The sequence below is a fragment of the Geotrypetes seraphini genome, chromosome 16 (genome assembly GCF_902459505.1).
Source record: "Geotrypetes seraphini chromosome 16, aGeoSer1.1, whole genome shotgun sequence".
NCBI classification, from domain to species: domain Eukaryota; kingdom Metazoa; phylum Chordata; class Amphibia; order Gymnophiona; family Dermophiidae; genus Geotrypetes; species Geotrypetes seraphini.
Window position 1 is genome coordinate 13,067,177 of NC_047099.1, and position 71,888 is coordinate 13,139,064.

General features: G+C 43.9%; 3 protein-coding genes across 4 annotated transcripts; 2 read left to right on the forward strand and 1 right to left on the reverse strand.

Moving 5' to 3' along the window:
* Positions 1-1,592: 1,592 nt before the first annotated feature.
* LOC117350863 (olfactory receptor 1020-like) lies at positions 1,593-4,492 on the forward strand. Its single transcript, XM_033925538.1, has 2 exons — positions 1,593-1,623; positions 3,570-4,492. Exons 1-2 carry the CDS (start codon positions 1,593-1,595, stop codon positions 4,490-4,492), a joined length of 954 nt encoding a protein of 317 aa, XP_033781429.1.
* A 9,088-nt stretch (positions 4,493-13,580) lies between these two features.
* Positions 13,581-21,544, forward strand: LOC117350169 (olfactory receptor 6-like). 2 transcript variants are annotated; one of them, XM_033924227.1, is made up of 2 exons: positions 13,581-13,839; positions 19,360-21,544. In XM_033924227.1, exon 2 carries the CDS (start codon positions 19,378-19,380, stop codon positions 20,308-20,310), a length of 933 nt encoding a protein of 310 aa, XP_033780118.1. In that variant the 5' UTR covers positions 13,581-13,839; positions 19,360-19,377; the 3' UTR covers positions 20,311-21,544. The 2 variants fall into 2 exon arrangements, with proteins under 2 accessions (XP_033780118.1, XP_033780120.1); XM_033924229.1 differs by having other exon boundaries at positions 19,421-21,544.
* Positions 21,545-29,454: 7,910 nt separating this feature from the next.
* On the reverse strand, positions 29,455-57,225 carry LOC117350168 (E3 ubiquitin-protein ligase TRIM39-like). The gene is made up of 6 exons (XM_033924226.1): positions 56,819-57,225; positions 53,450-53,545; positions 48,781-49,011; positions 45,974-45,996; positions 39,279-39,394; positions 29,455-30,440 (listed from the first exon to the last, which is right to left on the reverse strand). Exons 1-6 carry the CDS (start codon positions 57,221-57,223, stop codon positions 29,776-29,778), a joined length of 1,536 nt encoding a protein of 511 aa, XP_033780117.1. The 5' UTR covers positions 57,224-57,225; the 3' UTR covers positions 29,455-29,775.
* Positions 57,226-71,888: the final 14,663 nt, after the last annotated feature.

Sequence of the window (71,888 nt, forward strand, 5' to 3'; positions counted from 1 at the left end):
TAATTCAAAGTTATTTGTACAACAGCCAATCATTGAATTTCAAATTATGATAACTAATTATAATATAATTATGTAATCAATAGCTATGCAATTGGGTTGTCGGTGTGAGGTCATTTAAAAGCATGGGAAGACCCCCAGCCTATCTTCCATGAACTTGGTACTTACATAGTAATTAGCTACATCATATGCATTTGCATATTTTGCATCTCATTCCTATTTAACCTACAGTGAGAAATATCCCCACAGTAAATTAGATCAAGCTGTGTTAAGGCCCTTTAATTCACACTAAGGGCAAATTACATAAATAACAGTCCTAATACAACTTAACAACTTTCTCCCTGTGGAAATCCATCCACTGCATCTTACGTTATAACCTTCTTATGTTAATTTCAAGGCCAGCTTAAAACATTTGTCTTTCTTAAGCTCTTTGACTCATAAGCTATATTTTTATGTCAGCCATTTTGGGGTCAGGAGCTTGGAATATATTAAATAAATATGAAACTTGAAATTTGACTGCTACCTTCTTTCGTAATTGTAAAATGTGCTTTATTATTGGTCATTGCCTCCAAGGTCAAGGCCGATGTATATCAACTGATTTTATTTTGCATTTAACAAAACTCTAACATGAGCCGCTGACGATTTATACTCTCCTTTCTTATGTGTACAATCTTACAATCTCAGTAAAAATCAGGTTTTTTAATCAAGTAAAATAAATGGTAACATCCCAAGACACAAGAGAGAATGACATGAATTATACTTCAAAATTGTATACAATAATGAAAGGAATTCCCATGTTACTTTTTGTTCTCAATGGATTCAAACCTAATTAGTAGAGAACCTTACAATATAATAAAGTGCCAAATTAAATCTTCTTAGCCAAAATATTGCTCCAACTCATCTGAACACTGACAGTAAGTGCTGCAGTTTCTGACATAACAAGGACTTCATTGTTGAATTAAGGGGGACTTTGAGACACATTTTGGTCTTCTAGAAAATCCAGGAAAGAATTATGAAAATCAAAGGAGAGCATCACTAATAATATACCAGTAGTACACTATGAGGTGAGATATCTGTCATTCTTAGATTTTCCATATTGAATGTACTAGATCAGCAGTCTCAAAATTGTGGCCCTCCAGGTGCTATTTTGCGGTCCGCGGTCTGGACATGATGATCAACTCCTCCCTTGCTTCAGTCGATTGTTTTGGTCAAAGCTGCGGCCGGCAGTGGCTCCTTGCGCTATCCACACCACCATTTATCTTCCCCCTTCCCTTCCTTGTGGAGCAGTAGCATGTCTGGCCGGCTCCATTGCTGCAGTCGATCATTCCATTCAAAGCCACTGGTGGCGGCTCCTTGCGCTATCCATATCTGCGTCGGAAGCCTCTCTGATATCACGACATCAACCATTGCTGCAGTCGATTATTCCATTCAAAGCCACTGGTGGCGGCTCCTTGCGCTATCCATATCTGCGTCGGAAGCCTCTCTGATATCACGACATCAGATAGAAGGCTTCTGACGCAGGCGCGGATCACGAGAGGAGCCGCCACCCGCGGCTTTGAACGGAACAATCGATTGAGCAAGGGAGCTGGCCACACATGCTGCTGCTCCACAAGGAAGGGAAAGGAAGGGGAGGGGAAAGAGAAATGCTGCTGCTGCTGCACAGGGAAAGGGAGGGGGAGGGAAGGGGGAAGAGAAATGATTCTGCTGCACAGGAAAGGGGGTAGGGAAATGCTGTTGCTGCTGCACTCAATTGGGGAAAGAGAGGGAAGGAAGGAGAAGGAAGACAAGGGAGAGGAGAGGATCAAGAGATGCCAAGTCCATGGGAGGGAGGGAAAGGAAAGGAGATATGCCAGGGCATGGGGGGAGGGAAGGAGACAAATGCCAGACTGTTAAAGGAAAGATTTATAAACTATAAAGAGTTTACCTCATGCAAAGTTGTCATTTCTTTAATAAGACATTAACTATTTTTTCTGCGGTCCTCCAAATACCTACAAATCAAAAATGTGGCCCCACAAAGGGTTTGAGTTTGAGACTGCTGTACTAGATCAATTGTAAATGTGTAGCTTAGAGACGCAATAATGTTGGAGGAGAACATTTTTTAAAGCACATGAGCAATTCAAAGTTATTAGATCAAGAACAGATTTTGTTGAACCACAGAAAGATCTTGCAAATCTCAGGGACTTAGGACTGAATTTTATACGTGGAGGGGCATAATAAAAAAATAAGTCCATTTTGGGCCTAGAGTACTAGTCAGCAGCGTCTAAAGTCCATTCTTGAAAAATACGTCCCAAATATTTTTTTTTCAAGAATCTTCTACTTCTAAGTCCAGCCATTTGATCATCCAGACTGCCAAGTCATCTGTCTTTATACTCTATTCTCATCCCAAAAAATTGTCCAAGTCCCAAACGCCTAGAACAAGACCTTTTGGAAATGGAAGGGGTCATCAAAGTCATGGACTGGCTACCCAGACATGGCAACAGAGTAGTGGGACATCTTACAGGGCACTGTAGTGAGCTTCACAAAAAGGGTATCACATAAACATCTCACCACAACTCCCTTGCAGGTCATGGTGAGATCCCCCAAACCTACTATACCCACCTGTCTACAACCCCAATAGATCTTATGGCTGTAGGTGGCACCTTTATGGCAGTTCAGTAGGATTTGGGGGGGGGGGGTGGTTTCACGGCAGTTTAGGTAGAGGGGTGATCGCTATCACAGCAGGGGAGATGAGCCATCTCTTCTGCCGTGATGGTTGCGGTGGGGGGTGGATAGATTGCCGGGCCGCTGAGCTGATCGCGGCAGCTTCCATCAGCTGAGCTGCCCCTTTTTTGGCACTTATACCTGTTTTGAGTTGCTCTAAGTCAAAATGTATAAGTGCTGACTAGGCAACCTGCCTAAACTTTTGGTTATACCTGCTGTACGCCTATGTCTAGGTCGGCCCACCTCCCGCCGTTTCCCCTCCTCTAAAAATGCCTCTTTTCATTCTATGCACTTAGAGGCAGGGGAAAGGCCTTAGCTGGTTTTAGATGTATCTAAAATCAGCTTTGGTTATGGGTACTTGGATGTTCGGGCTTTTTGATCGTCCAAGTACCCATTTAGACCACTTTTTAGACTTTTTTTTAATTATTATTATGAGTCCCATAGTATATATGTATGTGGTCCATTATACAAACATATATGCATCTTTTAATTATATATTCAAGTATTCACTTGTACAGAATGTGGTCCATTATAAAATACCCCACTCCGACACCCACCCCCTCCCCTTTTAAGGATCAAAAATAAAAGAGTGAGAAATTGAGCTCATTCTGATATGTTCTGAGGGATATTTCAGGAAGTCCAGAAAAGAAAACCACATTTTTAATTCTATGTATCATGAGTTTTGAACCTCCCAACTAGTGAGTCATGCTTAATTGGACATTTTTTTTTTTACTACATAGTGAATTGCACATTAGAATTTCAAAGTTGTTCCTCATTAATGAGAAGTAAAGCTGTTGATGTGTTATGACAATATTGCCCACTCTTCTGCATATATCTTCATTCTTCTTCCAGTGCTCAAGTAACAGAAATTGGAAATCAGACTTTGGTGACTGGATTCCTTCTTCTGGGATTCACCAATGTCCCAGAGGAAAAGCTCGCACTTTTCCTTGTGTTTCTAGCATTCTACATTTTAACCCTTGTAGGAAACATTGGTATGATTCTAGTTATTAGGTTCGCACCTCACCTTCAAACCCCCATGTACTTTTTCATCGGTAATTTGTCATTTGTTGATACCTGTTATTCATCTGTCCTTGCTCCCCAAATGCTTGTTAACTTCCTTGTTGCAAACCCAATCATTTCCTTCTCTGGTTGTGCCACCCAACTGTATTTCTATGTTGCACTTGGGACGACTGAATGCTTTCTTCTTGCAGTGATGGCTTATGATCGGTATGCTGCCATATATAATCCACTGCTTTATTCAACCACCATGTCAAAGCGATTGTGCCTACAGCTAGTGGTGTTATCATACATCGGTGGATTTCTACATTCCAGCATCTATATAATTACAACATTTCAGTTACCCTTCTGCAAATCCAATGAAATCAGCCATTTCTTCTGTGATATCCTCCCGCTCTTAAAGCTTTCTTGTGTTAATACTAAAACTATTGAAATACTGTTATATGCCTTTACCGGCTCTATTTCTATGAGTTGCTTGTTAATTATACTTGTTTCTTATCTCTGTATTTTGTCAACCATACTGAAAATCAGTTCTGGAGAGGGAAAGAAGAAAGCATTCTCTACCTGTGCTTCCCATGTCACTGCTGTCACCTTATTCTACGGGACAATTTCCTTCATGTACCTACGACCTAGCTCAAGTTATTCCGTGGAACAGGACAAAGTAGTGTCTGTAATTTACACTGTTATCATCCCCATGTTGAACCCTCTGATCTACAGTGTGAGAAACAAGGAAGTAAAGGCAGCCCTGAGGAAACTTTTACAGAAATTCTCCCTATAAAGATAACGTGACCTTGTGCCTAATGATAGGGAAAATAAATAATGTGACCTTTCTATTTATTTGTACTGTTAAAGAATGCCCACGTCTTGAGTTGTTGATGACTTTTGTAGAGAGTTGTTGAGATATAAGGAAAACTGTGGAATTAAGGTCATGTTTGGTTTGTTATTTATTTAGCTCCATCTTATTCTCCCTGATATTGTTCTGTGGAAAGTAACATTACAACAGGTACCATAAAAGCCTCCCTTAATATGTGTAAAAGAACTATCTGATCACTGTTCTGATGGAGTGGAGAAGTAGCCTAATAATTATTTATTTATTTCGATTTTTATCCCGTTCTCCCAGAAGCTCAGAACGGTTTACAATTTGACATTCACAATCAATTTAAGAACAGAATAGTCATGACAATAATTAGGTTACATTTAGACAATTACAGAACTATTCGAGAGTCCAGACTAGTCATAGCAAAGAGTAAATTGAGGAAGTTGTTCAATTGAGGCCCTATTATTGGAATAGGTCTTTATTGCTCTACGGAAGGACATTAGTGAGTCTAGTGACCTTATCTTTGTGAGTAGCTGAGGGAGGAAATGACTGTAGGAGCATTTATGCCCTGTGCTCTTCCGGAGGGATCTCCCTGCGGGAATGCTGAGACTTTGTTCTGCTTTGGATCGGAGGGGGCAGTTAGGGGTGTATGTGTGCAGCTTGGGTGCTATGTAGGCAGGGTTTTTTTGGTGGAATCTCTTGTGGGTCCTAACCAAGGCTTTGATGATGCAGCGCTTTTTGACTGGTAACCAGTGGGCTGTACAGAGCGCTGGTTGTATAGGACCCAAATTGCTGAATTTTGGACTTTTTAGTGCAGTGGGCTAAGAACTTGGGGAAGTGGGTTCAATTCCCAAGGCAGCTCCTTGTGACTTTGTGTAAATCACTTAACCCCCCACTGCCTCAGATACAAAAACTTAGATTGTAAAAATAGGTACAAAGAAAGAACAGGGGAAATTCTATAAGAAAAGCCTAACATGAGTTAATTAGTAAATTGGCTTCAATAGAGATTAAGCAGTATATATATAGAGAGAGAGCAATACAGAGTGATATTTATAGCACAAAGAGAAAATGCAACTGAGAGACACCCTGTTGGTGCTTGGAACTGATACACAGATAAGTATTTGTACTTTTTTAATTGAACATTTTTAAAGAGAAGTGAGGTGAATGAGTAAAAGGCTTTCTTTTTTTGCCGATGATCGTTAAGAAAAGCCAGTAATTGAGCTTCTTCTCCATAGCCACGACGGGGAGTTCCTCTTGTGGCTGCTGAGGCTTTTCCTCCCTGTGTGTCTCTTTTCTAGAGGAGATATAGATTCAGTGGCATAGCGAGGGTGAGTGGTGCCCCTCCCTTGCCCTCTTTCCTGCCCACCCTGCTGCTTCCTGAGCCCCCTGCCATGACCGCGTACGCCCCCCTTCCCTTGTATCTCTTCAATTTTCCTGGCGCAAGCAGCATCACGAACCTGCTGCCCACGTAGTATCTGTTCACCCTCTGACATCACTTCCTGGGAGCAGGACCCGGAAGTGACATCAGAGAGAGCCGGAACCGATGTGGGCAGCGAGTTTGTGATGCTGCTCGTACCAGGAAAATTAAAAATGTATGAGGGAAGGGAAGGAGTGTAAGCACAAGGCAGGGGGTTCAGGAAGGGGTGTGGGGGGGTGGTGGATAGGAGAATGGAACATGGCGCCTAGAGTGAACCCCCCCCTTTACTCCGCCATATATAGCTTGGTAGTATAATATTTTTATTGGGGATGTTTTGTCATATTTATATTATCACTTCAGTTCCTCTGTTTAATTGGTTTTTTTCTTCCTATTTGGCTTTGATACATTCCATAAAACTGCTATTGCACTACTTTTTATTTGTTGTTCAGACAAGAAAGCACTGAGGTTAAAGATAACATAACATAGTGCTTCTTAACCGCGCAGCCATGTTCTACGCGGTTTACAAAAGATTATAAACTAAAGACAATTTAAGAATGGCAGAAAGAAATCATTTAACTAGCAGCATAGACAAATTGATAACCTAGCAGCAATAACAAAGTGAAAAGAGACGGTGAGGAGATTATAAACTAAAGATAATTTAAGAATGGCAGAAAGAAATTAGTTAACCAAGTATTTCAGTTGAGTTCTTTGATTTTTTTTCCCCCATGAGTTATTTATTAATAATGCATTATCTTCTTTCTGTATTTTGTCAACTGTACTGAAAATCAGCTCTGGAGACAGAGGGCAGATATCTTTCCCTAAATGCACTTCCAAATGCTCTTACCTTATTTTATGAAATAATTTCATTTTTTTCACCCTGAAGGCCTTGCTCCGAGTGATTAAGGAAAACTTTATATTAAGTGGAGAAAAAAAGCCTCAAACATATTAACTGCGGTGATTTACACTGGGCAAAGTATAGCTGGCAGATTCTTATCGCCATAGGCATCGGAACCAGGGGCCATGGCCTCCCCAAAAACTGGTGCCTGCCCGCACTCCCGACTCCCAGGGTTTAACATAAAATGATCGGGCAGCTGCTGCCAAGCAGCTTCAAGGAGCAGGCCTGCCCCCGGAAGTAGAATGAAGACTTCCGGGGGCAGGCCTACTTCTTGATGCTGTGCGGTGGCTGCTCAATCATTTAAAATTAAAGCTGCCACACAATTTTGCCGGGGATAGGGTGGAGGACCTTGGCCCTCCCAAATGCTTATCACAGACAAAAACCAACTGCACTATAGCAGCTGCCATCAATCACAAAGGTATAACAGGACGCCAATAGTTTGTGCTTGCCGGTCACTTATCTGAGCTCGTTTGAAGTTGTTGCTGGTTTTCAAAAACCCTCTGATACGTGCTCACTTTCCAAAAGCACTCCTTTAACGCCCGACAAGGGACCTTGTTTTGCCGAACAAAAAACGGCTGCATCAGGGGACTGAAGATGGGACATTTACTGACAAAACTTCCTTGGCAGTCTGAAACAGTGTAAACCGGGACAAACTTTCAATTCCCGGTCAGATGGCATCATTTCTGGAGCTGAGGACAATCTACGCTACACATCAAGTGAAGTGACATTAATGAGTAAAAGGAGGTTTTTTTTTTTGGGCCAATGATAGAGTTAAGAAGAAAAGCCATTATCATTTGCTCTAAAAATATTTGAAGTGATAGAAAGATCATTTTTGCCCTCTTGCCCCTCACTTTTCTGTTGTACTCTCATTTTTTACAGGGTGTAAACAGAGGCTTAGTAAGGATGAGATACCTTCTTCCCCATCCCCCCACCACACGCGTACCCCCTTCCCTTTTCCAATACCTTTTTAAACTTCGACGTGAACAGCATGCCCACGTCAGTGTTGGCTCACCCTTTGACGTCACTTCCTAGGCCTGGATCCCGGAAGTGACATTAGAGAGAGTGCCGATGCCGACGTGAGCAGCAACGTCAGGCCGGGGAAGTAAAAAGGGTACAGGGGAAGGCAACGGGTGCACATGGCAAGGAGAGGAGTGTGGGGGTAGAGAGGAAGAGGTTGCCATGCCCTTAGCAAGATGTGCCCGGGGCAGATCGCCCCCCCTTACTACGTTACTGGGTGTAATTAAATATATATTTACTTGTTTATTTGACATTCTTGTACATTTAGGCACAAATTCTATAAACGATCTCCCAATTGTAGGCAGCCAATCAGGATGCACATTTTCTAAAAAATTTTTAAAAACCCAGAGGCAGGCCACTTACACTGTGGACATCTGTTGCGGGTGCAGGGAGGCACCTAGGGATGCTTAAGCTCTCCCAAGACTGGACGAGGGCATGGTTTTGCTCAGAAATGGTTTGGGGAGAGCTTAAGTGGCCCTAGGCATCTCCCTAGGGTTGTGATAGGTGCCTGATATGTAGGCCATTGAAATGGTGGCCTACGTTTCAAATAGATGTTGCCACTGATTGTGGCAAGGAAGTCTCCCTGCCCTGATCAGCTGCGGCAGGGAATCACCAAACCTTACTGCGTCAGCCAGCAGCAGGGATGCCAACTCCCTTCCACCACCACCCCTGAACCCACTGACACTGTCTGTGACAGGAGGGATGCCCAATCCCTCCTGCTGCCAATCCTGAACTCCCCATGAAGTCCCCCGGCAGGAGATGCCCACTCTCTCCTGCCAGAACCCCACTCCCTCCTGCCAGAACCCCTGAAACAACCCCTGGCAAGAGGGATACCCAATCCTTTCTGCTGGCACCATCCAACATTCCCAGCATGAGGATCTCTTCTGCCAGCATACCCCCAAACACATGACCCACTAAAGTCCACCTGGACCCCCCCAGACCTTTTTCAGTAAGGCTGACTGGAGGGATGCCTACTCCCTCTGGCCAGCAGCCTGCTCTTCAGAATGGCAGACCTTCCCCTTCCTGGTGCATCCTGGTATGCACCAGGAAGGGACTAAGACCCTGATTGGCCCAGGCACCCAAGGCCCCTCCTATAGGAGATGCCTTAGGCACCTGGGCCAACCAGAATCTTAGATCTCCTTCCCAGTGCATTCTGAGATGCACTGGGAATGGCCTAAGACTCCGATTGGCCAGATCACTAAGGGCACCAGTTACAGAATTGGGCAGTTTAGGCAGGGTTAGGCATTTGTCTATTAGTACTGGCACAATTCTGTATGGGATACCAGTGTGTGATTCTCAGCCTGCTTAGGTAGGTGCTGAGACTGGCGTCCTATACAGAATCAGGCCCTTAATGTACAGCACTGTTTGCATCTGGTAGCACCATAGAAATAGTAAGTTGTAGTTATACTGCCTTTCCAAGTTGTTGAATATCATTATAAAATAAATAGTGCAAAACATATATTTAAGAACAAACCAACCAACCAAATCAAACAGTAAAAATTGGAACAAAAAAACAATGCTTCACAATATTTCCAAAATGTATCAGGCTCAGGCCTCATTTTTAAATTTAAAGGGAGCTGGTTCCACTGTTGGTACATTAGACAACTGAGATGATGGTCACCTTGCTTGAGTGATGTATGCATGGAAGAAGAAAAAGTGCAGGAGTGATATATTACATTACATTACATTAGTGATTTCTATTCCGCCATTACCTAGCGGTTCAAGGCGGATTACATTCAAACTAAAAACAAGAATTACATTCAAATTAAAAGCGATGACATAGAATTTTTTAAGGTAATAAACATTGGATAAAGAGTTACCAAAGGGAAGTGGAGGTCTTTAGGAGATAAGAATAGGGTGAAATTATGGGTTTTAGATAACGTTTGATAGATAAAAGAGTATTAGAGAGATCTAAGGGTAAATAGAGTGTTAGATATTGGGTTGGGATTGGTGGTGCTGGATAGGTTTTATGTGTTTTTTGAAGAGTATGGTTTTAATATCTCTCCTGAAGGCTTTGTAGTCTGAAGTCGAAGATAACAGAGTAGTGATTTATCTGTCCAGTTTAGCTGCTTTGGAGGCTATTAGGTTGTCATAAAGTTTTTTTCGTTTGACATCTTTGGATGATGGGTGAGAGAAAAGTGAGTGGGATCTTCTGTGTCTGATTGAGGAGGATTGATTTAGTCGGCTATTCCAGTAGGTTGTAGCCATGTGCCTAAGTAATTTAATATATATAGACAAAACCACGAAACAGAGACATCCTGGAACATGAGTGTCAGAGATAAACCTTTAGTATACATTCTATAGATAAACATCATAGGTCTGAGGATTAGTTTTTAAGTATATAGCGTCCCTCATAGAGAGGAGGAGATCTGGATAAACTGCTTTTACAAAGTGAATAGAGAATCATTTTCAAGTTTAACACTATGACACCTCATGGACTGAACTAAGAAATTGACTTTTCTGTTTTTTGGATTTTTTTTTTTTTTTTAATGATTCCTTTGCATAGGATTTTCAGTGCCTGCTACAGTAATCGGTAAAAGCCCCCCCCCCCACCCCCCCACCTCACCCATGAAGCCTTTTGAGCACTGAGGCTGAGCTAACTTGAAAGTATCAGTGCTGACCAGTCAATTTTACTGGCCAAACCAGGCAATTCAAATAGCATCCTCTCTTTGGCCACTATAAATTTAACTAACCAGCCTTGAATATCGACTTGGGCAGTTAAGTTTACGCTGGCAAAAAATAAAAACCTGAGATGTTTAATGCCGGACACCAGAAATGGCCCAGCATTGATTAGCCATGGTCAGTACTGACCACGGGAGCTAGTCAGCCTACCTCCCATGATCTGAACATCAACAGGTAGGTATTTTGTTACCATAACAATATATTTTGTCCATAGTAACATAGTAAATGACAGCAGATAAAGACCCGTGTGGTCCATCCAGTCTGCCCAACAGTCTATTTTTTTCGTTGATATTTCTGCTGTAGAAGTCTGCCTGGCACTGTTATTAGGTTCTAGCTACTGGAGTTGCCATCTGAGCTCACTCCAGCCTTTCTAAACCATCCTACCGATGCCCTCCCCAGCCTATCCGAAAATGTATTTTCATATAAGGCACAAAGTTCAAAAGTATAACAAAGGTGTTTGGGAATTTGGCACTGAAAGCTGTACCGATGAAAACAAAAACAAAAAAAAAAAACTGTGGATACAGATGTTCTGGAGATAATTTATTGTACACTGACATAAAAACATGAAAATTCAATGAAAAAAGTACAATGATAAAAAATACAGTGGTAAAAATCCAACCGGACCCATAACAACATAAAAAATATTTATAGACTGTTGATCTTTACAGATCATAGCGGTGCACAAAAGAGTCAAGCTGTACAAAACCAGCAAAAATATAAATCTGGCATCCAATGGCGTAGTAAAGGGGTGAGGTCCGCCCTAGGCATGGTGTCACCAACAGCCTCAGGGCAATGGGTCCTAGGGCGCCAGTGACAAGAGAAAACTCTTGTGAGCCGCTGTGTGCTGCACAAGGAAAAGAAAAGGCAAGTGCAGGAAAATACCAGGTAAGTATGTTTTATAAAGCAAGGACCTAGTTTATTCAGGCAAAAATATACATTTAAACTGGCCTTCTTGTATCCAGGTTTAAACAGTCCAAGGTTCAAAAGGAAAAGAATGTTCCAAGCACATAAAATATGGTCCTTTTACCAGTGCACACCATGTCACCAAAAAAAGAAAAATCTTTTTTTTTTTCAGTCCTTGTGTTATTGCTGTTCAATAAAGTTCATTGAAACTCTTTTTTCCTGAGTCTCTCAATATTCAAAATTCACAGTTCTGGCTTCTCAAAGCCGCCACAGCTTATCTCTAAAGCAACTCTTTGAATTTATCCAAAACAGTTTCTTGGGCTGATCAGATCACTCAGTCTGCACTAGTGCTATGGTACTAGACCACAGCATATGACTTGCTGGCCAGGGAGTGTGGTCTTTGTAGTCTCAATATGCAAAATTTATTCCCTCAAACCTATCACAGAAAAACACAGTGCAGTCCCCACTTCCTGGGACTACTAACTGTCCTTCCCCCACCCAGAAGGAAAGAGAAAAAAACCCAAAAAAACAGTTCTTTTAAAGTTCAATCAGGTAACACCAAGCACCACACCTTTCTCGGGATTACTCAGCAAAACATACAGCAAGTTTATCCAAAAAATATCCAGTTCAAATTAGGTAGTTTAGTTAACTTGCCTTTAGTGCAACAGACTTCCAATGGGAGGGCCCCATTAGGCAGTTCAGGATACAGCTCCAGATCTATGGCTTGAAAATCCTGGTGCACTGGATTCAGTTGCTCTGAATCAGCCTCTACCAGGTCCATGCATTCTGACTGTTCACTGCCATCTAGAACTCAGCCTCTGAGCATTCCTGCCTTCCTTGCTGCTCCCTCTTTCCCCCCTGCCTCCCTAGCTGTTCTGCTCTCTGGAGTAAAAGCTTGCAGCCATACCCCAAACCCTCAGGTGCAAAGGCTTTCCTGCTGGTTTTAGTTTCAGCCTGCACGTGACTGCTGGGAACCAAGCTAGAGCTGTGTGTGTGTTGTGGAACAGGCAAATCTGCTCTAGAGGTCAAAGAAGAAATGTCCTCAAAATTGTCAGCTTGAGATTTAAAGTGAGCTGTTTCTAGTGTATCTGATTCTGGTTTGTGCACTGCTCTGGGGACAGACCTAGTAGGCATAGGCTGAATACCACAATGGTTTTCCTAAGGGCGTGGCACCCCGCCTCCTCTCTGCCCCCTGCTCCTTTCCTTGTTGCATGCGTGCACCCCTTGCCTTCCCCAGTATCTTTTATACTTCCCCAGCACGAGGTTGCTGTCCACATTGGTATTGGCACTTTCTGACATCACTTCCAGGACCCGCACCTAGGAAATGACATCAAAGTGTGAGCTGACACCAACGTGGGTATGCTGCTCATACCGGAGAAGCTAAAAAGGTATAGGGAAAGGGAAGGGCTCATGCACGTGGTGGTGGGGGGGAGGGGTGCCACCTCCCCAGGTGCTGTTCAGCCTTACGAAGCCACTGCTGGCATCATTAAGTACAGTATTACATCAATGTACAATCACTGATTACCCAGAAATTTAGTAAATAAAAGAACTGTATCATTTCCTCTACCATAATCTCCCCAACCCTGAAATGTTTTATCTAAATTAGATTGTAAGCTCTTCTGAGAAGGGACTGTCTATTGCATGTTAAAATGTACAGCACTATAGAAATAATAAATAGTAGTAGTAATTTGTCAAGAAGCCAGAGAAAAGGACACAAGTTTGAAGTATTTACCTTGCATTACTTGGTTTTAAACTGACACTTATTATAACACAGAAACTCTCAATGCCTCAGGTATCAACTTAGACTGTAAGCCCTCCAGGGATGGGATGATAACTACTGCACCTAAACTCCTGAGGCAAACAAGACACATTTTAAATGATGGATGACATAAAGAAAGCTGCCCTAAAAACACACAGAAACTCAGGGGAAATACAGGATAAAAGCTAAAATACACAAACAAAAAGAATGGGCCTGTCTGCGATCAGCCTGTCAGAGGGCTGGATTACATTTCAGTAAGCCACGTGGGCCCACAGTGAGTTTAAGCAGCCAGCCCCAGGGAACAGAATCCTAATCCTCTGGACTTTACATGATCCGCTTGGGAAATTGAAAGCTCTTTGGTGCAGAGTCCTGGAAATGGGATGGGCCGGAATGCTAGCTTCCGGCTTCAGACACATAAAATCACAGAGTTCACGGTTTAGAATGCCTGAGGAGGAAGCTGGAGGGATTAGGCCAGAAGTAAAGTCTATTTCCAGGATGGAAGGCTCTGAGAAGACAGCTAAGCTTTGTCAAAACAGAGAAAACCGTCTGAATATTTGCTTACTTCTGAAGCCGTATAAGCATTTCCATTGAAAGGGAAGATAAAAGAAAGGTGATTTTGTCACTGGAGATAATAGGTGAGTGTGACTCTACCATTGTGCTGTAAGTCTAGCTGAAGAAAGTTCTTTAGTGAATCTCAGTCAAATTCATAGTAATAAAATGAAGAATTTGTTGAGGTTCCGCTCTTCCAGTGTAAATGGTTCTAAGATTAAACCACAGAAATGAGCTATAGAACCAAATAGACCAGTGGTCTCAAACACGCTGCCCGGGGGCCACATGCGGCCCACCAGGTACTATTTTGAGGCCCTCGGTATATGTATCATAATCACAAAAGTAAAATAAAACAGTTTCTTGGTCATATGTCTCTTTAGCTATAAATGACAATAGTATTATTAAGACTTAGCCAAAAGGAAAGATTTAGAAACTATAAAGAGTTTTACCTCATGCAAAATTGTCATTTCTTTAATAAGACAGTAACTATTTTTTCTGAGGCCCTCCCAAGTACCTACAAATCCAAAATGTGGCCCTGCAAAGGCTTTGAGTTTGAGACCACTGAAATAGACTATTGAGGAGTACACTCTTTGGACATTTCTGGTTGCCCTGCACTTACTGAGGAATGACTCCTGTGTAATTATTATCACCATAATAAATGAGAGAAACTAGAAAACATAAAGCAACGGATGAACATAAGAATAGCCTTACTGGGTCAGACCAATGGTCCATCAAGCCCAGTAGCCTGTTCTCATGATGGCCATTCCAGGTCCCTAGTACCTGGCCAAAAGTCAAGGAGTAGCAACATTCCATACAGAATCCCAAGGAATAGCAAGATTCCGGAATCCCTGAGAGTAATAAGATTCTAGAATCCCAAAGAGTAGCAATATTCCATGCTACCTATCCAGGGCAAGCAGTGGCTTCCCCCATGTCTTTCGCAATAACAGACTATGGACTTTTCCTCCAGGAAATTGTCCAAACCTTTCTTAAAACCAGCTACGCTATCCGTTCTTACTACAACCTCTGACAATGCATTCCAGAGCTTAAGTACATAAGTACATAAGTACATAAGTACATAAGTAGTCGCCTCCGCCGGGGCAGACCAGAGGTCCATCCAGCCCAGCGGTCCGCTCACGCGGCGGCCCATCAGGCATATTGCCTGGTCAGCGGTCCCTGACTAATTTTATTGCCTACCTCTACAGTTATCTCTAAACCTTCCACTGCTCTTATCTGTACCCCTCAATCCCTTTGTCTTCCAGGAACCTATCCAGGTCTTCCTTGAAACCCTGTACTGTGCTATTTCCTATCACGGCCTCCGGAAGGGTGTTCCATGTGTCCACCACCCTCTGTGTGAAAAAGTACTTCCTTGCGTTTGTTTTAAACCTGTCCCCCTTCAATTTCATCGAGTGACCCCTTGTTCTTGTGGTTTCTTTCAAATTGAAAAATCTGTCTTTGTCAACCTTTTCGATGCCCCTCAGGATCTTGAAGGTCTCTATCATATCTCCTCTGAGTCTCCGCTTTTCCAGGGAGACTCAGAGGAGATATGATAGAGACCTTCAAGATCCTGAGGGGCATCGAAAAGGTTGACAAAGACAGATTTTTCAATTTGAAAGAAACCACAAGAACAAGGGGTCACTCGATGAAATTGAAGGGGGACAGGTTTAAAACAAACGCAAGGAAGTACTTTTTCACACAGAGGGTGGTGGACACATGGAACACCCTTCCGGAGGCCGTGATAGGAAATAGCACAGTACAGGGTTTCAAGGAAGACCTGGATAGGTTCCTGGAAGACAAAGGGATTGAGGGGTACAGATAAGAGCAGTGGAAGGTTTAGAGATAACTGTAGAGGTAGGCAATAAAATTAGTCAGGGACCGCTGACCAGGCAATATGCCTGATGGGCCGCCGCGTGAGCGGACCGCTGGGCTGGATGGACCTCTGGTCTGCCCCGGCGGAGGCGACTACTTATGTACTTATGTACTTATGTACTTATGTACTTAAGCTCTGGAATGCATTGTCAGAGGTTGTAGTAAGAACGGATAGCGTAGCTGGTTTTAAGAAAGGTTTGGACAATTTCCTGGAGGAAAAGTCCATAGTCTGTTATTGCGAAAGACATGGGGGAAGCCACTGCTTAACTATTCTCTGAGTGAAAAAATATTTATAAGAATAGTGGTCAGACCAATAGTCCATCAAAAGAAGAGCTACTGTCTCTTGGTGATTAACAGCTGAACGCGCTAAACGATTGCACCACAGAGACTGACCAGAGACTGCATTTCCCATCTAATTTGACCGTTTTTACTGCCTGTTGCAAATCTATGGTTTAAGGAATACTTATGATGGGTTCCATGAACCTTTGGTCTAACCCAGCATAATACATCTTATTTATTCTTAGCATTTATATACCACTTATGCCTAAGTGGTTTGCATTCAGATACTCAAACTTTTTCCCCTATCTATTCTGGTGGGTTCACATTCTATCTAATGTACCTGGGGCAAGGGGGGGATTAAGTGACTTGCCTAGGGTCACAAGGAGCAGCATGGGTTTGAACCCACAACTTCAGAATGTTGAGGCTGTAGCTCTAACCACTGCACCACATACTCCCCTGCCATGTTTTAGGAAAAGAGAAAGGAACTAATGAAAACTTGTAATAATAACTTTATTCTTATATACCGCCACACCACATAGTTCTAAGCGGTTCACAACAAAGAGGACTGTACAAACAGTGAAAAATAAAATTAATATGGAAGTACATTCTGGAAAAATCAGAATTATAACTTTACATTGAGTTAGAATATTAATTTACAAATTTACCCAAAAAATCAGTTTTCAGCAACTTCCTAAAAGACAAATAAGATTGAGCCTGAGAAATAATGGTTCACAACCAAGAATTCATTTTGCCTGCCTGAAATGCCTGTAGAGTGTAGACTGAAGGCACTTGTGCATGCAGGAATAGACGGATAGCTTACATAGAAACATGATGGCAGATAAAGGCCCATCCACAATAACCATTATCTCTTCCTCTCTCTAAGAGATCCCACGTCCCTATCCCAGGCTTTCTTGAATCCACAGTCTCTGTCTCCACCACCTCTTTCAGGAGACTCTTCACACATCTGCCACCCTTTCTGTAAAAAAAGTATTTTCTCAGATTACTCCTGAGCCTCTCACCTCATCCTTTGTCCTCTCATTCCAGAGCTTTCAAAAGAGATTTGACTCATGCGCATTTACATCACGTAGGTATTTAAGCGTCTCTATCATATCTCCCCTTCCCCGCCTTTCCTCCAAAGTATACATGGTTGCAACAACATTGACAAAAGAGAGATCATGTAACTGAATATTGACTTGACTGCAGTGATGAGATGATTCACTGAGTGTCTCCTAAGAAGCTGGTAATAGATATGGCTCTTGGTAGTATGTTCAGAAAGGAAGGAATAGCTTGTGATGATGTTAAAGTTATTTAGAAGACAAAAGAGCATGAAAATGCAATACATTAACTGATGGTAATAAGCATTTCTCTTGAAGACAAAGAAAGGCAAGGGAAGACATAACTACATTTTGATTAGGTGCAAAACTTACTTCAGTGTGAGAGGTTGAAGCTAAAGGTGGAGTTATGTGAGAAGCTGAGAGCAGAATGAAGGGTAGAAGATGGTTTTTGTTTTCTTTTTTGTCTTCTTTATTTTCAAAAATGTAGTTCTCTCCTCCTCTTTACTATCCTACCTTGTGTTGCGTTAGTTTGGTCGGTGATAAGCCTGTTTGTTTTTTTTATATTAATTCCCCCTTTCTTTTAATTTTCATGTATTATTTTAATTGTAAAACGCTTTGAATCTTATGTTTAACATTTAATCTAATTTTCATTATAAACTATGAAAAATAGACTAGAGGTGAGAGGGAAAGAATTGAGGGGGTGACAAAAGAAGATAGCAAGAGGAAAGAGAAAGCTCTTCTGCTCCTTCAGAAAAATGATTGTCTCCTAATGTTGGATATGTCTTATCGATAACTCCCCTGTGATTTAAATTCTTTAATCAGGGTGACCTTAGTTAATTAGTACATGTTAAATGAAAACTCTCAATTTTATCCATGAAATAATAATAATAAATTAAAAATACATATATGTACCTACAGTGTAGGAACCATATGCTACAGTGTAAAAATAAAAGGACACCCACAAAAAAAGTATGGACCTCTTTATTGATGATGTCATTGCCCCAAGTACATTAAAAAGATTGTGAGCCCGCCGAGACAGATGGAAAAATGCTTGAGTACCTGAATAAATTTGTGTAAATTGAACTGAGCTCCCCTGGGAGAGCGCTATAGAAAACTGAATAAATAAATGCTTGTTTAAAAGAAACAATGATATTATCACCTTGGAGTTACCTTTATTTTTCGGTCTATAAGATGCACCTGACCATAAGACGCACCTACGTGTAGAGGGGGAAAAAAATAAAAAAAATTTGGTTCAGAATTTGTTTTCTTGGTTTTTCCTCCTCTACATGTTGGTGGTCTTGCGATTCTGATGGTAGGCAGCCCACAGTCCCCTGCCCCATATCTTTTTTAAAATGCTGGTGGTCCAGCATGGTATCACCAGGTGCTTTCCTTGCTCCTGCTGGATGGCTGCCTCCTTTGTTGTTGCACAGTAGCGAATAAGGCAGGAGCGCAAGCTTTTCGCTTCCTACCTGGTCCCACGCCGTTCCGTGAAAAGCTGTCATCAGTTTTCGTGATGCACGAGAACTGATGGCAGCCATTCATGGAGTGGCGTAGGACCAGGCAGGAAGTGATAAGCTCACGCTCCTGCCTTATTCACCACTCTGCAGCAACAAAGGAGGCAGCCGTGTAGCAGGAGCTCAGAAAGCTCATGGCGAGACTGTGCTCGACCACTGGCATTTTAAAAAAGGTGTTGGGGGGAGGTTTAAAAAATTATATTTGCTCCATAAGATGCGCCCACTTTTCCAGAGAAGAGCGACAAGGATGATAAAGGGTATGGAAAACCTTTCATATGCTGAAAGGTTGGAGAAGCTGGGGCTCTTTACCCTGGAAAAGCGGAGACTTAGAGGGGACATGATAGAGACTTATAAAATCATGAAAGGCATAGAGAAGGTGGAGAAGGACAGATTCTTCAGACTATCTGGGCCAATAAAAACAAGAGGGCATTCAGAAAAATTGAAAGGAGACAGATTCAAAATGAATGCTAGGACGTTATTTTTCTCTCAGAGGATGGTGGACACCTGGAATGCGCTCCCAGAGGAGGTGATAGGGCAGAGTACAATATTGGGCTTCAAAAAGGGATTGGATGACTTCCTGAAGGAGAAGGGGATTGAAGGGTACAGATAGAGGGTAACTATACAGGTACTAAATGAATAGAGAATAAACAATTTAGGTAAAGGACCACTTACAGGTCACGGACCTGGGGGGCCGCCGCGGAAGCGGATTGCTGGGCACGATGGACCCCTGGTCTGACCCGGCAGAGGCAATGCTTATGTTCTTATGTTCCACCCACTTTTTGGGGTGGAAAAATTGTCTTATGGAACAAAAAATACGGTAACTACAATAGCATAATTGTTTAGCATAAAAAAAGAAACCGTTGTGATAATATTTCAGTGCTTGTTTCCTCAGCTCAAGCAGTGCAAACGGATGGGAAATTTCAGTGGATCTTTGACCATCTTCATTTTTGTAGGATTTCCAGCCAGGACAGAGAAGCCCCTTTTTATGCTTTTTTTGGGTATGTACACATTAACAGTGACCGCAAACATCATCATAATTACCACAGTAAGGACTGAGCCACGCCTCCATACTCCCATGTACCTCTTCCTGTCCAACTTCTCCTTTATGGAGATCTGGTATACCACTGTCACTGTACCCAAGATGCTGGAAGACTTCCTGGCAGAAAACGAAACTATTTCTTTCACAGGATGCATTTGTCAGCTCTATTTCTTTTTTGCTCTGGGGACAACAGAGTGTGTTCTCCTAGCCGTTATGGCATATGATCGTTATTTAGCCATATGTAACCCCTTGCGTTACCCTGCCATTATGACCGGCAGGGTTTGCAGGCAACTGGCTGTTGGTTCCTGGGTCAGTGGCTTCCTGGCGCCTTTGCCGCTGACAGTCTCCACAACCTACCTGTCTTTTTGCGGACCTAACATCATTAACCATTTCTTCTGTGATTTATCACCAGTTCTGAAGCTGTCTTGCACCGATCCATATGTCAGTGAAATGATATTCTTCACATTCTCCTGGGTCGTCATATTGTGCTCATTCCTGCAGACAATGGTCTCCTACGTGTTTATCATCACCACCATACTGAGAATACCTTCTGCCCTAGGAAGGCAGAAGGCTTTCAACACCTGTGCTTCCCACCTCACTGTAGTCAGCATCTTCTACGGTTCTATTATATATATGTATGTAAGACCCAAAGCAAGCTACTCCAATAACTTAGACAAAGTGGTGTCTGTCTTCTACTGTGTGGTCACCCCCCTCTTGAACCCTATCATCTATAACCTAAGAAACAAGGAAGTAAAAGATGCTATTAGAAAAATGCTAAGCAGAAATATATGTTCCCAGCCTTAAAATACCCATCATCATGATGGTGGTGCAGACCATAATTATTACAAAGTTGGATTATTGCAATGTACTCTTTTTAGGGATTGCATCTTCACAATGTAAGGCCTTGCAGATGATTCAAAATGCTTCAGCACATTTGATTTGTGGTGGAAATAAATTTGTACATGTTATCCCATGGTTACAAAAACTCTATTGGTTGCCTGTCAAATTTCGAATCGTTTTTGTTTTTTTTTCAATTCTTGTGTTGGTATTCCCTAGTATCTAACACAAGTAATAACGCTCTATCGGCCTTCTAGATCTTTAAGATCGGAAGGGGCAATACAACTCACTAAATTAGTTTTCACAAGTGCACTATGAAAACCCAAGGGTATCTGCAATTTCAATTGCGAGGGTGTCATTGAGGACCATGAGAGCACTACCGGATTTACAAAAGTTCAAGAAAGTGTTGAAAACTCAAATATGGGACGCAATTTGCAAAATCATAAATATTTCTTAGAAGCTAACTCTGGACATAATAATATCATGGAAGTATGGTCTACAATCCCCCATTTCAGATCACAATTAAAACTATCCTAAACAACTGGAAAAATCCAGCCTTGCTAACATTCATGGTGGAACTCAGTATGTGTAATAGCTAAATACGAGCGGGTGGCCACAGTCAAGAAAGGTTCTTTGACCATGTTCCGCTCTACCTGGCAGCCCTTGAGGGACTATTGTGATACAACATGATTTGGACTGGTCTAATTGTTTAGCTTACAACGTTTAATTAAGATCTCTAGGCTGCCTAGTTAATATATGATGATACATGGTTGAACAGTCAATTTATTCTACTGTTTTTCTTGCTGTTATAAAAACACAATAAAAACTTTTGAACTGAAAACTACTTTTTTAGAGACCGTTTAAATGAATGAATATTAATACTTTATGAAAACATTGACATTATTGTATGTGGAGGTATTACAGTGAATGAAGACAATTTTTATGTAGATTTATATTCTTGTATGTTATTGTATGTATGTCCTAATTCTATGATTGTACTTTGCAAGCCACTTAGGTGTAAGGGGGTAAGAAATGTTTTTCTCTACCTCCCACTAGGTATGACCAGGGACACCCAAATAAAAAAACTACAAGGCTGCCTTTCCGAAATCAAAGACTGGACGACAGCGAACAAACTTCAACTACATGCATCCAGAACTGATTCACAAATCCGGTAGTGCTCTCATGGTCCTCAATGACACCCTCGCAATTGAAATTGCAGATACCCTTGTGTTTTCACAAGGAAAACTGCACCCACCTTCGCCCAGTCTTCTGGGACAATATGACCCTCAAAGCTAAGGATCAAGTATGCAGCCTTGGAATCACCCTAGATGCAGACCTATCGCTAACGAGTCTTGTCTTACAGGTAGTAGCAACCTCCTTCTACTACCTGTACCAGCTACGGAAAATTCATCCATACTTCTCAGGAGAATTCACCCAACTGCTCTAGGCCTATGTTTTATCACGCATGGACTACTGCTAGTTGGACTATCTGCAATGAACCTTCCAAGATTGCAACGTGTACAAAATGCAGCAGTTTGCCTTTTGAAGAACCTGTCTTTTCACGATCCCATCTCTCCATCTCTGGCTACTGTACACTGACTACCCATCTAGAAACGTTGCATCTTTAAAGCTCTTACACTAGCTTTCAAATCCTTTGACAGAATGGTCCCATCCTACATGGCAATAAAACTTAACAATCTACATCCCCAACCAACCCCTGCGATCACAAGCTGAGAGATTGTCCACCCCATCGCAAACATTCCTACTCACCCTTCCTACCCATATTATGGAACGCAATCCCACCAACCATTAGACACTGACAGGCTTACTAAACATTAGGAAAGCAATAAAAACCTAACTTTTTATCCGACTCTCTTAAACACACCCTTAACCTCTATGTTTACTCCAGCAAATTTTTGCTGCCACATGAATGTGACCTCCACTTGACTTACAGGTGTAACTAAGGGCTGCTTTTACAAAGGTGCGTTAGGGCCTTAGGCGCGGAATAGCGCACGCTAAATTGCCCTGCATGCTAGCTACCGCTTCCTTTTAAGCAGGCGGTAATTTTTCGGCTAGTGCGCGCTAAAAACACTAGCACACCTTAGTAAAAGGAGCCCTAAGTATCTAGGCGCCCACGGTGCTAAACTATACAAGATCTATCTCCCTATACCAAGAATGCCTACAATTGTCCTATACTTTAAATGTATTGTATTTCTAGCTGTTTTACTTATAAGGCCTATCATTTGCCATGCTACTGTGCTCAGCCTCCAATTCTTGTATTCATTCCTCCAGGCAGTTCATAAGATTATCCTTCTACTGCTGTTCTTCCCTTTAATCTGTTGTTCTGTATATCATATTTTGCATCCTTGGTGCTCATCGTTTGCCATGCTACGGTGCTCAGTATCCAAACATGTACATAGGCATTTCTACTACTGCTCTTGATCCTTTTAATCTGTTGTTCTGTATATCTGCTATACAATATGTGAAGTTGTAAACTGGTTGCTAAACCTTCTACTGGGTATATAAGAACATAAGAATTGCCGCTGCTGGGTCAGACCAGTGGTCCATCGTACCCAGCAGTCCGCTCACGCGGCAGGCCCCAGGTCAAAGACCAGTGCTCTAAATGAGTCCAGCCTCACCTGTGTACGTTCTAGTTTAGCAGGAACTTGTCCAACTTTGTCTTGAATCCCTGGAGGGTGTTTTCCCCTATAACAGACTCCGGAAGGGCGTTCCAGTTGTAAACTTGTAACCCATTCTGGGCTCTTCTGGATGGACTAGAAATTCGACTAAATAAATAAATCATTTTATTGCTATTGCCCGCAATATTCAACTGGTGGCAGTTACCATTTCTGTTGCTCTTTGGTGGCCATATTCAATGCTAGGCCCTGCCAGGGCTTTGACATTCAATATCTATGTTTGAGTACATAGTAAGCTAACTGAATAATCATCCCTTGCCCACATTGGCTAAACTGCTTAAAGATAAGACTGCTATATACGGCCTGATTTGGTGTCACGTCATAAATGTGCGGGACAAACGCACGCCGGCAATGGCGTGCCGACAGTCACGCACAGGACTTATGAGTGCCAGATTAACACAGTTACTGTTAGCGCTATGAGGGGGTGTGGGGAGAACCATTGGGGTGTGTTTGGGGGGAAACCCCCCCCATTACAGAGGAAACTGCAGTTTTACCCTCCAGCCTCCCCTCTACCCCCCACCCCCAAAGGAAGCGCAATCACTTTTAAGTTTAATGGGAGGGTTCCCCCCTACACACACACCCTCGAAGCACTTACTATAACTGTTTTAATCCGGCGTGCATAGGTCCTGCACGTGATTGTCGGTGTGCGTTTGTCCCGTGCATTTTAGTTAGTGTACCCCTGATTTAAGTGGTTTACTTATGCAGTGAGGGGCTGAATATCGGCACTTAACTCGACTCTGACCCTGGAAAACCCACAATTTAGCCGCTTTTTAATTTAACATTAACCGGTCATTTCAGTGCCACTGAAAATGATTGGATAGCCGCACACAAGCGGTTTAACCAGTCGGCAGCCATTTCTGGCCAGTGAAATCATTTGTAATAATGGCTGGATTTTATTCATGTGAACTGTGACATTTCTTGTGCCCGGACATGAATGTTCAGCTAAAGTCTGTCCCCTTTGACTCTGTGTCCACTCTTTTAAAGGTGTAGGAGCTTGTAGGTAGATGAAGAGATGAGCTCTGTGAGTTTAAGAGGAAAGACTTAGGGGGTGGGGGCAGAGATAGAGGGGCACAAGCCGCTGCTAGCACAATTTAAGTCATGTGTCATGGGGCAATGAGGCTGGGAGGTGGAAGAGCAGCACTTTTTCCTTCACATTTTTGCTTTCATTAGAACTTTTTCATGAAAGCAGATTGTACCAGTGTTAACATTGTAAAACCAAGACTACACACACATTAACCCCCCTAATGTCAAGCTGTGCTCCTGCCCTTGAAGTAAGAGGAAGCTAAATTACCGTAAGTGCTCCCTGCTGGAACCCTTGAAAAAGCCAGTGTTGGCGAAACGGGTCCCGTCGGGCATTGGAGCAAGAAATTTTTGAATAAAGAAATACGAAGAATGATACAAGTTGGTCTGTTCTTCTCTTTTTTTGAATGGTTTATCCTGCTGAGTGAGGATTTTGTACTATTTTGAGTTGTTCAATTTACTTCACTTCCTATCTTCAAGAACCTTTTGCCTAGAGGTTTTAAGCACAGGCTGGCGAGGTAAGTGCTCTGAGAGTCAATTCTATGAGCATCAGAGCGTTCAATGCTAAAAACCTCTCGGACATCTTGATAAAAGGGGGAGAAAATTCTATAAAACCTAATTAGTAAATTGGCTTCAATGATGAGCTTTAACAAGTTCACAATTGAAAATAATAAAAATTGGGCGCTAGACGCCTGTCTTCTTAGCTGCAATTCTACAAAAGACGGTCACCTATTGCATGGCGCCTAGTGGGCATCTCACACCAAAGCGGACGTGTTTAGAGGCGAAGAAAGACTTAAGCTATGCGTGATTCTCTAAAGGACTTTTAGGCACCTATAATAAAGGCCTCGAAAACCCTGGCTTATATTACAAGCGCCTAAGTTTTAAGATAAGCACGATTCTGTAATGGGTGCCTAAGTCTGAGTCACATACAAGAGGTGCCTAACGTTAGACATCTATCTTTTTAGGCACCAGTTACAGAATCCAGCCCTTAGGACCTGTTTTGCTAATACTCACTTAGGGGGGTCTTTTACTAAGGCGAGCTAGCCGATTTAGCACGCTCCAAATGCTAATGCACCCGGTATATTCTATTGACGCGTTAGCACGCGCTAAATCGGCTAGTGTGCCTTAGTAAAAGACCCCTTAGTGCACTGATAGTATTAGAGTGCCCCATCTGCCTTCGATGCCATATGGACGCAGTGGCAGTTAGCACGCGTTGAGGCCCATTAGCATACTAACCCCCCAGATTCTACAAATGGAGCTCAAAATTGCACATGCAAATTTGGGAACGTGTTCGAGGTCATGAGCCAATTTGTACCAATAAAAGGGGGCTAAGAATTATTGGCACCAATTGGTGACAAATTTGAATTTGCAAACGCATCTTGCTAGGAGCTATCCTTTAACAAAATGGCCGCATAAAATGTTTAGAATGCAATTGAAAAGGGGGGGGCCAAGGGTGTTCACTAAAGATGCGACAAGTATTATAAAATTCGGGGGGATTTATGCCTAGTTAAAACATGAGGATTTATGAGGCATTGATGAAATGTTGTATGTATGTACTGAACTTCAGCAATCTCAATAGTAGGGGTGTCCCTATGGAATAGTCTGAAGGGTTCCTTGAGATTACTTAAGGATTTGAAAAAATTGAAGAAGAAACTTAAAACAACATTATTTATGGAAGCATTCACTAACTGAATAATTATGCTGTAAGAAAACCTTATTAATACACTGTCTGATTATGCATTCTATCATATCATATCTATGATTGCATTTTGTAAACCGCTTAGGTTTAAGCGGGTAAGAAAATTTTTAAATAAATACAGTGCTCCCATGCGAATTTGCGGTCCACGATCCCGGTCATTCGCGGTATTTTCTGACCACGAAGGGGAGGCAGGAGAGGGCAGCCGGAGCGCCGGCGAGTGAAGGAAATCACTTGCTTTATTCTCCGACTGCCTCTTCCTGTACTAAAGTCAGGTCTCACCAATCAAGAGGTGAGTGTCAAAGCAGCTCCTGATTGGTGAGGCCCGACTTTAGTAGAGGAAGAGGCAGTCGGAGAATACAGCGAGAGATTTCCTTCACTCGCCGGCACTCCGGCTGCCCTCTCCTGTCTCCCCTGCCTAAAAAACGTATTTGCGGTTTTTCGACATTCGCGGGGGTTTCTGGAACGGAACCACCGTGAATATCGGGGGAGTACTGTAAAATAAATATTGATTTGTATTCATTAATGGTGCAGAAATTAAGAAAGAAATCAGAAGAGCATCTTGAGTGGTGGTGCTCTCAGAAAGAAGCAAATCACAGCAAATTTATTCAGAAAATAGTAACAATAATATTAATTATAACAGAAGAAAGAAAGGGTTTCAGGAGGAATATGGCAGAATACAATCTACAGTATATCCACTTTGCAGAAACAAAACTTTTCATCCAATGTTTTCAACGCTTTTGTCTTTCTTTGAACTGTTTGCGGTTTAATGTGAACTTACAGATCATTACTGATGTATTCAACTTGATATACCGCAAACTTACAATGCAATCTAAGCAGTTTACAGTTTTATATAAAGTCACCTATTGGAAAAGAACTCCATATACTAGACAGGAAAGTCCCCACCAACAGGCCACCCAAATACAAAAACCCCCCAAAGTATCATTCTTTATATAAAAATAAAAGACAACAACAACAAAAAAAGAAACCCCTCTAAACAACCAATTCCAAGGGTGAACCTGGAAATGCTTGCCAAAATAACTCCCTTCTTTACAAAGCCACCCTAGGGTTTTTAGCACCGGCCGCCGAGGTAAGAACTCCAACACTCATAGGAATGCTATGAGTGTCAGAATTCTTATCACTGCGGCCGGCGCTAAAAATGCTAGCGCGGCTTTGTAAAGGAGGGGGTAAATATACCTTAAAAACAAGTTAAAGAATGCTCTTCCAGCAAATAAGAAGGCAGATCACTCCAAAGAATTGGGGCTTGATAAAAAAAAACAAATAACGGTGTTATTATGTGTGCTCATTAGACGGGCACAGCTGACCTCAAAAACAGCAAGTAAGTTTGGGGTAGCAGATCTTAACGCCCTACTTGGCACACAAGGTGTCACCAATTTGCACAAATGTAACAAAACTCCAGACCACATCACTTTATAAACTAAGGGGTCCTTTTATCAAGCTGCGGTAGGGGGGGTTTAACGCGCGTTAAACCGCCTGCCGCGCTAACGCCTGCATTGAGCAGGCGTTAGTTTTTTTAGCCGGCCGCGGGGGTTAGCGCGTGCTAAAATGTCCGACGAGCTAACCCCGCTAGCGCGGCTTGATAAAAGGACCCCTAAAAGTGAGATCTTCCCACTTTGCCCTGTTTCTTCTCCGGACTTCTCCAAAACTAATCAGACAGCAGCTGATTCTATAAACGGCACCATGCCATGCAGTGCCTACGTAGGCGCAATTCACAACAAAGATAGGCGCCAGAAATGTAGGCCTGGAAAACCCTGGCCTACATTTCCCAAGCCTATCTTACCCGGAAGTGCAATTCTCTCTACAGCGCCGTTGCATGATTGACACGCGATCAAGCGGCCGCCGATATTGGCGCCGTCGAGAGAATCCGGGCCACAGTGCTTTTGCGATTAGAGGAGATATCCGGCAGTACTGCCCAGTTAAAGTGCCGCTGACTATCCCCTCCTGACCCACTGACTGGAATTTAAATGAGCAGGATCTTCTCCTGCCTCTTTAAACCCCGTTGCATATTTAGCTCCATGTTCTTACTTTTCCTTTTAGAATAGACATTATTAAAAAACTGCCTTTTGTAAGCCTGTTTTGGCAGTATTTGACCTCCCAAACCCCAAGAATAATACTGGACAAGGGAGAGAGACAAAAGCAGGAACGGCTCAACTACATTCACTAAATTATAAGTATGATAAACGGAAGAGCCTTCAGTCACACAGCCACCCACTAGAGATCCAGTGGTAAAGGCTGTCACATGGCTTACACCCAAACGAATGTTAACTGTGAAACATCCCCGGGCTCTCTGAAGTTTCTTGGAGTCATGTGTTTTTTTCTTATTCTATCACATGATTGAGTCTGCAGTTTAAATTGGAGGCGTTCTGTTCGGTTCAGTGCCATTTCCTGCTTTGCCAATCCTTGCTGTGCCGGATGATTTGGATGGTCATAGCGCAGCCCAGCCGTTCCTGAAGAAGGGGGTGTGCACCCCCGAAACGGAGTCCCGTTGGACGAAAAATACCTTCGCTGGCTGTTTGTCTTCACAGAGAAGCTAAGTACTTCCTGTTGTTTCTTTGCTTGGCTGGACTTGGGCTCCTTTGGCCCCCTGGACAAGGGGCATAGACAATTGTAGTGTATGGTTAAGTGTGTTTTTTTGATTGATTTATTTATATCTTTTTTCACACTGAGCACTATTGGGTGCACTTTATTGTAAAAAATACGGAGTAGAGCCCGGGGATGTTTCACAGTTAACACTCGTTTGGGTGTAAGCCATGTGACAGCCTTTATTTATTTTATTTATTTATTTATTTATTTATTTATTTATTTATTTGGATTTCTATCCCGTCCTCCCAGTAGCTCAGAACGGTCTACAAATGAACATACACAGTAGAGAGTAAATAGACATATAAGTAATACAACAGGTTTAGTCATTGGATTTAAGAATTTGGAGAGAATTAAGTACAGGGAGAGTATAGCAGAAAGAGAGAAGGGGGAAATACAGTAGTTTAGTTTAAGGAAAGTTATATGCGTTTAGATACAATTTGTTGGTGGAGAGAGTAAGAGAGGGTTATATTGGAGTTTTTTGGGGGGAGATAGGAGGGTGGAGGGGGGTGTAAGGGGGGGAGAAGACAGAGGAGATCTTTAGTTGAAGAGGAGGGTCTTTACCGATTTCCTGAAAGTTAATAATGAGTTCTGTTGTCTAAGTTGGGGGGGGAGTTGGTTCCAAAGGTGAGGAATGAAGTGGCTGTAGGATCGTTTGTGGGCTGTTTCTGTGAGCAGGGATCTTCCGGGGGGGGTTCAAAGGCGTATCTCTGACTTTGAGCGGAGGGTGCGAGTGGGGTTGTAGATGGGTAGCTTGGATTTTATGTAGGAGGGGGTGGTGGAATAAATTCTCTTGTGGGCAATTGCCAGGGCTTTGAAAGTACAGCGTTGGCTGATTGGGAGCCAGTGTTCAGCATGGAGTGCCGAGGAGATGGAATCGTGGTAGTTGAGGTTGTGTAGGAGGCGGATGGCTGCATTTTGGACCCGTTGGAGGCGTTTGATATTATTTTTGGTTAGTCCATTAAATAGGGAGTTACAATAATCCATTCTGGAGAGGACATATGCGTATAGGAGTTGGGCGAGGTCTGGTGTGGAGATGTAGGGTTTGATCCTTTTCAGTTGGCGAAGGTAGTAGAAGGAGGTGGAGACTACTTGGGATATGTGGGCAGATAGGGAAAGGTGTCCGTCTAGGGTTACTCCCAGGCTGCGAACTTGATCTCTAGTGGGTGGCTGTGTGACTGAGGGCTCTTCCGTTTATCATACTTATAATTTTAGTGAATGTAGTTGAGCCGTTCCTGCTTTTGTCTCTCTCCCTTGTCCAGTACTATTCTTGGGGTTTGGGAGGTTTTTTGCTTTTGTATTTGTTCGCTTACCTTCCAGTATTTTGGGGGTTTCTTTTGAGCTCTTTTGGCAGTATTTGAGACATAAGATAATGCTGATAATACCTGAGGTTTTTCCTGAGAATGACCAGGATGCATATCACAAGCTCATTAGCTCTCCATCCCATAGACAGAAGTATGGGAAGATTTTCTCGGTAAATGAGGCAGTGAAAGTGTACAGGGGCTCTCCGGTATCCGCATTGTAAAAGGCCAGCCTTCCGCCATCATAATCCAGACACACTCCCAACTTCTGGGGTTTATTTTCCAGGGTCAGATGGGTCACAGGGGTTGTGAGAGCATTGTACCGGCCATTAGAAAGCTCCAAAGCCCAAATTCCTCTCTCAGGTGATTCCACCACAGATTTTTTCTGGAGAGCTTTCACTTCAGGAGATATAGAGTTTGAAAAAGCTTCATATTGATTTCCATAAAAGCCAGCTGATGGTTTGGGCTGACCAAAACAAGCATGAGGCGCATGGTTAATCTTTCTTGCTGCTAAGGCTTTGTTCCTAAGCCATGTAGCGTCCCCCTTCCTGCTCACAGACTCTCTAGCAACTCCTATAGACCAGTTTATCCCATTTCCTATCTGGACTGCCCAGTAATGTTTCCCAGAGATGAAGCCCTCACAACCTAGAACACAGGGATAAGCATCAAATCTCTTGCCAATTGTCTCCACTGCCTGCTCATTGGTTACCCATCTTGCAAGTTTTTGATTCTCAGAGAGGAAGAGATTTGAATTTGCAGTTTCTGAATCCAGAGTCACAGAGACTAGAAAAGAAAAAAAAAAGTATCTCATTACCAAACAAGGGGAAAAGAGCCTATGGTTCATGGACACTATCTGGGTGCATACTTTAGCACCCCTTGTGGTTCAACAAGATACATAGTATGGATATTAATGATCAAGTTTGTAGCTATAAACATATTGTTATTGTCTCACCCGTATACTACTCACACTGAAGGCACTAATCTTATTACTTTATCAGTCTCTGACACAAATACTCTGATTATTCCTTTCAGACACACACAGTCTCAAACCTCATCACACTATCATACACATCTACACTTCTCCCTCGGTATTCGCGGGGGATAGGGGCAGAGCCGAAACGCGAAGTGTGAAAAAATGCGAATAACTTCTCGTCCGGCTCTGACCAACCCCCGCTTTCCCCCCGGCATCCCGGCCTTACCTGGTGGTCTAGCAGGCTTTTGGGGCAGGAGCGAACTTCCTACGTTCCTGCCCTGTGCAGATCGCCAACAGGAAATGACTGCCGTGAGTTCCTGTAGTCTCTCGAGACTATGACGGGAGCTCACGGCAGCCATTTCCTATTAGCGATCTACATGGGGCAGGAGCGTAGGAAGAATGAAAATAAAAGCTTTATGCTGTGCTTTGCGAGCGAAAACAAATTGATAGAAGAAAAACTTTTCCACTTATCTTCTTCTATCTTTTTGTTTTCGTTAGCACAGCACAGCATAAAGCTTTTATTTTCATTGAAGGTTTTTGCCAATGAGGTGACCGCTCAACCACCTTTAGTAAACCACTTCAGTGGAGGCGGGAGGGCCCTTGTCTGAGGCTTTTTCCTTCAGTTTGAATTAGTTATTAGCTTATGCTGTTCTTATATTATACCATTGGACATTTCAGCATCAATTGAAATTGAAAGGGTTATTATATATATAAAAAATATGTAATGTCACCTCAGTAACAACTATACAAAAATAGACTCCCCTCCCCTTTTACAAAACCGTGATAGTGGTTTTTAGTGCAGGGAGCTGCGCTGAATGCCCCGCGCTGCTCTCGACGCTCATAGACTCCCTGCGCTAAAACGGCTATCGCGGTTTAGTAAAAGGGGGCCATAATGCAAAATATAGACAGCACATTGAAAATAAATAAAACCATTTTTCCTACCTTTTTGTCTGGTGATTTCATGAGTCTCTGGTTGCACTTCCTTCTTCTGTAAATCCAATATTTCTTTCTTTCTGCCCCTGACCCTTTTCTTTCTGTCTCTCTTTCTTTCTCTCTCCCCCTGCCCCCTCCCCCCCCACAAGCCATCGCACCGATTTCTCCACTTCCCTGATTCTTTCCCTACTCCCCCCCCAAGCCACCATGCCAATTTCTTCCTGCCTCCCCCAAGCCAGGCCAGGCACGTACAAGTGCTGGACTCACAAGACTTCACCTTCAACGTCAATTCTACCGTTAGAGAGGAAGTTCCAGGCTAGCCAAGCAGCGAGTGGCTGACCCAGAACTTCCTCTTCGTCGTAAGAATTGACGTCAGAGGTGAAGTCTTGGCTCGGGGGAGGCAGGAAGGAAAAGGTCGCAAAGGCGACGCGATCAACTCGCATTGCCTTTGTGATCTACTGGTCGATCGCGATCGACCATTTGGGCACCCATGTGCTAGAATAATAGCAGTTATGTACCTAACTGGCTACAGATAGGCATATTGTCACCCCTAGTGGTACACCAGTAATACAGCAGGAATAGAGGAGCTGACTCAGCCACCCCTGGTTGTCCCTTTGTAGAATTCTTTTACTGGGATAAGTAAAGCCTAAACTAGGGCCTTGAAACAAAATCTTTTACTGACATACTTAGGATCCATATGGCTGGCATAATACTGTCTCATTATTCCAACACAGTAGCTTCACTCAGTTCTGATGATCTGACACAGAGAAGACATCCTGCCCAATATTAAAAGCAGTTTAAGTGGGCAGGAGATGCTCCTGTCTACTTAAATTGCTCAGAGCCACTGAATATTGGCTTTGACCACCCAACCAAAAAGTAGGCAGGTCAGGGGCAGTACTGAGAGCAACTGGCAGACATGCAGGATGGTGCCAGTAATATTCTGTAGTGGCATCCACATAGCAAAGCTTTCCAGAATTCATTTGCTTAAATATGCGAGCCCTGGTATTGAATATCGGTTGGGACCCACATAACTGAAAAGCCTTTAAAAGGCCCTCTGAGCCTCCTGACATGGGAGCCCCCCAATTCTCCCACCCTCCTGATAAGAGGGCCCATGCCCTCTCCTCCAATCGTGCAACCCCCTTGCAACATGCAGATTAGCCCTCCCCTCCATGGGCCTACCTGCAATCCCTGGTGGTCTAGTGGGGTAGCAGAACAGTCAACTCCATCTTGTTCCAGAAGGGTGAGGAGGAAGCACATCAAGTCCTCCTTACCCCAGCAGAGTTGCCACTGGGAACCATTGCCTCTACCTACCAACATCGGGGCTGAGCTGCCTGCTCATAAAAGAGCCCACAGATTCAGTCAATTGGTATTTTGTGTGGCCCTTCATGTGGACCGCATGTATGGACCTTCCCCCCCCCCATAGCGTCTCAAAGTTTGACTGACAGCAGGCCATCTTCCCCCATTTGGGGAAGAAGAAGAGATCCATCTCAGAATAAGATAATTAATAGAACTTGAGTTCTTTCTTCTGTTCAAACTGCTACCTCTTGTCTAACCCTCACCAAAACATACCTTTAAATACCAGGGCTGTTAACACTAAAAAGTATCAACTTCATGATCTGAGAGTAGATCATACTAGACTGCTATGGGCTAACAGAAACTTGGTTAGTTGAAGGTGGCACAGTGTCACCCTAACAATTGTGTCCCTCAGGTTATCAATGCATCTCACAACCCAGGGACATGAAAAGGGGTGAATGCTTCGCTTTCATCTTCAAAAGTAGGTATTGGTTCTACAAAAAGCAGATTATGCACACACTCCCAATAGAATTTTCAGATGTTCTGTCTACTTCCCTTCTTCTTATCTACATTCCACCCAACAAGGGTAGTTCAACTGTAAATCTTCTAACAGAAACCATCCTAGAAACTACCACCAAATACAAAGATTTGGTTTTAATTTGATTTTAATTTGGCAGGACATGTAGGACAAAATAGCTATCAGAACTCATTTATGGAGACAATGAATGATTTGGATTTCAGTCAATTGGTACTGGTTCCAGCACACAAACATGGAAACATCTTAAACCTAGTCTTTGTCTCAAAATCTTTAATGTACTGCTAGAATGTGGAAGAGGTATTCCCAGTTAGCTAGTCCGACCATTATCTCATTCTCTGTATGTTTATTCGGGTGAAAAAAAATCAAAATCTGAAAAAAAGTCAGGCAATTATCCCATCAAGTCTTGATCTTCCATCCAGAATCTCCAAGTGGCAAAAAGATCTGGCAGTTTTAGACAACCAAATATTTGACTAGATGCTCACGATTAGTGACAAGGGAAAAAAACGGTTGGTTTCATTTAGGTCTATCTTTATTGCGTGGACAATTGAGACACTTAGTGCCAGATTCTGTATAGGATGCCCAGTCTCAGATGCCACTTAAGTAGCTTTTGAGAAACCCCCATGGATAGACACCTAAGCCTGCCTAATACCACAATTCTCTAACTGGCATCCATGTCACCGGTGCCAGTTACGAGAATTGGATTGCCGCTGAGCTTATGCTGCGATGTTTAGTAGAAACTCATCTCCACCCCCCCTAACCCCCCGCAAAGACTCCTGCTGGCTCCCACCCCACCCCCTTAACATCACCAAACATTTCCAGCAGGAGGGATGACTAGTTCCTCCTGCCGGAATCCTGCCCACCCCTCGTGAATATCACCGGCAGGAGGGATGCCTAGTCCCTCCTGCTGGAACCCTCCCACCCCCTTCTGAACATTGCCCGCATCCCCCCACCCTGTAAAGTCACTCCACCGCCGGACCCCAGCCCACTTTACTGGACCCTCCTCCTCCATCCCCCAGAACCCATCAGCCCACCTATTTGGACCTTCCCAGCTGGTCCGCCTTCACACAAATGGTCGGCCTGCCCCTTCCCGGTTCTTGTGGGATGCACCGGGAAGGGGCCTTAGGCCCTGATTGGCTGAGGTACTTAAGGCCCCTCCCTTAAGAGGGGCCTTAGACACCTGGCCCAACCGGAATCTTAGGCCCATCTCGCAGTGCATTCTGGGATGGCCTAAAATTCTGATTGGCCTGGACTCCTCCTCCTCCACCCCTGGACCCCATCAGCCCACCCACTGACTGACCTGTCTAACTGAAAACTATCTCATTCTGAATGCTGAGAAAAATACTGCCATGTGGCTATCTCACAATCATTCTGATCTAAGAACAGTGCTCACAATTGACAGTAAAAGATTAAAGCTCCAGCAAGAGATCACTACGTTGGGAGTACGTTACAACTCAAAATGAATTGCAAACCTCATTTAAGCCATGTTGTGAAAATGTGTTTCTATCATTTAAGAATGCTACACCAGTTAAAACTAGACTATTGTAATGCCATCTACCTAAGTCTAACTAAAAAAAAGTCTTCAAAGACTTCAGCTAATTCAGAACACTGCAGCCAAGTTGATCTTCACAAAATGCAAATTTGATCATGTTTCCCCATTTCTGGCCAAACTTCACTCGCTCCCAGTAATGTCTAGGGTTCATTTCAAATGCGCCTGCCTAGCTTTTAAGATCCTAACACGGCATCCTCCCTCCCCTAATTCCACTATCTTGGAACTCCTCGAGTCCTGACACCACCAGGCCCACCCAATAACTCAAACCATTGCTAACAGGTATCCTCTTCTTCAGAATCACAGGGCTTTGGAATAATCTCACTGGCCCACTACGAAACTTGGGCTCCTTCCAACTATTTTGTAAGCACCTGAAAACTAGGCTTTTCACAAAAATGTAATGCTCTCTTCCCCCCTGTTCTCAATTTCCAACCCCATTATGCTATTCCTTCTTATATTAAGCTCTTGTAAACCATGCCGAGCTCTACAATTGTGGAGAGGATGCAGTATATAAACTTAAGATTTAGTTTAGTTAAGTGTTGAAAAAGGAAAATGTAACAAAATTAACCCATGTCTTTGTCACTAGTGGTTTAGACTACTGCAACACACTATTTCTGAGACTAAGTACGGCCAATGTATCTCCTCTCCAACTTATTCAGAACATAGCCACTAGGTTCTTAAGTGGAGCACACATGGATGACCATATAACACCAGTCCTGCTTGAATTACACTAGTTACCTGTAACAAAAAGGATCAAGTTCAAACTGTTCTACTTAGTCTAAAAAAAGCATGGCATCTCTCCTCCCCAGAGTACTTATGGAGAAGTCTCTAAATTAACTTAGAAGGTCCTTAAGACCCTCACAAAAGGAGCAGTTTAGCGTTCCAGGACCATGAAAAATCAGAACTGGGGGCTCTCCTGTCGGGGAAGGGGATTGAAAAGCCCCTTAAAGGCCTTTCAATTATGCAGATCCTGGTCTATATTCTTATGTTTGATGTACTGTATATGCAGTTGACATTTCCGTGAAATATGAGCTGGTTACCTGTACGTTTATGTATTATTTTCAAGACATTAGTACTGGTCTTTAAAGTCATTCCTTGGTATTTATCGCAAACTATGGCAATCTATTGACCGCTTAGAACTCTATGGTCTGATGGTGTGATAACATTGTCGTTAAGAACATAAGAATTGCCGCTGCTGGGTCAGATGAACTTCTCAAAAGTGCATTATGAGAATATGATAGCTTCTGCTATTTCCATCATAGGAGTTACTCTGTGGAACATAAAAACATAAGAATTGCCGCTGATGGGTCAGAACAGTGGTCCATCCTGCCCAGCAGTCCGCTCATGCAGCGGCCCCCAGGTCAAAGACCAGTGCTCTGAATGAGTCCAGCCTCACCTGCGTACATCCCAGTTTAGCAGGAACTTGTCCAGCTTAGTCTTGAAACCCTGGAGGGTGTTTTCCCCTATAACAGACTCCAGAAGAGCGTTCCAGCTCTCTACCACTTTATGGGTGAAGGAGAACTTCCTTACGTTTGTACAGAATCTATCACCTTTCAACTTTAGAGAGTGCATTCTCGTTCTCCCTACCTTGGGGAGTGTGAACAGTCTGTCTTTGTCTTCTAAGTCTATTCCCTTCAGTATTTTGAATGTTTCGATCATGTCTCCTCTCAGTCTCCTCTTTTCAAGGTAGAAGAGGTCCAGTTTGCAATCCCCCTGTGTCTTCACTGCTCTGAATAACTTTGTATCGTCTGCAAATTTAATCATCTCACTCGACGTACCAATGTCCAGATCATTTATAAAGATGTTGAAGAGCATGGGTCCAAGCACCGAGCCCTGCGGCACCTTGCTGGTAACACTCTTCCAGTCTGAGTATTGTCCTTTTACCCCCATTCTCCGTTTCCTAAGCTCCAGCCAGTTTTTAATCCACGTGAGTATTTTATCCTCGATTCCATGGTTTGCAATTTTCCGAAGTAGTTATTCATGTGGAACCTTGTTGAACACCTTCTGAAAATCTAGATATACAATGTTGACCGGGTCGCTCTTGTCTATCCACCTGTTTACTCCCTCGACAAAGTATAGCAAGTTCGTCAGGCAAGATCTGCCTTTGCTGAAACCGTGCTGGCTGGTCCTCATTAAACCATGTCCTTCAAGGTGATCAATGAAGCGGTCCTTTATCAGCGCCTCTACCATCTTTCCCGGTACCAAGGTCAGACTCACTGGTCTGTAGTTTCCCAGATCTCCCCTTGAACCTTTATTGAAGATCGGTGTAACATTCGCCACCTTCCAATCTTTCGGAATCTTTCCCAATTTGATCAACAGATTGGCTATGAGTTGAAAAAGTTTAGCTATAGTCTCTTTCAGTTCCTTGATGACCCTCGGATGGATGCCATCTGGCCATCCGGTCCCGGAGATTTATCGCTCTTAAACCTATCAATCTGCCTGCATACCTCTTCTAGACTGACCATCAACCCTGTCAGTTTCCCATCTTTGTTTCCAGCATATAGCCTTATGGGTTCTGGTATGCTGTGTATATCCTCTTTGGTAAATACAGACGCAAAAAATGTATTTAGTTTGTCTGCAATTTCTTTGTCCTCCTTTAGCACTCCCTTTATTCCAAGGTCATTAACTGAACTGCAAAGAGCTCTGTGATATTTAGAAGTTTAAGAAAATGCTCAAGACTATGCCTTTTAAAGAACCATTCCAATGAATGATGTTTCTGACTAATTCTGTTCTTTGGAGAGCTGTGAACTAAGGGGCTCATAATTAAAAAAAACCCCGTCTAAAAAGTGGCCGAAATGGGTACTTGGTCGATCAAAAAGCCTGATCGTCCAAGTACCCATAACCAAAGCTGGTTTTAGACGTATCTAAAACCAGCTTAGGCCTTTCCCCTGACTCTAAATGCATAGAGCGAAAAGGGGCATTTTTAGGGAAGGAGAAAGGGCGGGAGGTGGGCTGACCTAGACATAGGCGTACAGCAAGTATAACCAAAACTTTATGCAGGTTGCCTAGTTGGCACTTATACGTTTTGACTTAGACCAAGTCAAAACAGGTACAAGTGCCGATGAGCTGATAGCGGCTCTTGCAATCAGCTCAGTGGCCCGTTAACCTACCCACCCCCCACCGCAACCATCGCGGCAAGAGAGATGGCTCATCTCACCTGCCGCGATAGCGATACCACCAAACGCGGCACTTGGGATCACTATCGTGGCAGGAGAGATAAGCCATCTCTCCTGCCGCGATCCACCCCTCTCCCCAGACACGATCCATGCAGGAGGGAGCCCAAGCCCTCCTGCCCCAGCACACCCCACCTGCCTGACAACAATCCGGGCAGGAGGGAGCCCAAGCCCTCCTGCCCCAGCGCCCCTCACCAACCCAACAATGATCCGGGCAGGAGGGAGCCCAACCCCTCCTGCCCAGGTGACCCCCCACCCCCACTAAGATACAGGCAGGTGGGATCCCAGGCTCTCCTGCCCCAACGCAGCCCCCCCTGACCGCCCCCCGAACAGCCCGCTGAACACCCCCCTACCCGCCGACCCCACAACACCCCCCCCCACACCCCCCCCCTTACATTAAAAATAGTTGGACGGACGGACGGACGGGACCCAAGCCTGTCTTTCTGGCAGGCCCGCCTTCCTCAGAATGGCAGGCTTTACGGCCTGATTGGCCGAGGTGCCTCAAGGCCTGCCCACAGGAGGGACCTTAGGTGCCTCGGTCAACAGGAATTGGGCTCCCTCCTGCCCGGATCGTTGTTGGACGGGTGGGGTGCGCTGAGGTAGGCTTGAGCTCCCTCCTTCCCAGATCATTGTTGGGTGGGTGGGGCAGAGGGCTTGGGCTCCCTCCTGCCCGGATCGTGTCGGGGGGAGGAGTGGATCGCGGCAGGAGAGATGGTTCATCTCTCCTGCCGCGATAGCGATCCCAAGTGCCGCGTTTGGCAGTACTTGGTGGTATCGCTATCGTGGTTGCTGTGAGTTCCCGTAGTCTCTCAAGACTACGATGGGAACTCCCCGCAACCATTTTGTATGTCTGATCTGCAGGAGGCAGGAGCATAGGAAGATCGTTCCTGCTCCGAAAGCCCTCTAGACCACCAGGTAAGGTCCGAGATTCTGGGTGAAGGCGGGGTGTGTGTCAGAACCAGCCCAAATATTATTTGTGGTTTTTTAATATTTGCGGCCCAGCTCTGCCGCTAACCCCCGTGAATATTGAGGGAGAAGTGTATATGTAAAGAAAAATAGCTAAGGAAAATTGTTTCACACAGATGGCCCTCCTTGAAAATATTTACTTTCATACAAACAAGTATTCCATACTGAGCAAAAGTAGAAGTGGCTGTGTTGTTCTTACCTTTCAGTTTCTTTTCTATGTTATTCAGAACAAAAATTTGCCAAGGAATGCCTCTGGTGGTCTTCCTAAGCTCACAATAAACAACTTTTGGCTTTAGACACTTCATAGATCTACCCCTGCAAGAAGAACACATTTTGAGTGGTTTAATCTAGACCCCATTATCAACATCTCTGAGGCTGCTCAAGAATGATTAGAGCAATTTGCTGAGAACCAGGGAAGACAACGTTCAGATTATCACTGTGGTTTCTTGTGATGATCTTATTTAATCATTTGTTGTCTCAGGTACAAACAGATTGGATATCTGATAGAGAATATTACTACACATGAATGTAGCATACCTCATATCTTGAACTACTCCTGAAAAAAAGGCATTGAGAACGCATTCCCTGTTATCGCTCTACAATTTGCAACGACTCAGGGTATTCAGCAACTTTGTTCATTTCGACAGGAGAAATGGTGGAATGCAGGAGTCAACGATCCCTACAAGCACTTCATCATCCACCATGTCAGATTATTTTATTTGTAAGCAGACTCGATCTTTGTCTTCATCCCCCCTCCCCCACACACACACACAACATCCATGGGGGCCTCTCCCGCTTCCTGGCAGCTGAAAAGAAGCGCTAAATAACAATTTTTTTAAAAAATTCTGCTGGGCCTGACCCCAATGCGCCCCACCCCCCTGGCAGCAAGAGAGATGCCCACTCTCTCCTGCTGCACTAAACTACTTGCCCTGACAATTAGTGACCCCCCTCTCCCTTACCTGAACAGAGAGATGGATATCCTCACCGCAGCTGCTGCTGCGTCGTCTAAAGAGGGTATTCCCCTCCCCGGTGCATCTTGGGATGCATCTTGAGAGGGGCCTCTGACTGGTGTTTAAAGCCCCTCCTATGGGCCAATCAGATATTCAGACCTTCCCCGGATGCATCAGAAAGGCTTCTAGGGCTCTAATTGGCCCGGATGCCTAAGGTCCTGCCTATGGGATGTCCAGGCCAATCAGAGCCCTAGGAGCCTTCCTGAAGTATCTGGGGAGGGGCCTGAGGCTAAGATTGGCCCATAAGAGGGGCCTTAAATATTCTGGGCCAACCAGAGCCTCAGGTCCTTCCCTGGTGCATCCCAAGATGAACCGGGGAGGGGAATACCCAGTTTAGAAATTTAGATGCAGCAGCAGCTGTGGTGAGGATGTACATCTCCATGATCAGGTAAGAGAGAGGGGTGCAGAGGAGGGGGTCATTACTAGTCAGAGCGGGTAGTTTAGTGTAGCAGGAGAGAGGGGGACAGCACGTTGGGGGTCAGTCAAGGCAGTATTTTTTTAGTACAGCATGAGAGAGTGGGCATCTTTTCTGCTGCTGGGGGGGGTGTCACAGCTAGAATGTTAGGGAAGGGGTGCTGTAATGCATTAGAGAAAATGGGCATCTCCTGCTGCATCAGAACACAGATGGTTTTAAGAAAGGTTTTGACAATTTCCTGCAGGAAAAGTCCATAGTCTTTTAGTTTAATTTTTTTAATCTTTATTGATTTTTAAACTTTGATAGTGTAATACACAAACTGCATGAAAACACACTATTAATTATACAAATATTACATTAAACAATCATTTTCTCCCCTTCTTATCTTCATTATTAAAATAACTAGTATTTAAGCCCGTTACATTAACATGTGCTAGAATATATGTCTGTCTTTCTTTATTTCTGTCTCTCTTCTTCCCGCTGTCTTTCTTTCTGTCTGTCTCTCTCCCTGGCCACCTTTGTCTGTCTCTCTCTCTGGCCCCCTTTGTCTGTCTGTCTTTCTGTGTCTCTCCCTGCCCCTGTGTCTTTCTTCTTTTCTTTCTGTCTCCCTCCTGCTGTCTGTCTTTCTTTCTATCTGTCTCTCTCCTGCCCCCTATGCAGCAGCATTTCTCTCCCCCTTCCATTTCCCTGTGCAGCATTTCCCCCCACCCCACTTCCCTGTGCAGCAGCCACAGAAGCAGCATTCCCTCCCCCTCCATTTTTCTGTGCAGGAGCAACAGCATTTCCCTCCCCCTCCATTTCCCTCCGCCTACATCACTTTCCTATGCAGCAGCAGCGTTTTCCCCTACCCCCCTTCCCTTCCCGCGGTCTGGTCGGCTCCCTTAGTCCCTTGCCGCCCCCCTTCCCTTCCCACGGTCCGACAAACCTGCCGACTCCAGCAGCGTCCACAGCACTCTACATACGCTGCTTCGGGGCCTTCTAGAAACATAGAAACATAGAAATTGACGGCAGAAAAGGGCTATAGCCCATCGAGTCTGCCCATACCAATGACCCACTCCCTGATTCTTACTCTCCTAGAGATCCCACATGAATATCCCATTTTCTCTTGAAATCTAACACGCTGCTGGCCTCAATCACCCTCTGAGGCAGCTCGTTCCAATGATCTACCACCCTTTCAGTGAAGAAGTACTTCCTCGCATCACCCTGAAATTTCCCTCCCCTGATTTTCAGCGAGTGTCCTCTGGTTCTACTGCCCTGATGTACTCTTGCACGTCCCTGATGACATCATCAGAGACGCGGCAGAGCACATCAGGGTAGAAGGCCCCGAAGCAGCGTTTGTAGAGTGCTGCGGACGCTGCTGGAGTCGGCAGGTTTGTCAGGACCGCGGGAAGGGGGGGCTGCAAGGGACTAAGTGAGCCGGTCAGACGGCGGGAAGGGATGGGAGGGTCAGGCCACGATGGGAGGATCAACGGGGGTTCAGGTGGTTCTTTTGTGAAGTTTATTTTTAAGTTCAAAGCCGCGGCAGCAGCTTCTCTCTCGATCCCCGCCTGCATCGGAAGGCTTCTATCGGAAGGCTTTTTGTCTCCCCCCTTCCCTCCAGCTCCGATAGAGGAAATATCTGGAGGTCCGCCAGTTGTTTCACAAAGAAACTTTCCGTGCCGAGGCTGTAAATAAAGAGGGGGTAGTATCTCTGCTGTAGAACTTTTTGCCTCTGGCTCCGATGGAGGAAAATCTGGAGGTCTGCGAGTGTGGGGCAGTTGTAAGCGTGCATGCACATCACCTTCAGATGCAAACTGCATTGAGCGAGCAGGAAAGCCACCGTTTTCTAATTTGTCTGGCGGTCACTGAAAAGCTAAGCACGCATGCGCACTCTGCCGACCACGGAACTACAGATCAGGGATCAGGAAACACGGTGGTAAGAGTGCGCATGCGCGCTTAGCATTTTATTATAGTAGATATACATATGATATGGTTTCAATATTATAATGAAATAATTTAACTCCTTAAAATACATCCCCCCCACCCCTCCACCCTCCCTGGATGTGCAAGGACTCTAATGGAAATTGAAAGAAGAAACATAATCTTAATTATAATGCAATAAAATTAGTCAATGGACTTCATACATCATTAAAGGACTTATTATTTCCCCAACGTTCTGCCATCATCCTTTCATACTTATATGTAGTACACACAGTTACCCACCAAAAAGTAAAATTAATCCTATCATGGTTTTCCAATTATGAGTAATCAGTTGAACCCCTATTCCTGTCAAGATCAGGAAAAGGCGACTTTTATATTTATCTAAAGTAGGGGATAGATGATTCAAGAATGAGATTAAATTTGTCTCCAAATTGACTTCCAGAAACCAAGTATCGATGGACAAAAATATAACAGATGATCCAAAGTCCCTATATTAATATGACAATGCCAGCATCTATTAGATTTAGAATTGTCTATTTTTCTAAACGAACTGGAGTCCAAAAAATCCTATGTAATATGTTTGTCTCATAGATGCTGATGCTGTACATTTCAACCTCCAAGTCCAAATTCGTGGCCGAGATACAGAAATATACTGTTTTATCTTGATGCTCCAGATATCTCTAAGACTATTTTTTGGCTTTTTATTTAAAAATTCAGAAATCAATTTGTACCACTGGGCGGCCTGATGTCCTACTAGATCTGTCTGGTAGCAAAGGATCTGCAAGCTGAAATAAGTTTTTAAATTTTTCCATTCAGGGAACCCACCCTGAATAGCCTGCTTCAACTATATTGTTGAGACTTTAAAATGCCAAATGATTGTTGCAGCTTGGAAAAATCAAGCAGTTTTCCATTAGACATAATATAATCTAATGTCCGAATACCTGCCTGCATCCAATTCTTCCAGGCGATCCCAGCACCGCCTATTTGAATCTTGGAGTTTAACCATAAGGACTGCAAAGTAGATTTCATTATAGGAACATCTGTAATTTATCAATAAATTTAATTGTTTTCCATGTATTCAATAAAATTATGTTGTCCTTAGCATTTCTAGGTAATCTGATACTTATTGCATGAGATAATCGCATAGGGGACATAATTTTTCATTCAAGATATAGCCAATCCGGCTGATGTTCCATGAGCTCAGGGAGAGAGTCTTTTATTGAGAAAGACATGGGGGAAGCCACTGCTTGCCCTGGATCGGTAGCATGGAATATTGCTACTCCTTGGGTTTTGGCCAGGTATTAGTGATCTGGATTGGCCACAGTGAGAACGGGCTACTGGGCTTGATGGACCATTTCTCCGTCCATCAACCCAGTAAGGCTATTCTTATGTTCTAGCAGTCTCTAACACTGACCGGCACCCCTGGACCACTCGTTTTTTTTTTAGTCGCCAAAAGCCGATACCGCTTTTTAAAAAATGGCTCAGAATTTTTAAAAATCCACGGAGGGCTCATTTCATTGTTGAAGAGCCCATTTGAATGACAGTGTCAGAGACTGCTAGAAACCTCGCTAAAGACGGAGATAATCCGTTTTGATAATCCGCCGCTAAACTGCGTACAGGCTAAACCTCTGTAAAACAGTTTAGCAACGGCATCAAATTTTTGAGAATCTTGTCCTCAGTGGCTCCTAACTCAAAAGCAGGTGCAAAACATGTCCACTTTTAACTATGCACTTTGTACTAGGTGCCTAACTTTTGTAGAATTGTGCTTACCAAGTAAAAGTAACTTTTAAGAACATAAGATTTGCCGCTGCTGGGTCAGACCAGTGGTCCTTCGTTCACAGCAGTCCACTCATGCGGCAGCCCTCAGGTCAAAGACCAGTGCCCTATTTGAGTCTAGCCTTACTTGGGTATGTTCTGTTCCAGCAGGAACTTATCCAACCTTGTCTTGAATCTCTGAAGGGTGCTTTCCCCTATAACAGCCTCCGGAAGAGCGTTCCAGATTTCTACCACTTTCTGGGTGAAGAATAACTTCCTTTCGTTTGTATGGAATCTATCCCCTTTTTAACTTTAGCGAGTGCCCTCTCGTTCTCTTCACCTTGGAGAGGGTGAACAATCTCTATGGGTGAACAAGAAGGATATAAAACTGCTGGAGAGGGTGCAGAGACGAGCAACAAAGCTAATAAGAGGTATGGAGAGCTTGGAATATGAGGAACGACTCAAGAAACTGGGACTGTTCTCCCTTGAGAAGAGGAGGCTGCGAGGGGACATGATTGAGACGTTCAAAATGCTGAAAGGCATCGATAAAATAGAGCAGGAAAATAAATTATTTACATTGTCCAATGCGACACGGACAAGAGGACATGGTTTGAAGCTAAGGGGGGACAAGTCCAGGACAAATGCCAGGAAGTTCTGCTTTACACAGTGAGTGGTGGACGCCTGGAATGCTCTCCCAGAGGAGGTTATTAAGGAATCCACTGTGCTAGTATTCAAAGGCAAATTAGATGCACATCTCCTTACGAGAGGCATAGAGGGATATGGGTGACTAAAACTACATCAGGTGTATACCTGACTGGGCCTCTGCATGTGCGGATCGCCGGACTCGATGGACCATGGGTCTGATCCGGAGATGGCAGTTCTTATGTTCTTATGTTATCTCTCGTTCTCTACTAAGTCAATTCCCTTCAATATCTTGAATGTTTCGATCATGTCCAATTATTGGCGCCAATTTAGGCTAGTAATTAAGTTGGACACCTACATCAGCTACGTGCAGCAATGTAGGTGCCTAACTTTAGATGCACTCCATAGAATTTGGGGTTAATGTAATGTTATATTTTCAAACTTGACTCTATATATCTAATGTTTCGGTACACATGTAAATTCATAATTTGTCTTTGCTGGTTTAAAAAAAAAAGGTTTGAACAAGTTCCTGGAGGAAAAGTCCACTGTCTGCTGTTGAGACAGACATGGGATGGTAGCATGGAATGCTGCTCTTTGGGTTTTTGCCAGGTACTTGGATTGGCCTCTGCGAAGATGGGATACTGGACTAGATGGACCATTGGTCTGACCCAGTAAGGCTATTTTTATGTTCTTATGTGAGCCAAGTCTAGGACAATTGAGCCATTGTGACATCACTTATGAGTTTGGTTCTTAGGCATTGATAGAATATGGCATTATGACATCACATCTCAGCTCTGGAATGTTTCTACTCTTTGGGTTTTTGCCAGGAATATCAAACTAACTGGCGCTAAAAACTGTGCTACACTTTTGTAAAAGTGTGCGGGGAGGGGGGGGGGTAAAGTGGTAAAGTAGTTACGGAGGATTCCTCCCTATGAAGTTATCAGCCCTCTCTAGTTAAGAGGAGGGTTTCCTCCCTGATGGGGTCCTGAGTCTTTTCCTCCATTTTTGAAACAATTTATCAGCTCTTGTCCTTTATGATTATTTCACAGCTTTTATTTGTTTTGGATATTTAATTTGTGATCTGTGGGGGGGTATATATATGGGTTGAACCCAGATAACTATCCCATAGAATAGAAAGGAAAAATTTCATACCTGGATAATATGGTTTCCACCTCCTGTAGAGAAAAAGAAACATCGTGTTCAGTAACCTTCAAAAGATATTTTAGCAGCATTTTTCTTCCAAAATTGATGTATTTAAAATCTCTAAAATGCTGGGCATGCTACTTAGACTAACATCAGCCCTGTGTTGGCTAAATGAAGGCTATTCATGAGAGAAATGCACATTCAAAGTCCAAAGTGCTGTCCCTTATACAGTGGTACCTCGGTTTACGAGTGCACCGGTTTGCGAGTGTTTTGCAAGACGAGCAAAACACTCAGCAAACTTTTGTCTCGGAAACCGAGCACTGCCCCGATAAACGAGCACTCAGCAATGAACGTCCTGCGTGCTTATACGTGGTGAGCGTGTTGTCGGGGCAGCGGCTGACTTAGGAGAGGAGAGTTGAAGCCGCGCGCATGCTCATTCAGGATGGCGGCCGGCTTAGATGGGAGCCGGGAGGCGCTGACCGACGGCAGAGGCATCGGCCAAAGCGGGAGGACCGCCGCACGGGGACCCCGAGGGAAGGAAGGCACCACTTTGGAATCGCTGCAGCACCCGCAGGCAGGTATTCATCCCTGGGCCACCATTGCAAACTTTGGTTGTGGAACGAATCTTCTGAGTTTGCATTAAGGCCTATGGGGAACTTTGCTTTGATAAACGAGCGTTTTGGATTACGAACATGATCCTGGAACGGATTACGCTCGTAAACCAAGGTACCACTGTATATTGAGCTATACTGTATATGACACATTTCCCTGGTATTTTTCCCAGATTATGAGGGTGCATCAGTTTATGTGTCCATTACATTCTATGGAATAGTAGATGATGGCAGATAAAGACCCAAGTGGTCCATCCAGTCTGCCCAACCTGATTCAATTTAATTTTTTTTTTTCCTTCTTAGCTATTTCTGTGCAAGAATCCAAAGCTCTGCCCAGTACTGTGCTTAGGTTCCAACTACTGAAGTCTCCGGCAAGTTTGGGAAAGGTGCATTACACTAAGGCTCTTACCACCTGCATTGTGAGGTCATAGAGCTTTATGATTATAGGCGAAAGGGCTCATAATTGAAATGAAAACACGTCTAAAAACCTGCCTAAGTCAGCACTTGGATGACCTAAAAGATAGATCGTCCATTTACTGATAATGGAAATGGGATTTTAGACATATCGAGAGGCATTTTAGGCCTCTGACTGCCGCTGTACATCCAGAGTAATATGGAACATTTTCTAGGCATGGTTAGGGCGGGAGGTGGGCCGGCCAAACTTAGTCATCCTGCAGCGATAATCAAAAGTTTGACAAAGTTGCCTGGATGGAACTTATATGTTTTGACTTAGACTAAGTCAAAACAGGTATAAGTTCCGATCGGGTTGCCTCTGAGCTGATTGCAGCTGCTAAAATCAGTTTAGCAGCCCAGGCAACCCATTTCCCCTCTCTCCGCCAAGACTACCATCAGAAGGTGTCCAGCAGGAGGGCTCTTAACACCTGTATTGTGAGCTCATAGAGCTTTATGGTTATAGGCTAAGGCTCTTAACATATGAGCACTTCTAAAAGCCATGGCCATACATAGATTAGAGCATTGTAGAAGCTACATATGGCAGGTTTTTCCATGGGCTGGCACTCCTCCAAACTCAACCCATGCACATGCCATCCTGCAAAGTATGTACCAATGTCTCTAGGTGTGACCTTACATAATACACTTCTCCCTCCATTTCCACAGTTTCCATATCTGCGGATTCACTTATTCACGATTTTTCAGCAGCTGACTCCACCCCCCCCAAATTACATTATGATTAAAGTTCCTACCCAGAAACAGCGCATCATCTCCTCCGCCAACCCAGCGCATCATCTCCTCCACCAGCCACTCTCGCCTCTCACAGCACAGAACTCAAGAAGACAGTGCAGGAAACGCAAGTGCCGAGCACTTTGAAAATGGACGCGCAGGCCCCCGCCCCACCCTCTCTCGTTGCGACACGGAGCGGAAGCAGAGCCTGCACGAAGCCCAGCCAGCCCAACCAGCGAGATCAAGAGAGAGAGAGCTGCTCACATACTTGGTATCCGGCACACTCCCAGGTACTTTCAGCTCTAGTTATTTGCAATTTCAGTTGCAAAAACGCTGGCTGTTACAAAAAACAGTGAATAACATATAAAAAGTTATTCGTGTTTTTTTCATATTCGCGGCCATGGTCCGCCTGCATCCCCTGCGAATACGGAGGGAGAAGTGTAGTGCTCAAAAAGCTGTATATCTGTAGACCACTATTAAATTTGCACATTTTTGCCCTGTTCCCTCTATATCGGGGATCTCAAAGTCACTCCTTGAGAGCCGCAATCCAGTCGGGTTTTCAGGATTTCCCCAATGAATATGCATGAGATCTATGTGCATGCATTGCTTTCAATGCATATTCATTGGGGAAATCCTGAAAACCCGACTGGATTGCGGCCCTCAAGGAAGGACTTTGAGATCCCTGCTCTATATTGAGTAGGATTCTTCAAACTGAATTGCTGCTTCAACATTGTGCTTTCAATTGCTATTAAAAAAATGTGCTAGTGAAACAGCACCCTCTACTGGAAGCAATGTAGGTGGAGGACTCCCAATCAGAGAAAACCTGATTTGCCTGTATTAGAGGAACTGCCCTTTCCCATCTACACAAGTCCTCGTTAGCGGTAATATAGCAATAGTTTTACTTAAATTATCAAAGCCTTATGAAATGAAAGATACAAAAAAAATGTGAAAAATGCCACTCTCTTCAGTTCAATAAATGCTTTCTATTTATAAAAGAGATTCATGCAATTGATAATCATTTCTCACATTTAGGAAATCCATTGCTGGCTGCTGACACTTCTTCTCTATCTCCGCTATTTGTTGCTCAAGGGAAGAGCTTTGTACTTTCAGTTGGCTGATATTTGCATTCAGTTTCTCTAGAATCTCCTTCTCCTCTTTTTTCAGGCTAGAGAGGAAGACCTGTTCCTCCTCATTCAGAAACTGGCGCAGCTCCTCAAACTCAGAAGTGATTATCTTCCTCTGAGCCTCTACTTGTATCTTCAAAAAACAACATAAACAGAGAACAAAGAGGTCTAAATATCCCATGAACAAATGCACTTTCAGGGTGAACCTTACTGATATGGCTATATAAGTTGCGGGCTCATAACATTTGCATTGTGAGGTCATAGAACTTTATGGTTATAGAAACATGATGGCAGATAAAGGCCGAATGGCTCATCCAGTCTGCCCATCCACAGCATCCAATACCTCCTCCTCTCCCTATAGGCTAAGGCTCTTATCATTTAATAATTTTTACATTTAAGATACTGGGGGTTTGGCTAGATGCTACCTTGAGTATGCAGGCATAGGTATTCCTTTCTTCCAGACGTGAGAGTTTAATAGATTAAAAGTGATGCTGCCACATTATGATTTTAGGATTATTGTGCAAACTGTTATCATTCAACAAATAGATTACTGTAATATGTTGCATCTGGAGATTACAGCTGCCAGATGTAAAGCTTTGCAAGTTGTTCAAAATGCAGCAGCTCGTTTGATCTTTGCAGAGAGCAGATTCGATCAAATCTCACCTTTACAGAAATGACTTCATCGCTTACCAGTGAAATATCGAATTGTTTATAAAGTTCCTTTGTTGATTTTTAAAGTGATACATATCCCCTGGTATCTGACTCAGGTGCTGGAAGTATATCAACCAGGTTGAGCCCTGAGGTCAGAGGGAACACTACACATAGTTAGTGAAGGGCTGACAAGTGTACATTATGCAAAATTGAGGGCTTCAGTAATCTCAATGACAGGGGTGCTACTATGGAATAATCCGACAGAGTCACTTAGGATGCTCTGACATTCAGAGATTTAGAAAGGTGTTAAAACAACCTTATTTACAGAGGCCTTTTCATGAAAGCTGCTCACTTTAATAATACTGTTGGAGAGGGGTTTTTTTTAATATTCGTTGTACTGTATTGTTTTTAAAAACAGTGGCATGTATCTTGTAAACAGCCTAGATTTAAGGGGGTTTAAGTTTTTAAATAAATAACACCCCTCCCTTTTACAATACCGTGATAGCAGTTTTTAGCGTACGCCGGTATGCTGAATGCTTTGTGCTACGAATGCACATAAGAATTTGCCTCCGCTGAGGCAGACCAGAGGTCCATCCTGCCCAGGGGTCCGCTCTCACGGCGGCCCATCAGGCCTAATTGCCTGAACAGTGTCCCTGACTAATTTTGTAACTGCCTCTAATCCTATCCCTATTACCTACCTCTACTCCTATCTGTACCCCTCAATCCCTTTGTCCTCCAGGTACCTGTCCAGACCCTCTTTGAAGCCCTGTAGCGTGCTCCTGCATATCACATCCTCCGGTAGCGCGTTCCATATATCCACCACCCTCTGAGTGAAAAAGAACTTTCTGGCGTTTGTGCTAAACCTTTCCTCCTGACATTCATAGTTCCTATGAGCATTAGGAGCAGCAAAGAACATTTAGGTCACCGGCCTGTACTAAAAATTGCAATCACGGTTTTGTAAAAGGGGTTGGGGTAAATAATTAAAACAAATGAGATATTGTTTAAAATTAAGACCGACAACGAGGCAATTGAGTCGTGGAGTGATATACTGCATGTGAAATGGGTCACTACGGAGGTTTTGTGCCCATGTCAGCGCTGGGATTCTTAATTAGTGTACGGAAAAGAGACAGCTAACTACAATGTGCAGTCTGCTAAGCAGTGGCGTAGTGAGGGAGAGAGGGGGTGGTGACACCCCTCCCCCAACCTCATCTCTGATTCCCCCCTGCCATACGCGCCCCCCCTCCCATCCCTTCCCCATACCTCTAATTGAAGTTATTGCTCGCGGCGGGCAACCACGTGCTCCTCACGACCCCGTCGGCTCTCGCTCTGTTACTTCTTATGCGCAGGACAGCCGACGGGGTTGTGAGGAGCATGTGGTTGCCCGCCGCCAGCAACAACTTTAACTAGAAGTAAGGGGGACATGCGCGTGGCGAAGAGAGGAGTGGGAAGAGGCAGGGGGCGGAGAGGAGGAGGGGTGCTGGTGCCCCCACCAACATGACCACCCCCTCGCCCCCCTTACTACACCACAGCCGCAAAGCATGATTCTATAAAACCTATGCGTACTGTATAGAATTACGCTCAGCACTGCCGAAGCGCCACTATGCATCACTAAGTGTCCCAGGTTTTAGGCACACCGTATTTATGCCAGGATTTTAGTGGTCTAAACGCCTACGCCTAAGTTGTGTGCAGAATGGCACATAAGTCAAAAACATAACTCAAAAACATGGCTGTGGACCACCTTTAACCATGCCCACTTTTAGCTGCACGCATTGGACAAGGCGCGTAACACTTTCTGCTAAGCACCTACCGAGTTATACGCCTAACTTTCAATTAATCCAATCCAATCCTCAGGAGTCCTTTTACAAAGGAATACCGCGCGTTAAACCGCCTGCCGCGCTAGTACCTAACGCCTTCATTGATGAGGCGGGGGTTAGCACGTGATGAAATGTCCGACGCGCTAACCGCCGTAGCGCGCCTTTGTAAAAGGACCCCTTATATACCGGGTCATTCCCAGGAAGGGACTCGATTTGATTCACAAAATTAGCCAAAGAGGCAAAGGAAACAATGGTAGGACAGAAAATTCATCTGTTACAGTCCCTTATTTATCAGTTAAGAATTTCTTAAGAAGATACGTCTTCAAAGTTTTTCCAAAAAGTGTCAAAGAAGAGAGGAGTCTGATTTCCGAAGGAAGATCATTCCAGATTTTTACCAAGGCAAATGCCATAGAATGAGAAAGCCTACCTAAGGTTTGACTACCCCTAGTGGAAGGAAATACTAATTTTAATTTGTGTATTCCTCTAGAACAGTGTTTTTCAACCGCTGTTCCGCGGCACACTAGTGTGCCGCGAGATGTTGCCTGGTGTGCCGTACAGTCAGGGCCGCCATCAGGGCAGTACCACCAGTCCTGCATTCAGGGGCCCGGAGCTGACAGGGGGCCCGGGCTCCCCCAGGGTCCTAGGCCACAGTCTAGGGAGAGGGGCGGTCCGCCCCACGTGGACAGGAGAGAGCTGGACAGGGGACCCGCAGAGTTCAATACATCTCGAGCCGCGAGGCTCGTCTTCTGTTCCTGCCTGCCCTGCAGCTAACATATAGCCGATCGCAAGCGTTCCCCGATGTCAGCGCTGACGTCGGAGAGAGGGCTTAAGCAAAGCCTGCCCTCCGACGTCAGCGCTGACGTCGGAGAATACTTCCGTTCGGCTATTTGTGCGCGGCAGGGCAGGCAGGAAGCAGAAGACAAGCCTCGCGGCTTGAGCTTCATTTTGCTGAGAAAGTTGCAAAGATGGGCTGGGAGGCAAACACGGAACACAAAAGGGGGGAGGGAGTGCGTTTTGGACACAAGGCATGAACTTGGGAGAGAGGAAGGGAGGGAAAGAGATGCTGAGGTGGGGGAGGGAATGGGTTTTTGGACACAGAAGAAATGGACTTGGGAGAGAGGAAGGGAGGGAAAGAGATGCTGAGGTGGGGGAGGAAATGAGTGTTTGGACACAGAAGGCATGGACTTTGGAGAGAGGAAGGGAGGGAAAGAGATGGTTGTGTACACGGGGAATAGAAGAAAGGAGAATTTTTGGTCATAGGGAGGGAGTGAGGTACAGATAGTGGCATACCAGGGTGGGGGGGGGGCGGTCTGCCCCACCCTGGGTTTACGTCCCAAGGGGGTGCACAGCTGGCCACCCTCCAGTGTTGTCCCTAGGCCGGCAAACTGCGGCTCTTTAGCCACTTGAGTGCCACCACCGCCATCGGGAACAGGCCGGCGCCAAGTGCTTTTCCCTGTGGGGCCGGCCAACTCTCGCCACTCGCGTCAATTCTGACATCGGAGAGGACGTTCTGGGCCAGCCAATCGTGGCTGGCCTAGAACGTCCTCTCCGACGTTAGAATTGACGACGGGTGGTGAGAGTTGGTCGGCCCCGCGGGGAAGAGAAGCAGGGAGAACTTTGTGCCGGCCTGTTCCCGATGGCGGCGGTGGCACTCAAGTGAATTACTTTATATATAGTCAATATAGGCACAGAGTTAAATTTTTTAACATTTTCTAATGGTGGTGTGCCTCGTGATTTTTTTCATGAAACAAGTGTGCCTTTGCCCAAAAAAGGTTGAAAAACACTGCTCTAGAAGAAAGGGGTTGTTGAGAATTAATGGGGAAAAGATCCCATATAAACTTTTAAATAAAATCAATTAAACATCAATTTACGTCAATTATGAGTTGCTAAATTGCGAATTATTGGTGCAAATCAAGCCTATTAATAATGTTGCCTGCATGCATCAGCTACACGTGCAACTTTAGGCAAACTATACAGAATGGGGAGGGGGGGATGATGTCAACTGGGCTGAAATCCTGTCATCTCTTTTAGCCCATAGAGTCTGATGTTCTCATGATGTTTTTTAACAGAGAGAACTGAAAAGGTCAAGTTTAAATTAAAACAAACCTTCACTTTTCCAGTTTTTTCTTCTTCACTGGACTGCCACATTTGAATATTTTCTAAATTGCTTCTCAGCTCTTGAAGACACTGGTGAAGTTGTGTCTATGAAAGCAGAATAAAACATCAATACAATCAGTAACATTTTATTTATTCATGTAATTTTAGTATTTATACACTGCTTATATCCTAAGTGGTTTATTATTCAGGTATTCCTTCCTATCTGTCCTGGTGAGCTCACAATCTAACTAATGTACTTTGTGCAAATGAGTGTTAGTTGACTTGCCCAGGGTCACATGGAGCAGAGCTGGGCTTGAACCTGCAACCTCTGGTGATGAGGCTGCAACCCTATATAGGCCACTCCTGAGGAGTACTAGGTTGTCTGCAATTAATGAGCTTCAAAGGTCACTTAGGTTTAGAGATGTCGACACTTAGATTTAGAGATAGAAACATGACGGCAGATAAGGGCCAAATGGCCCATCTAGTCTGCCCATCTGCAGCATCCACTATCTCCTCAACTCCCTATTGGCTAAGGCTCTTAACATTTGTATCTCCTCTCCCTATTGGTTAAGGCTCTTAACATTTGCATCTCCTCTCCCTATTAGTTAAGGCTCTTAACATTTGCATCTCCTCTCCTTATTGGTTAAGGCTCTTAACATTTGCATCTCCTCTCCCTATTGGTTAAGGCTCTTTACACCTGCATTGTGAGGTCACAGAGCTTTATGGTTGTAGAAACATAGAAACATGATGGCAGATAAAGGCCAAATGGCCCATCCAGTCTGCCCATCTGCAGTCACCATTATCTCTTACTCTCTCTCTGAGAGATCCCCAGTGCCTATCCAAGGCCCTCTTGAATATAGAAACATGACGGCAGATAAAGGCCAAATGGAGACACCTATACAATGAGAGTATATATCCTACAGAAATTGCTTCCAGTATGAAGACAAGGGCATTTATGCCTACTTGCAAGCAGCTGTAGATGCTAATGTGTAAAGAATATATCCGGAGTGTTTAACTGCCTGACGAGGCAGTCCCCTAGGGCTAGGTTCAGTAAATAACAACCAAATGTGGGGGACTGGGGAAAAAAATCCATGCTAAGGGGAAAATTCTACAAATGGTGCCTAAACTTGCCCTACAAGTTTATTTATTTATTTTAAAAATTGATATACTGTTTAAAACTAAACAGTTTACATAATTTACATGCACAAAATTAAAATGAAGACTGAATAAAAGCAAGTACATGATAAAATAGTGCATAGATTGCCGGTTCAGCAGTTTTGCAGGGGGGAAATCGCCGATCAGCTGAACCAGCAGGACTCCATGAAGCCGCAGCTTTAAGGAGTCCTGCCGGCTCAGCTGATCATAGATTCCCCTGCTGCAATCAGTGAACCAATAAGAAGATCCCAATTTCCTCCCTCCCTCCCAATCTCCCAGCCCTATCGAAAGAGAGCCCCTTTCTACCATTTCACACACCCCACCCCGACACCCATCTATACCCTACGACATCCCCCAGCCCACGTACCTTTCGATGAAGCACTGGAAGAAGGGATGCCCACTCCCTCCTGCTGATAGGAACACTTCTTCAAAATGGTGGCCCTTCTCCCCTTCCAGTGCATCTTGGGATGAACTGGGAGGGGCCTAAGGCCCTAAGCCAATCAAAGTTGCCTTAGTATCCTCCCAGTGCATCTTGGGATGCAAGGCCTTAGGTCCCTCCCAGCCCATCCCAAGATGTATTGGAAGGGGGAAAGGCCACTATTTTGAAGTGGCAGCCCTATTGGCAGGATGGTGTAGGCATCCCCCTGCCAATATTTCATCAAAAGGTATAGGTGTGTGTGTGAGGATGTCAGGAGGGGGTCTGGGGAGATGAGGGATGTGAAAGGGTGTCAGTGGGTGTGTAGTATGTTGGGTGCAGTGGAAGGGTTTCTCTTTTGAGGGGGTTGAGGATATCAGGTGGGTGGGTGGGAGGGAGGAAGAGAGGTTTCAGGTTCAGTTGATCATAGCAGGAGAATCCTCGATCAGCTAAGACAGCAGGACTCTCTGAATTTGCCATGAGCAGCCTGTTTTGAGTGCTGCCACCTGCTAACCGGCTGTCGCTTCAGGTACAGAAAGAGGGGAGTTCATGGCTCAGAACTTCTGCCTGCTTCTACTGCTTTGGGGCTTAAGGAAGGGAGGGAGGGGAGTTTGTAGCTCAGGACCACTGCCATGCTGGTGCTTTGGGTCAGGAGGGAGGTGGGGTTCAAGGCTCAGGACTGCTGCCACTTCTACTGCTTTGGGGCTTGAGGGAGGGAGGGATGTTCATGGCTCAGGATCGCTGCCGCTGGTGCTTTGGGAGACATTTGTTTCCACAATGACTTTTTTGCCAGTTGGGTGAGAGTGCCAGTTGGTTAAATACCAGTTAACTGAAATTCTACTATATTATAGCTATAACTTTTATGTTTTCCCACTCAGCAACGATACATTGTTAAAAAGACATTTTATTCCAAAAAAAAAAAAAAATCTAGCACTGTTTTATTAAATTAACTTTCCATTGGAATTCTCATCGAGGAGGCCTCCCAGCTGAGCCCCTGCTATGTGGCTTTACTATTGTTATTATTCATGAAGAGCCGCTCAATAAAAATATTCAAACAAACAAAAAAAAGAACTTTCAATATCTGCACTTTGTGGAAAATAACAGAAATTTAACATAGACAGTCAGCCGGTGCCGATGACTCTTCTCCTCGCCAGTGTCTCTCCTCCTCTCCCCTCATCCTCCCATCCTCCAGGATTCCCCACCGGCGAAGTGACAGGTTCAGGGTTGCAGGCAAAGGGCCTCCGCACATGCGCTCACATCGACGTGATGACATCATACATGCTCACGACATCATTGTGTCAATATCCGCACACTTCTGGATGCCTTCTGGTTGGGACAGAGGGTTTGGTGTGCCACCGCACCAAAAAGGTTACGGGACATTGTGCTAACATGACAGGCAAAATGTGATAGGACCCCTCCCCCGGAACCCGTTAAATATGGTACAAAATACAGACAGCAGATATAAAGATGATCTTTTGCCTGGCTGGGCCGGAACTACGTCGGGGGGGGGGGGAGGCTTTCGCAGTTGCTGCATGAAGATGATCTATTAGTGCGGCAGTGGCTTGGAGAAATAGGTGGCGGCAGCTCGTTTTTAGCTCGCCTGTCCCGCTCCTTCTGAAAACGGGACATTTTGGCGTCCCAAAGCTCTGCATGGGGACAACGGGACAAGCAAGCTAAAAACGGGATGGTCTCGTTCAAAATGGTATATATGGTCACATTAGGTAAGAGTGCTGCCTCCTGCTGGGTTTACCACACTTACCGTGTTGTGTAACCCTGAATGGAGATCACAATTTGAATAGGCCACATACCTTGTATTTCTGTACAGCCTCCTCTAATGGATGCATAGTGTGAGCTTTGTGATCCTGAGACAATCCACACACCACACAGATGGGTTTCTGGTCATTCTCACAGAACAGTTTTAAAGCTTCATAGTGCTTCTCACAGACTGGTTCTTTCCCTCTCTTCTGAAGAAGCTGCTTTGCTATCTCGACCATGTTTGCCAGCTGCCTGTTAGGAATGAGGACTCTTTGCTGGAAAGTTTCTCTGCACTGAGGGCAGGTAAAGTTTGCATCCAAGCCCTCCCAGCACCGGGTAATACAGGAACAACAGAAGTTGTGTCCACAGGCTGAAATCACTGGATCTTTAAAATAATCCAGACAGATTGAGCAAGTGGCTTCCTCTCGGAGATTCTCTGTAGAGCTTACAGCAGCCATGACTAGCAGGGAAAGACGGTTTCACTTTCGATTCCTGATAAATCTGGCAGCATTTCAGGAAGTGGGAGTGTACCAAAGCAGAGGATCCTACCTTTTCACCATAGTTCTAGTGTTACTAGAATGGGCATTTTTTTGCCCTTTTGGGCAGACAAACAGTGTGTGGGGGAGGGGGAGCTACACAGTTCAGCCCACTGACATGTGGGATCTAATCAGAGAGGTGATTACAGCAGTGTATGCTTGATTAACACAGCATGACCGAGCCACATCTTCTCTAAAAAAAATTTTTTTTAAAGTAACTAAGTGATTTCTCCATGAAATAGCAGATTATATACGGTGTCAGGTCAAAAGCGCGCCAGGACAAAGGCGTGCCCAGACAATTGAGCGCAGCGCGCACCGCCGCGCCGCTCTAAATTACAATTTTTAGGGGCTCTGACGGGGGGTTTTGTTGGGGAACCCCCCCCACTTTACTTAATAGACATCGCGCCGCGTTGTGGGGGCGTTGTGGGGGGTGTGGGGGGTTGTAACCCCCCACATTTTACTGAAAACTTCACTTTTTCCCTGTTTTTAGGGAAAAAGTTCAATTTACAGTAAAATGTGGAGGGTTACAACCCCCCAAACCCCCCATAACGCCGCCGCGATGTCTATTAAGTAAACTGGGGGGTTCCCCAACAAAAACCCCCGTCGGAGCCCCTAAAAACTATAATTTAGAGTGGCGCGGCGGCGCGCATTTTTGTCTTTTGCGCCGTTGTCTTTGAACCTTATATACTGGTGAACAAGCAAGTAGTTAATTGATTTTGTGCTAAAAGTTTGCATATGTATATATATATATAGAGAGAGAGATTTCCTAAGATTTATGCAAAGTTAAAATTAAAAAAAAATCACTAAAGAGAGAAAAAATGATGTTGTGGTGGACCCGTATAGATTTCATTTTATGCTAAATGTGTGATACCACCCGAATAATGTATATTGGAAAGGTAAGTTCCCACTCCTGAAATTCTCTTTTATAATTTAACCGAACACTTTTTTGAACATTGGTATTTTTTTGCTTATCTCATAGGAATCTCTTGCAAACAAGGTTTTTTTTTGGTTATTTGAGCTAAGACTGAGCCATTTCCAGCTTCACCACTCCCAAAAGAATACTTGGCGATGTTAAGTCACTGGTCTCAAACTCACGGCCCGGGGTCCACAGGTACTATTTTGAGGCCAAAAGTAAAATGAAACAGTTTCTTGATCATATGTCTCTTTAGCTATAAATGACAATATTATTATTAAGACTTAGCCAAAAGGAAAGATTTATAAACTTACAAGATCATGAAGGGCATAGAGAGAAGGGCATTCTTCAAACTTTCAGAAAATAAAAAAACAAGAGGGCATTCAGAAAAGTTGAAAGGGGACAGATTCAAAACGAATGCTAGGAAGTTCTTTACCCAACGTGTGGTAGACACCTGGAATGCGCTTCCAGAGGACGTTATAGGGCAGCGAACGGTACTGGGGTTTAAGAAAGGATTGGACAATTTCCTGCTGGAAAAGGGGATAGAGGGGTATAGATAAAAGATTACTGCACAGGTCCTGGACCTGATGGGCCGCCGCATGAGCGGACTGCTGGGCGCGATGGACCTCAGGTCTGACCCAGCGGAGGCATTTCTTATGTTCTTATGTTCTTACAAAGAGTTTTGCCTCATGCAAAAATGTCATTTCTTTAATAAGACATTAACTGTTTTTTCTGAGGCCCTCAAAGTACCTACAAATCCAAAATGTGGGCCCTGCAAAGGGTTTGAGCTGGAGACCACTGTGTTAAGTGCTTCATGAAATCAGGCATTTGCTTCCTTTTGCCATTGTGGGCAGTATAGCTGAGTGATGCCACACTTCAAGTGGAAGTTGTTTAGGGACACAGTAGGCTTCCCACACACACACACACCCTCCCCAAGTCTTGGCAATTGTGTGTAAGGCATGAGATGCCTTCTCTGAGCGACCCCAGTCCCTTCCCCAACCAATCTCTCTCTCTCTCTCTGTCCCTTCATGAGTCCAACTTTTCTTCCTCTCTCCATCTCTCATCCCCCAGATCATGTGCAGTATTTTTCACCACTGCCCACCAGCCCCATGCCCATTTCTCCTTCTATCACCCTCTCCAGCACAATGCCAAATTTCTTCCCCATCACTATATCCAACATTCCTCCCCCTTGCATCCCCTTCAATCTGCCCTCTCCACCACCATATCCAACATTTCTCCCTCTCATCCTTCTATTCCCCATGCATCTCTACCTCACTCCTCTCTCTCTCCATGCCCAATTTTCCTTTCTTCCTTTCCCCTTGTACACCATCTCTCACTCACACACTCATGCCCATCAATTCTCCCGTTCTATTCCCTCACTCCTATGTCCCAAGTTAGTGCCCCCTCCCCCTGACGCCACTGAGATAGGTGTTTTTTCATATTTTGCAGTATTTATATAATATAAGCATGATTTTGCACAGGAGGTGGTAGGAGGAAGGCCAGTGATTGAAACATTTTGTCCACATTGGCTGAATGGTTGTGGGGCTGGTATGTGATACGGACATATAGGGCTCCGTTTACAAAGGTACGTTAGGGCCTTAACGCGCGTAATAGCACACGCTAAATTGCCGCGTATGCTAGCCGCTACCGCATCCTATTAAGCAGGTGGTAATTTTGTGTGTGCGCTAAAACCGCTAGCGTACCTTAGTAAAAGGAGCCTTTCCTCCCTGCCACAGATTATCTAACCTCGTATGGATTAGTATGTTGGATAAAACATCATGGGCATTGTCTTTCCTAACAATCAGCTTATTATGATAAAGATTTCCATCCATTATTGATTAAATCTACATCTTATGAACATTATAGAAAACTTTTGAAGACTTTTCTTTTTTCCAAATTCTTGGTTAACTAAATTTCTGTATATTGCATTATTCTTGTATTTTCCCATAGCATAATCTTTTGTTAACTGCATTGAACTAAGGGTTATGCGGTCTAGAAATTTGTTATGTTATGCTAAAATGATGATTTATAAAGTTTTATATTAAAAGTTCCATTTTGTTCTGATTTTCACCTACTGAAAAGCCAGCAGTGTTTGTTCCTTAGTCAGAGAAGACAGGGAGAAGGGCAGGTTCTCTCTTTGCAGCCCAGACAAAATTAATGATCTGGACCTCATGGAAGTTGATGAGTTGGTTCCAGACCTGGAAGCTGAAACTCTACCTCAGGAGGAACAAATGGAGATTTTGGAGGAAGTCTATCCAGAAGCAGAAGCCATGGAAGTAGGTGTGGCTTGTAAGGCCTACTGAGTTTGAGACTGTTCTTATTTTTTTCTTGTGGAGTCTACAAAACAAGCTACTGCTCTGAAGTTTTTTTTTCATTGCTTTTTTGGGTTTTTGAATGAACAATGTGTTGAATGGCCAGGGCTTGCATTTTAGCCAGTGACTACGTTAGAAAGAGGATTTTTTTTTTCCTTTCTCTTTGCTACGTGAACTCACGGCACTGCTTAGGCCCTATGCAAGGCCCCAAAGTGGGGGTAAGGCACCTTCTTGTATGACAGAAGGGCTGTTTCTAGTTCACTGCAGTATTTGTTGAAAATGTTTTTTTGCTTTGTGGAATTATATTGTGAATGAAGAAATTCACAGGAACTGAGAATTTCCTGGTTTGTCTCCTTCCTGTCTAATCCTACCTTTAGAGTATGTGTTGGTGGTTGGTGTACCCCAGGGTTCTGTCTTAGGAACTCTTCCTTTCTCTCTCTATACCTCTTCCCTTGGTGCCCTGATCCATGGTTTCCAGTATCACCTATATGCTGATGACTTCCAGATCAAGTTTCAAGTTTCAAGTTTCAAGTTTAATACGTTTTTGATGAATCGCTTCTTCTAAATTCGAAGCGATGTACAATATAATAAAATTACAATGTAAAAACAAAATCATAGAAGATACTACTAACAAGGTTAAAAAACAAATTTGACAAAACTGGAGACAAAAGGAAAATAAGGGGATGAAGTTACATTTTAAATACAGTAGAATATACATAAAGGGAAGGCACATATGGGAGGGATAATGATAATAATTTTAAAAAGATAAAATTTGATAGGAAAGTAAAAATCGGAAATGAGACTCGAAAGATTAAATTTATGAGATTCTCATGATTATTAAAAAGTCACTTAGGAGCTAGTTAGTTTATGAATGCGTCACTGAACAGGAATGTTTTTAGTTTACATTTAAATTTTACTAAATTAGTTTCTTCCCTTAGAAAGCTCGGTAAAGAATTCCAAGTCTGGGGTGCAGTGACTGAAAAAATAAACTGACGACGTGTATTAATTATTTTTAGCGATGGAATCGTTAGAAGATGTTGTTCGGCAGATCTTAAAGTTCTATTAGTTGTATAAGGGATCTACTTATCTACTCCTGACATTTCACCTAAAGCCCAAGAAAAAGTCTCAGCCTGTTTGGCAGACACTGCTGCCTGGATGTCTCACCACCATCGGAAACTAAACATGTCCAAAACTGAGCTGCTCCTCTTTCCTTCTAAACCTCTACTCCTTGCCCTCCATTCTCCATCTCTTTAAATAATATTATTATCATTCTAGTCTCCTCGGCTCATAACCTTGGAGTCATCTTCAACTCTTACCTCTCATTTTCTACTAAAGCTTGTTGCTTCTATCTCTACAGGGAAGGGGAAAGAAGGTACCAAGCCTCGAAGCAAAGCAAATCCAACAAGAAGAGGCACAGGAGATGTCAAGTTCAACCGAATGGTCAGAAATCCTTTATTTGCAGTTTGTATCAAAGTTTAAAACAAGCAAAGTTCCAAAAGACAAAGTCCCGACTAGGATCCGAGTTTCAGTGATACCTGAAACTCAGTGCCTTCCTGCTTGTTTTAAACTTTGATACAAACTGCAAATAAAGGATTTCTGACCATTCGGTTGAATTTGACATCTCCTGTGCCTCTTCTTGTTGGATTTGCTTTGCTTCGAGGCTTGGTACCATTCGGTTGGATTTGACATCTACAGTGCTTCTTCTTGTTGGATTTGCTTCTATCTCTACAACATTACCAAAATCTGCCCCTTCTTCTCTGAGCACACCACCCAGACCCTTGTCCATACTCTCTTAACCTCATGCTTCAACTACTTCAATTTACTTCTGGCAGTGTCTCGCTGAACCGCCTCTCCCCTGCAAGCGATGCAAAGCTCGGCTGACAACCTCACTCCACTCACTTTATCCCTCTCCTCAAGTCACTTCACTGGCCTCTATACATCTCAGCATACAGTTCAAACTCCTATTATTAACCTACAAGTGTGTTCATGTCATAGCCCCTCAGTATCTTTCCTCTCATATCTCCTTATACTCCTCCCGGAAAACTCCATTCCTCAGATAAGCTGCTTTTATCTGTACCTTCCTCCTCCTCGGCCAATTTCAGACTTTGTTCCTTTCATCTAGCTGCCCCATATGCCTGGAATAAACTACCTGAGTTTGTCTATCACGCCCCTTCCCTTAGGTTGTTTGAAAGTAGACTAAAAACCCAACTTTTTTTATATATAGCCTTCAATCCATAACCCTACTCAGCACCCTAGCCAACAGAGTAACCATCCCCATTAACTGTATCCCCCAGCCTGGCATCCTGTTTTTCAGTCTTGTCTGTTTAGATTGTAAGCTCTTTTGAGCAGGTAGTGTCTCATTCGTGACTTTGAACAGCGCTGTGTATGTCTGATAGCGCTCTAGAAATAATTAATAGTAGTCGTAGTAGTTTTATTTTTTCTGTCTCTATAGCTACTAGTAAATATATGGATTAAGAAAACAGAGAAAAATTAAAGGCAGATAAAGACCATATGGCCTATCCAGTCTACCCATCCATACCATCTACTATTCCTTCCTCTTCCTTCGAGATCCTATGTACTTGTTCTAAGCTTTCTTGAATTTAGATGCAGAAAAGGAGTGTTAGGTTGCATTGATCAGTTCAATGGGCATGGGAACCAAAAATGAAAGATTAAGAATCCCGACCTAGACCCTCACACACTACATTGTTTTTATCTGTCTACCACTGTAAAGTCAAATATAAGAATCAATTTGTAACCCCTTACACCAGTGTCTTGCAAACTATTTCCAGTCACAGCATACTAAACAGGTGGTCATTGCTCAAGGGTACCCGGAAAGGCGTGGACGTCGACGCATGTTGTCATCACATCGACGTCTGCACATGTACAAAGGCCTGCAGACAGGGCCTTGAGCTGGCAGTGGTTGGGGTCAACAGGATAGGTGATTTGAGGTGCCGGGGAGGATGAGAGGCACCAGTGACGGCTGACTGTTTACAGGACGTGCCTCTCACCATGAGAGGCACATCCTGTAGGCAGTCAGCCAGCACTGGCGACTCTCCTCCTCGGTGGCATCTCGCAGCACAGTTCGAATCTCGCCACGGCGCATAGTTTCTGAGCCATTGCCTTACACAGTCCCACCATTCTTTTCTTCAGAAAAGAACAGAGGAGAGAATGTTGAACCCAAAATAATTTTTTTTCAAGACCAAGTGGGCTAATTCCATCAAAAAGGATACCGGGATATTAGATCTTACTTTCTGTCTCTCAAAGACTCCTTGTAACAAGTCCAAAGCCTTAAAGTTATTTTTGGTTCAACCAGCACTTTTACCTCCAGGTGCATGGGATAGCAATGGGGGCCTCATTGGCCCCATCTTTGTGGCCACTTTATACATGGCTATGATGGAAGAGAATCACATATATAAAAAATGAACAGTTTATGAAAGTGAAGATCTGGAAGAGGTTTCTGGATGACATTTTTTGTGTGTGGTCTGCTACCATGGAGGAATTGTTAAGCTTTGTGACATGGTTGAACAAGGTGGATGAGAACATACAATTCACGATGACAGCTCATCAAGATGAAATTACCTTTTTGGACTTAAAAATTGTGAAGTTAATAACTTCTATTCATCGTAAGGAGACAGATCAAAATAGTCTCCTACGTTTTCATAGCTTTCACCCTAAGGTACTAAAACAAAACTTCCCGGTTAGCCAGTTTTTACGGCTGCGAAGAATATGTCACTCTCTGGATGAGTTTTGATTCCAGGCAAGAGAGATGAAACAACGTTTTTACAACCGAGGATACCCCCAGATGTGGTCCAAAAAGCATATAAGAGAGCCAAGTACGCCCAAAGGGAATTACTATTACTAACTAAGTCTAATAGCAGTAATGGGGAAACTGAAACAGTAGCATTTGTGCAATGCTTTTCTACCCTGGCTCAAGAAACTGCACGGATCATTCATAGGTATTGGCATATTGCCCAACTGGCCATTCCCACCCTAACTGAAAACCCTATTTGTTCTTATCGTAGGGGAAAAAATTTAGGTGAAAGTGTTGGGCATTATATCTTTAGAGATGTGGAAACCCGCACCGTGGGATGTCATGTTCCTTGCGGGCGGTGCCAATGGTGTCCTTAAGTTATGGCTGGGGAAAGCTGGACTCATCCCACCTTGGGGAAAAAATATATAACAAAATATCACACGAACTGCAATTCGGATCATGTCATCTATCTGATCCAATGTCCCTGCCCAAAACTATATGTTGGCCGTAATACTCGGGCAATAAAGGTACGCTTAATGGAGCATAAATCCCGGGTCAACACTAGCAGTGAGGTATCTCCCTTGGTTAGACATTGGAAGGTTTGTAATCATAACCTTGCTGATTTAAAGTGGAGGGTACTTGATATGATCACAGTAGGGTGGGAGGGTGGCAACATAGAGCGCATGTTAAATCTAAGAGAACTCAGATGGATGTTTCAGTTGGAAACAATGGCCCCTACTGGTCTGAACGAAGTCTCGGACTGGATGGCCCAAATGGATGCATGAGGGGATCAGGATTGATTAGGATTGGTATGAATGAGATAGAGGGATTGTGTGATAGGCTGTTAGCCGGTATGATGAGGTCGTCAGGGGAGGGGCTTATTTAAGGCTTATTTAAGGCTTATTTAAGGCTCAGGTTTGCTGCTGCGGCCACCTTAGAACATCAGCAGCAGTGAGAAATGCTTATCCTTAGGTAAGGGTTGTTGTTTTTGATAACTATATTGAAAATAGGGGAGTATTTGAAGATATAATGTGGTTTTTGTATTTATTGCAGTTCCCCCGACCTTTGATAAAGATATTCGAAACGCGTCGGGAAGGGGAACCGGAAGGACTAAAAAGATAAGTTAAATTTTAAACTACATAAGTTCTAAAGAAAATTAAGTTATAAACTAGAAACAAAAATTATAAAAGGGAATTATGAAGAGCACCACTCCATTCCAGTTCATTTGAATTGGTAGAATCTGAACTCCCAATACTCATTAAGTATAAGAATTACCTGAGTGTTTTTCACTATATTGGTGTGTGAACAAAGTTAGGTCTTCTGGAACATAGGCACAGTTTGGATATCCTTAATGTGGTCTGCTAAATAGCTTTCTGGTTTTTTTATTTTTGCTTTATTAAGCTCAAAATACATTTAATAAGACACCACATAAATGGGACACATCAAAACAGATATATTGCATGCAAACAGATATATTGCTGTTTTGTGGACAAACAGCAATGTTATTTGCTAATTAGAGGAAAAGATCCATTAGGCTGGTGACCTGTCTCCCAGGAGCAAGGACTAAGGACATCGCTGACAGAATTGATAGGATCCTGGAAGGAGCAGAAACGGAGGAGACTGCAGTGATAGTCCACGTCGGGACAAACGATGTCGCCAGGAGAGACTACAACAGGAATGCACTCACAGAGCAGTTCAAGATCTTGGGAAGGAAGCTGAAGATGAGGACACAGAGGATAGCGTTCTCGGAGATCCTACCAGTGCCGAGGGCTGATGTGAAGAGGCAAACAGAACTACAATCAATTAATGCATGGATGAGGAGATGGTGCGAAGAGGAGGGTTTCCACTTCGTGAGGAACTGGACATCGTTTTGGGGAAAGAACAAGCTATTCAGGAGAGACGGACTACACCTGAGCACAGCGGGAACTAAACTACTAGCAAACAACATCAGGAAAGGAATAGAACAAGCTTTAAACTAAGAAAAAGGGGAAAGCCGACAGTCGACCAGGCGTCGATGATTCGGAAGACAGTATCCCGAAAGGATACTGGGTGGGGAATGTGCTGGGAAGACACCAAAGACACACAACAGGCGGTGAAAGACCGACAGAGCCAGACGAGTCAAGAGGAGGTTAGGAAGAGTCTACTACAAGGGGAAGACAACAAGAAACAAGAGGAGGGGAAGGAGCACAAGGAGGAAAACAAGAACGTATCACAAGGGGATAACATAAGAGACACTAAACAGGAGTCTACAAGACAGGAAGGGGACAGCGCAAGCAACAAATCACATGGGAAAGTAACGAAAAAACAAAAATATCAAGACTTAAATTGTATGTACACTAACGCGAGAAGCCTGAAGAACAAAATGGGTGAACTAGAAATCATGGCCAAGGATGAGAACCTGGACGTCATAGCAATTACGGAAACATGGTGGAACGAAGAAAACAAATGGGACACAGTACTACCAGGATACAAGCTCTACAGAAGAGACAGGACGCATCAAAAAGGGGGAGGAGTAGCACTTTATATAAAGGATACCATTCACTCAACCGGAGTGGATGCAGCAGTGACAAAGGACCAAAAGGAATCAATATGGGTTAAAATACCAAGAAGAAAGGGAACCGAGATAAAGATGGGTCTGTACTATCGCCCACCTGGACAAACAGAAGCAATGGATGAAGAACTGAGGGCTGAATTGAGACGAGAATGTAAAAACGAAAACACCATAATTATGGGAGATTTTAATTATCCCGGGATAGACTGGAACCATGGAGACTCAAGATGTTCAAGGGAAATGGAGTTCCTGGAGGCAGTATGGGACTGTTTCTTGGAGCAGCTTGTCAAGGAACCAACAAGAGGGACTGCTATACTAGATTTAATCCTCAGCGGGTTGAAAGGACCCACCCAAGAAGTGAAAGTAGTAGGACCATTAGGAAACAGTGATCACAACAGGATCCGATTCAAAGTGGAAATAGAAATGCCAAAGAGGAAGAGAACCATTGCAACAGCATTTAACTTCAAGAAAGGGAACTATGATGCTATGAGGCAAATGGTAAGGAGAAAACTCAAGAACAACTCTAGGAAAACACAGACGGTGGAACAAGCCTGGACCTTATTCAAGCTCACGGTAAACGAGGCGCAAAGCCTGTATATACCCAGATTTAGAAAAGGGAGCAAAAAGAATCAAACAAAAGACCCAGCATGGATAACCAATGAAGTTAAGAAGGTGATAGGGAACAAGAAAAAATCATTCAAGAAGTGGAAAAAGGATAAAACTGAGGAAAACTGGAAAGAGCACAGGAAACATCAAAAAGAATGTCACCGTGTGGTTAGAACAGCGAAAAGAGAGTACGAGGAGAGGCTTGCCAAGGAGGCACGAAATTTTAAACCATTCTTTAGATATGTGAAAGGAAAACAACCGGCAAGGGAGGAAGTGGGACCCCTGGATGAGGGAGGCAGAAAAGGAGTAGTAAAGGAGGAAAAAGAGGTGGAAGACAGACTAAACACGTTCTTCTCGTCAGTCTTCACAAAAGAGGACAGAACCAACGTTCCAGAACCGGAAAAAACCTTCAGGGGGGAGCAAGAGGAAAAATTATTATCAATAGAGGTGAGCCTCAAGGACGTACTCAAACAGATAGATAGACTAAAAACTGACAAATCGCCAGGACCCGATGGAATCCACCCAAGAATATTGAAGGAGCTCAGAGACAAAATAGCGGAGTTACTACAGAAGATCTGCAACCTATCCTTGAAAACAGGGGTAGTCCCGGAGGACTGGAGGAAAGCGAATGTTACACCTATCTTCAAAAAGGGATCCAGAGGTGACCCTGGGAACTACAGACCGGTGAGCTTGACCTCAGTCCCGGGAAAGATGGCCGAATCATTAATCAAAGACAGCATCGATGAACATATAGAAAGAAATAATCTGATGAGAACCAGCCAGCATGGTTTCTGTAAAGGGAGATCCTGCCAAACGTACCTACTGCACTTCTTCAAGGGGATTAACGAACAATTGGACAAAGGTGACCCCATAGACATCATATATCTGGACTTTCAAAAAGCCTTCGACAAGGTACCCCGTGAACGCCTGCTAAGGAAACTGTGGAACCATGGGGTGGAGGGGGAAGTGCACAGATGGATCTGTAATTGGTTGGCAGACAGGAAGCAGAGGGTAGGAGTAAAAGGACACTACTCTGACTGGGAAGCAGTCACGAGCGGTGTCCCGCAGGGGTCAGTGCTGGGACCACTGTTGTTCAATATATTCATTAATGACCTGGAAGTGGGGACGAAGTGCGAAGTCATAAAATTTGCGGACGACACAAAACTCTCCAGTAGAGTTAGAACTGTTGAAGAATGTGAAGAATTACAAAGGGACTTGAACAAACTGAGTGAATGGGCAAATAAATGGCAAATGTGTTTTCAATGTAGAGAAATGCAAAGTCTTGCACATAGGGAAAGGAAACCCGATGTTCAGCTACACGATGGGGGGGAGGGTATTGGGGAAGAGCAACCTAGAAAGGGACTTGGGGGTTTTAGTGGACCAATCAATGAAGTCAGGAGTACAATGCGCAGCGGCCTCCAAGAAGGCGAACAGAATGTTGGGAATTATTAAAAAAGGAATCACTACCAGAACCAAAGAAGTTATCCTGCCGCTATATCGGGCGATGGTACGCCCGCATCTGGAATACTGCGTTCAATACTGGTCGCCGTACCTTAAGAAGGATATAGCGACACTCGAGAGGGTCCAAAGAAGAGCAACAAAAATGATAAGGGGCATGGAAGGCCTCTCATATGCTGAGAGGCTGGAGAAACTGGGGCTCTTTTCGCTGGAAAAACGGAGACTTAGAGGGGACATGATAGAAACTTACAAGATCATGAAGGGTATAGAGAGGGTGGAGAGGGGCAGATTCTTCAGACTGGCGGGGGAAACAAAAACAAGAGGGCACGCAAGAAAACTGAAGGGAGACAGATTCAGAACAAATGCTAGGAAGTTCTTCTTCAGCCAGCGGGTGGTGGATTCCTGGAATGCGCTTCCGGGGGAGGTGGTAGAACAGAGTACGATTTTGGGTTTCAAAAAGGGGTTGGACAATTACAATCTCACGTCATACCTAGAGAAATTTAACATCCTTCACGACTCCCAGTCTGGATTCCGCACTAACTACAGTACGGAAACCGTCCTAGCCTCACTAACCAATCACCTCCTCCAACTATTCTCACGGGGAAACAGCGCACTGTTACTCCAGTTACTACAGTTACTCCAGTTCGACCTCAGCAGTGCCTTCGACCTAGTAGACCATGACATTCTGATTAGCTGCCTCGACTCCATTGGCATTTCCGGACAAGTACTAACCTGGCTCACAGGCTTCCTAAAAAACCGAACCTACCAAGTCCATACTGACGGAACCTTCTCCCATACATGGAGCAACCCCTGCGGAGTCCCCCAAGGCTCCCCCCTATCCCCGTCACTATTCAATATCTACATGGCATCACTGGGACACATGTTATCGAACCGTAACCTGAAATCCTATATTTACGCAGATGACATTACAATCATCATACCCATCACCTCACTGTCACATGAGACAGAACTATACATCTCAACTGTCCTCACCATGGTAGAAAACTGGACCACACGCTTCAAACTGAAACTCAACCCAGAAAAAACTAAGTTCTTCCTTGCAAGCCCCAACCACAAACTATCGTCCACCACCCTGCAACTTAATGGTTTAACATATCCAATCAATTCCACTATAAAAATCCTCGGAGTCATCCTGGACCGATGCCTCACTTTAGAAGATCACACTAATACCCAGGTCAAAAAATGCTTTTCCACCCTCTGGAAACTCCGTTCCATCAAACATTACTTTGATTTCCCCACCTTCAGTTTGCTGGTCCAATCCCTAATCCTAAACTCCCTGGATTACTGCAACATCATATACCTGGGCTCCTACAAGAAAACCATTAAACGACTACGACTTATCCAGAACACCGCCGTCCGCCTCATCTATGGGCTCAAAAAGTCAGACCATATTAGCCCTTTCTATAGAAAACTTCACTGGCTACCGTTCGAAGCAAGGATCATCTTCAAATTCGCCTGCCTCTGCTTCAAAACCCTAACTGGCTCAGCCCCGATATATCTGTCACGCCACTTCGCCTTCCCAGGCACTAACCGTACACGCAATGCCCACCTGTTTGCCTACCCCTCCCCAAAAGGATGCATCTACAAAAGATTTTTCGACAAGACCCTCTCTTTCCAAGCTGGCAAATGGAATGACTGCTTGTCCACTCTCATCTCTCTTGCCCCTACTTATCAATCGTTCAGGAAATCTCTCAAAACATACCTCTTTGATAAATTCCTCTAACCCCCGCCCCCCTACCAAACCAATAATCCCAACCTCGCCTCCCTCCTTTACCCTTACCCTCCCCGGTTGCACCCCCCATGCAACAATTATTGGATCATTTTGTAACTGTTCACTAGTTTATACCAAATAATTGTTAACTATTCTCTGCACCTGCAATGCATAAATTGATTTGAACTGATTTTCTGATATGCTGTAACTTCGCTGTAAATGTACAGTCTCTTAACCTGTAAACCGCTCTGAACTGATTTGTGGTATTGCGGTATACAAAAATAAAGTTATTATTATTATTATTATAAAGGAAAAGGGGATTGAGGGGTATAGCTAGAGGGGTACTATAAAGGATAAAATGTCTTAAGTGAAAGAACACTACAGGTCATGGACCTGGGGGGCCGCCGCGGGTGCGGACTGCTGGGCACGATGGACCTATGGTCTGACTCGGCAGAGGCGATGCTTATGTTCTTATGAAGCACAGCACATGGAAAACATAGCTTTAGGGCTCAGTTTATCAAGGTGCGCTATGGGGGTTAGCGCGTCGGACATTTCATCACGCGCTAACCCCCGCGGCAAGCCAAAAAACGAACACCTTGTCAATGGAGGCGTTAGCGACTAGCGCGGCAGGCGGTTTAACGCGCAGTATTCCACGCGTTAAACCCCTACCGCAGCTTGATAAAAGGAGCCCTTAGTTTTCTTGCTAAAAAGCTACCCTTTTTTCTGACTAAACAGTGCTCCAATCAGTTCATTCTTGAAAGCAAAGAAAGCACATGACAAAATATATAGACTGCATACCATATATAACTTCATTTGTAAAAGCTTAAAAACAGAAAAAAAAAACAGATATAGACCTTAGCATGGCTTCTACTTCATTGTAAATGGAGGTTTGCAGCTGCACAATGGTGACCTCATTGTGAGATCATCAAGGTGCACCTACAAGGGAGAATGCCACAATTAAAATATGTGCTACTTAGATTGGACACCTAAAGCACGCCTAACGTTAGGCATGACTTAGGTACCCTTTATAGAATTAGGGCCTAAATGTGTTTCAGCAGCTTCTCCTCCTCAGATTGAAAATATACTTCTATGCACAATATACAGAGTGCCCACAAAAACACTCCTTGATTTTAAATGACTACAAAATCAAAGCTTATTGGAATATGTTTAAAAATTAGATGACATCAAATATAAGTCCCAAAAAGCACGGTTAGCAAGATCTTAAACAATCACTTGTAGTTTCACCCTTATAAGCTTTGATTGG

Bases quoted from the DNA above. Each gene is read 5' to 3' on its own strand.
- LOC117350863 (XM_033925538.1), top strand. From the start codon at position 1,593: ATGCTGCTGCTCCACAAGGAAGGGAAAGGAA. The intron at 1,624-3,569 runs GGGGAGGGGAAA...TAACAGAAATTG, and splicing joins CCACAAGGAAGGGAAAGGAA to GAAATCAGACTTTGGTGACT.
- LOC117350169 (XM_033924227.1), top strand. From the start codon at position 19,378: ATGGGAAATTTCAGTGGATCTTTGACCATCTTCATTTTTGTAGGATTT.
- LOC117350168 (XM_033924226.1), bottom strand. From the start codon at position 57,223: ATGGCTGCTGTAAGCTCTACAGAGAATCTCCGAGAGGAAGCCACTTGC. The intron at 53,546-56,818 runs GTATGTGGCCTA...CTGCTTTCATAG, and splicing joins AGGCTGTACAGAAATACAAG to ACACAACTTCACCAGTGTCT. The intron at 30,441-39,278 runs GTAAGAACAACA...TTTCTTTTCTAG, and splicing joins CATAGAAAAGAAACTGAAAG to TCTCTGTGACTCTGGATTCA.